Source organism: Macrosteles quadrilineatus, unplaced genomic scaffold, assembly GCF_028750875.1.
Source record: "Macrosteles quadrilineatus isolate MER2022 unplaced genomic scaffold, UCM_ALF_1.0 Scaffold_1__1_contigs__length_201487025, whole genome shotgun sequence".
Classification (NCBI taxonomy): domain Eukaryota; kingdom Metazoa; phylum Arthropoda; class Insecta; order Hemiptera; family Cicadellidae; genus Macrosteles; species Macrosteles quadrilineatus.
The window spans coordinates 140,910,529-140,971,476 of record NW_026542594.1 but is presented as its reverse complement, the minus strand read 5'-3'; the positions used below and the strand labels follow the sequence as shown (position 1 = coordinate 140,971,476).

Here is a 60,948-nt window from a genome sequence, read left to right as displayed (position 1 = left end):
CTCGAGATAGTTGTTAAGTTCGAGACGAAGTCGAGAACTTAAAACGATCGAGAGCTGCAAAACCATTTCGGTCCGTGGTACGAACGCTATTTTTCACCACACTATACCACTATTGCCAATATTCGCCACAATAATAATGCACACTGTCAAAACAAGTACAACATTAAGGTTATGTGAAGAAATAATTTGAGGAATCAGCAAAAATAATAATAAACAGTTGTTAGGCAGTGGTGACAATAAAACAATTCTGTTGCAATTATATGGATACTGATTGTGTATTTAATATGCATTAATGTTTTAAGAAAATAAGCGGGCAGCTGATTTTGCTGCCCTAGGGATGTAAAAACCTGTTCGGTCTCCAAATGACGGTGACAGCTGGCATGGCCAGCTAAAGGTAACTTTCAGCAACCAATTAACGTATGTAAAACAGCTAAAAACATCATATTGTGGTGAAATAGTATATTTCGTACCTAGGGCAGAAAATGTAAAACAGCTAAAAACGTCATAGTGTGGTGAAAAAACATTGTACTTGTTGAGCTGTATTTTGTGTAATATGTTTTGTGTTATGGGTTTGCATATTCTTTTCTTTATTGCTTTTAAGTATTTGTTTATTTCAGCGTGGATTTTTTCATCTGCAATTTTCAATGTGTCGGTTAGGTTCTTTGACAAAATTTTGCTGTATTCTTTGGTCTTTATTGGATATTTTTCTCTATCGTAGTCATATTGAGGACATTGTAAAATCAGATGGTAAAATTTCCTTGGGGCTCTGTCCCAGTGGCCTTTAAATTCCCATATTATGTTATTCTTATGGAGGAAAAATGGGTTTTGTCACAGCTAATTACAGAGAACGGCTGGGCGTAGAAACTTGATAGGAGTCTCTAAAGAAAGGTCTTAGTCTGTAGATGAGCCATCAAAAGAGGAACGAGGTAAATTCCCGTGGGGCTCTGCCCCAGAGGCCTTTTAAAGTTCCCTCCTCAGATTTGTTTACATTACGACCATATGCATACATTTACACTACTTTTAAATGAAACAGCTGTTAATATTAACATTTTGATTTACTAAATTTGTCAAAATGAAGTATTTGCAATGGTTTTTGTTCTGATTTTAAAATCAATTTTCTTCTGAATCGTGCCATGTTTTGCAATATAATGTTCTATTGCCAAATCAGTGGAAAATCCTAATATCACAGTAACTCTTAAAATTATTTTTTATGGAGTTAACTTATATCTATGGTATGGGTAGGTTTCTGCCTTTATTAACACTTCTTGGAGATTGCACGTAGACGATATTCTTTGGCGTATTGCATCTGTAGCAGACGATACTTGGTTGGTGTAATTTTTAAAATTACAATGGAAACAAGTGAGAAATACTGGACAGTTTGATATACTAAAAATAAAACTGAACTAACACTGTGCTACATTTTTTGAGCAATAATTGAAAGATCCGATTTGCAAACAATGGAAACAGGAAAAAAGTCATAGAACACAACCAAGTACAGTAGTAGAAATAGAAATAATGTTTTTTTCATTTATAATCGTTATTATAGACAACCTAATGCGGCTATGAATGGGGAAAATTTGTAGAAAACACTAAAAAACAAGGTCAGCTTTTGAAAAAAGATAAGATACCTATTTGCAAAAAATTTTGATTATATCTAACTGCTGTGTACATCTTGAGTATTTCTATAATCTTTGAGTCGACTCTTTAGTCATCGGAAATTATTACTGTTATTCGTTTTAAAATAACGCCTTTAAAGCTTCGCAATTGCTCGAATTCGATTCGAGCAACATGTATACTACACTAGTCACTAGTCGAATTTGAATCCGAGATCCGACCGACTGATCTGATTAGATTCAGTATTCAGTGAGTGACTGAGTGAGAGTGGAGAGTGATTCAGATTCAGAGGTCAGCCGGAGCCGGTCAGCGTCAGCCAAGCCAGCACTCAGCAGGAGCAGCAGAGTCGCCAGAGGTTATGTTTTTAAACGAATGTTACTCACTCACTGATTTAGCCTACCAACCGAACTTCGTCTAAAGGGTTTCAGTTACTAATCAGGTAATTAATATTGATTAATAATACAATTGATTAAGAATTTCTAACGACGTCATTTTTTAATGAATAAAAAAAGGTTTGCTCTTGACCCAAGACAGTCGAAGATTGAGGTTAGAATTTTTACCGGTGATTACAGACAAACTGAATTATGTATATATATATTAGCCTAGCATTATCTTCAGGTATATTTGAGGGGTTGTGTCTACAACTAATTTGAGCTACAAGAAGGCTATAAGCCTACTTTTTATCAAACCTTTTTGTATAAGTATGGCCAATCTTCATTTGATCCCTAGGATTAAGTTTACTCAATTAAAGCCTACCTTCCTAGGTTTTACATGACATCCCTTGTGATTGATAATGTTAAAAAGTAGGTTATCTTATATGTTTTGTATAAGTTTACTAGTCAAGGAGAAAAAAATCGCAATAATTATAAGTAAGTTATCCTTAATATTGTATTTTTATGATAGGCCTAAAGACTGGTTCAAATATGAGGCCCAGCCACCAAAACCTTGTGTGTCCCATTGTTACCTAACTAACCGGAAACGATAGCCTATATCGAATGAAACAATCGATTAATCGATCGATATTTTCATTCGAATGAGTGTAGGACCTAAAGTAAAGTGCAGCCGTTTGAGCTACCATTACTAATGTATTGTTGATCGATTGTTTAGAACTGTTATTGTTGGATCAAATATTTATCATTGTTATTGCTTTTCCATATTTTATTTTGTACTTCATTGTTATATTGTTGCTTTCCTAGTCAAGATGATATTTTCTGTTACCGATGTTGCTCCTGCCATGTAGAATTAGGCTACTGTAGTTAAGTTTTCTGTTAATTTGCATGTTGTTACTTACCACATAAGCTTCTTGAATCCACATTGTAAATTGGTGATCTTGCCGTTGGAAGAAATAAATAAATAAGGTAGGATGATTGATATATCCATCTTCTCTGTAGACCTAGTTTTGTGTTTGTTGAAAGTAGGCACACCCTCCAAATGTCTATTTTGGGTACAGTACAGCAGAGAACTTGCAATATATTAACGGTATACCTACCTCACCGTTAACTTAAATAACCTAACTTAAATAACCTAAGTTAACTTAAATATCAATATATTCGTTTTGATTTGGTTCGACAATTTTTCGAAACGTAAAAATTGCTAATCGTTTCTACAATTAATTATTTTATGTACGGAAAACATCAAATTGAGTTGGCCTGAATTATTTTAATTGTGTTATATTTAATAAATAAATAAATAAATCTTTATTGTCACATAACGTTTACAAAATATAGCAATGCTATAAAACAGGTGACATTGTCAATACAGTATACAAATACCTTAAAACTAAATTTTACCTAATATAAGGAGTTATAAAAGAATAAAATAAACTAACGCTATGAAAATAGAAATAATTGTTGTAGACAAAATAGATAAACTTAAACATTGCATTTAAAATACCAAATAATTACACATCTTGATCACATAAAAACTCATCTATACTATAATATGTTTTCCTTAAAAGAAAATTAGTAAGGCTGCTCTTGAAATGCTTAGACTGTATTCTGTTTTTGAGCTCTTGAGACAATTTATTAAAAAACTTTTTGCCCATGTATGTCGGAGTTTTTTCTACTAATGAAAGACGGTGCCGCGGATATTGAAAATTATATTTAAACCTAGTATCGTACTTATGCTTGACATTTTCACTAGATAATTTTTCAAAATTTCCCTCCACCATCAAAAGTGTTTTAAAAATGGTTAAACTCGGAACAGTCATTATCCCTAATTCTTTAAAAATAGGTTTACATGATGTTCTCCAAGGAGCAAATATCATTATTCTTAAAAACCTTTTTTGTATCTTAAAAATTAAATCAATGTTTGATGCAAAGCCCCAGAATTCAATTCCATACTGAAGAATTGAATAGAAGTATGCATAATATAACATCAAACGAGTTTTTAAGTCAATTGTGTTTCTTAAACATATCATTTGATAACATGCCGAATTCAGTCTACTAATCAAATTTTCAATGCTTTTGTTCCAATTTAAATTTGAGTCTACGTACAATCCGAGAAATTTTGCATCATCTTGAACACATAAATTTTGGTCACTAAACTCTCTTGCCTGAGCAGTACAAAACTTTACCAATTGGGTTTTATCTTGATTCATTTTTAAACCGTTAATATTGAACCACCGTTCCAATTCCGATAGGGCTTGTTTAACTTTGAGAGATAGTTCTGAATCATTTTTAGATTTGACAACTGCAGTTGTATCGTCGGCATATAAAACTAGGTTGTTGGAAACATTTTTAGGCAAGTCATTTATATATAAAATAAAGAGTAAAGGTCCGAGAATTGACCCTTGGGGAACACCAACTGTAATTTTTTCCCATTCTGATATTGATTTTTCATTATTTTTAAAAATTACTGTTCTTTGAAATCGATTTGTCAAGTATGAAGTCAACCATAAAACAGATTCTTTTGAAAAGTTATAAATTTTTAGCTTTTTTAAAAGTATATCATGGTTGACACAGTCAAATGCCTTGGATAGGTCACAAAACACTCCCATTGTGCTCCGTGACCCATCCAAAGCCCATGAAACCTCACTAATAAAATCTGATAAAGCTTTCATTGTGCTTAAGCGCTTTCTAAAACCAAATTGTTCATTAGCCAAAATATTGTTATTCTCGAGAAAGTTTGAGATTTGTTTGGATGCTAATTTTTCAAACACTTTTGAAAATGATGGTAAAAGGGAAACTGGTCGATAATTGTCCGGATTTTGTCTCTCGCCCTTCTTGAAGAGAGGTTTGAGCTCTGCATATTTTAAATGGTCTGGAAAAGTTTTTTTTTGAAAAGACTGATTAATAATTATAGATAAAGGTTCAGCTATGAAATTAGAGACAGTTTTCATCAGATCGATAGGAATACCGTCCCAGCCCGCAGATTTTTTACTTTTTAGAGATTTTATATTATTAATAACTTCTTCTGTACTTACAAAACTAAATTCAAATTGGTTAGGTTGATTTCCTGCCAATGAATGCCTTGTCATTTTTAGTGCATCCTCTTCATGAGGTATTATGCCAATTTCTTTTGTGATATTTTTAAATTTTTTATTAAAGAATTCAGAAATTTCCTTGCCATTTTTTAGATGATTGTCATTAACCTTAATATCAGGAAAGTTTAAGTCACTTTTTTTACAACCGAGTTCAGATTTAATGATAAGCCAAGCAGCCTTACTCTTGTTACATGATTCTTTTATAAATTTAGCATTATACAATTTTTTAGCTTCATTGCATACCTTGTTGAAAGTTAACTTATACCTTTTAACATAATTAATGAAATTGTTATCATTTGATTTCTTTACTAGTCTGCTTAGTTCCCTTTTTTCTAATACTAGATATTTTAATACCGGTTGTTATCCAAGACTTTTTTTTATTATGCGGTTTGGTATGATAAAACTTCATAGGAAATGCCTCTTCAAATAAATTTTGAAAAGTACCAAAGAAATTTAAACAGTTATTTTCAAAAGAATTATTTACAGATACATTCCAGAAAGTTTCTTTCACATTATATATAAATTTTGCTGTATTTTCTTCTGAGAAAATTCTTTTTTTACATTTGTTACCATTTATTATATTTTTATCAGTTTTACTAAATATATTTAAAAATAATGCTCTGTGATCAGAGATCCCTAATTCTAAATTCATTGTTGTTGATACAGACAGATGATGATTAATTTTTGGTGATAAAATATTGTCAATACAGGATTTTGTGGACTTGGTAATTCTTGTTGGAGAGGAAAAATTTATTTTAAAACCATATTGCTCCAAAATAGAAATGAACTCTAACTTTTTCTGTGGGTGGCTAGAAGTATCCAGTACATCAACATTAAAGTCAGCCGCAATATATACATTTTTAGTACACGTAGCTTTAACCAGAAGTTTTAATAACCCTTCCAACTTTCTAAGAAAATGTTTAAAGTTATCAACATTAGGTGTTCTGTAAATAGCAACAACAATAATATTTAGAGTAACAATTTCAATACAAGAAATTTCGAAAACATAATCTTCGTTTAAGGCACATAAATCATTTCTTACTTTATATACTAAATTTTCTCTTAATAGTATGCAAGAACCACCACGAATTCCTTCCTTCCTGCAATAAAAGTGTCCTAAAGTATAGTTAGGAATACTATTTAAGATTAAAATATTATCATTTTTTAGCCAGTGCTCGTTCAAGCAAACCACTGAAATGTTAGAATCAGATAGTATTATTTCTAAATCATTCTTTTTGTTTACTATGCCACCTTCAATATTCAAATGCATTAACCAATTAAATTTATTATCAGTTTTGGCTGCACTACAAACTGGCCATGAAAAATTAGTATTGTGTACTGAGTCATTTGAAAAGAAAGAAATATGATGGTTCTTACAGATAACACAGAAAGACGTCTTTTTAAAATCTAAGTTGGACTCACAATTTGGTTTGCCATCAAGTTTTTTTTGTTGCACACTGGATGGAGAGGATAGCTGCTGTGACCTCATAGTGGTGTCTGGTGTAGTTGACTGTGGTTGACCAACAGGGCTGGATGATCTCGTTGAGAAAGGCTGTTGATGGAGGTGACTTGAAGTGTCAGCTTCCGGTGTTGGCTGCTGACTTGTAGACGAACCACCTGACAATGACTGCTCTGTTTTAGGAGTAGTAGTCCACTTCTCAACTGATTTTTCCAGTACTCTCAAGAAGTCCCTATGCGAGAGTCCATTCCTCAGGATTCTGGTAGACCTTTGAAAATATGAAACAACGATGATAGTGGCCTGAGTCGCACGTTGAAATTCGACAAGGTTTTGTATGAAATGGTCTGGTTGGATTAGGTCTCTTACGCAACCCATCGGAGAACACACAAGAGTCTTAAGTCCACTTGATTTGAATTGTTCCGTCAGCTGTATAAATGCATTGTCATACTCCAGCCTCGATGGTTTTCCCCAATACACTTCCTTTGTCACCAGACTGAAGATTGTTGCTCCATTATCACATTGTTTAGTCAATCTGTCAGAAATGTAGTCCTTTGACTGAGGTCTTCCAAATTTATTTCTGAAGGTAACAGCAACTCCAGCAGACATATGTTTGGGATCTGCAAAATCCCTAGAAATGGTGTGGGCAAAACCCACTGACCGGTCATCTCTCATTTTGTCTATCATGATTCTCATGTTTGTTTCAACAATATTAATTTTCTTGTTGTCAAAATTCAGAGTAGACTTCTCTTCTGTTGCTTCGTTGGCTCTAACTATTTTTTTAAACTTTTCAGCCAGCTTGATTTTACCCCTGTTGCTGAAGTGCAGTCCATGAGATGTAAATAGGTTTCGGGGTAAAAGATGAAGGGGCAGTAGGGAAACATTTGAGTGCAAAGCCACAATGTCCTCCAAATCTTTATTAATTTTTCCAATTTTAACATCCAGTTCTGGTTTGTCATGTCTCCATGGCAGGGAAGCAATCATTAAATTCGTATGATTAGATATCTCAATGACATTTTTCACTTTATTTAGAAGCTCAGGGTTATGGGATTCCACGTCATTAGTGCCTCCAATGACCAAAAGATAATCCTCCTTTCCAAAGCCACTGATCCTCTCTCTCGCACATTCAACCACATTACTGAACGTAGCGTTTGGTTTCACAAAAGAGCAAACATTGAAATTAGTTCTTTGTTCAATGAGGTGGCCTAAGTTTCTTCCGTGGCTGTCTGCCAAAATGATGAGTTTTGACTTATCCGTTCGTGCTTTATTTTCACTGCTTTTTTGTTGTTGACAATTTGTTTTATCTTTTGGCCTACAAAAATTGCTTGATTGATTAGTGTCAGTATTTTCTTCATTACTTTTTTGTAGGACAGCAAAAGGGTTTTTACTTTCAAAACTAATCTCTTGATTATTGTTTTGAGCCACAACATGTTTACCAACCGTTTTCCACTGACTCGCTGCACCATGTTGTAGAGAAGGAAAACAATGAATACAATCAAATTTTGTATTCTTTAACTGTTGATATTCATTTTCCAACGTTTTATAATCAGAATGCAGTATCTCCATGGCTTTAAGTAGGTTTATGTTTTCAGTTTTAATTTTAGCTAACTCTTGCTTCAATATTTTAGTGTGAAAATCCTCGTTTTGTTGGTTGTCAATTTTCAATTGGTTGGAACTTCTGTCAGACTTTTCAAAATTTACTCTAGATGTTTGCATTTCAATCAAAGATTTTTCTATTTCTGTACATTTATTTTTAACGGAAAGTAATTGAGATTTTAGATCTTCGTTATCAGAGATGTCCACCAATGACGCACCTGTTTCACATTTTTCCCTATTAGGTGTAATATCGGGGGAATCAGGCGTAGAAACAATGGGTGTTGAGCACTGAAGTGGTTTGATTTTATTTCTTTGAATCAAGGAATTTTTCGGACTCCTAACAGGAGCAGGACTACCTACTCGATCCGGTAGCCCTGTAGCCTCCCATACTTTTTCAATCTCTACTAATGCAGCCTTAAAACTATCTCTATGCCTTACAGCAACAGTTTCAGGAGTGTACTTTGATTTGTTTTCATGGTAACTAGAAATATCATTTCTATTTACTTCTGCTATCTCATTAGTTGAAAAAAATCGTACTGTATATTTTGTGACAGTTTTAAGAGTCCTGTTATCTATCTTTTCAATTTGTGCAGGCCAGTGCTTATGGCCTCTAACTTTGGCAAATACCAAATGTTTTATTTGCAGCTCAGCACATCCTATTTTACTAGATTTTACCATTGAGGAGCTCATTTGTTCTCATCAATTAGAATAAAATTGCAAAAATGAAATAAATCTGTAGCTTCAAAATAAAGAAATAAAAATTTAAAGTTTAAACATTTAAAGTCAATACTATTCTTGTATTCAGATTACTAAAGTATTAAAAAATTAAAAGACTTGTATTTGTAGAAAATCATCAGGTACAGATTTAATGAAGAGTCTATTGAGAGTCTATTGAGATAACAACATGAAATAGGTTGGCAAAGGTCAGTTGAGCTAGACTGTCCTCCTTATCTATCTTCTGTCTCTCTCACACACTCACCAATGTCCTGCTTATCAGCTAACTCACCGGCAATAGTCAGGAAAATTCAGAACAAAATAATTAATAATTTAAAAATTTGAAATTAATATATGATGTTATTAAAAACTTCTATACAACAAAAAAAGCAAAACTTCTATGCAACATCTTCATGCCAATTTCAACTTAACTTTCTTTAAAAAACCTATGTAAATTTCAATAGTTTTAAGAGCAAGAAACACACATGAACTGCAGCTACAGGGGCTTCCCCCACTCTCCTAATATAGTGTTACAAGTCAGGAGCCCCACGCAACAATAGCCAGGCGCCGTCTCAAAAGGGTTGTTTGTTTACACGGGTTTCTCCGAACACACCACTGATAGACAATAGACCCATGTCAACGGACTACCTCAATAGGGGCCCTAGAACCTTCTACACTTCTACGGCGTAAACACCTTTGTCTAGGCTACCAGGGGTCTCCAGAATGTTCCACGGCAAACTTATATAAGGGACCGTCTTCCGGCACACGGCAGTTGTGTTGAGCCTTCCGAGAATCGTCGCAGCAAGCGCCCATCGGTGTTAGTGACCAGTGCTAGTGCTAGTGGCAGTGACAGTGTAGTGACGGTGTAGAGACACTGTAGTGACACTAGTGACAGTGTAGTGACAGTGTTGTAACAGAAGTAGTGATAAATCCTGTAGAGGCTAGCTGTAAGTAGAACCATTGTAAATTAGAATAGGCTTTAGCTAGGTTTAGATAGGGTTAGTTAGGTGTTAGGTAATTCTAATATCTGTAAATATAGAATAATTAGTGTAAATAAATAGTTATTATAAAATCGCCAAGTTTTATTTGTAAAGAACCTGCTAAGCCCGCAACAATTGGTGTCAGAAAGCGGCATTATTTTGGCGATTTTAATTGTAAAATATTGAGTTTAATTTTAGTTGTATTAGATATTAGTGATTTTTGTCGTAAATTTGTTTACTAAGAAAAAAATCATTTATTATTTTAATTGTTTTGCACAAAAATGGCTTTCAAAGGTGTGAAACTTGACGAGTTAAAAGTAGCTGATCTTAGAAGAGAATTAGAAGAACGAGATCTTGATACTAGTGGAACTAAATCAGCCCTTCAGGCACGCCTTAAACAAGCTTTAATTGATGCAGGTGAAGACCCAGATAACGTTTTATTTGAAATATCTGATATGAATAAAATGCTTAAGAACTTAGAGTCAAAAATGTCAAATCTAGAATCTAATATTGAGTCGAAAATGTCAGAAAATAGTAAAACATTGGAGTCAAAAATGTCAGAAACTAGTAAAACGTTAGAAAACCTAGAAGCTAATATTGAGTCTAAAATTTCAGAAAATAGCAAAACATTAGAGTCAAAAATGTCAGAAAATAACAAAAACTTAGAAGCTAGCATTGAGGCAAAAATGTCAAATGTAGAATCAAAAATGCTGAACAAATTAGATGAATATTCGAACAAAGTTGATAGTTTAGAAAGTAGAATGAATGAAATGGATGAGAAAATTAACTGTATAGAAAAAAATCTAGAAGATAGGTTAGTTGATAAGCTTAGGCAGGAGATGGCTGCGTCAGGAAGCTTCACACCTGCGTCATCGGCTAGCACTGGCGAACTTCAGCATGAAAACGCCCTACAAACCGTCTCCAAGCCAGCGCCCACCATTGCTGCTGTTGCCCCTCAGAACATCGTTCCTCACTTCGATGGAAAAACCCCCTGGGAGGACTACATGCTTCTCTTCGAGACAGACAGGTGTGAAGAAGAAGAACTTATATAGCCATTCTGCTCTCCAAGTATCCATAAATATCCTCTACGCAACAATTTCAATCTTTCAGTACGGTACCACAATCCTCGACCACCTTCTTTCAGAAAAATTTATATTTCAAGGCAGTCAAACTTTTGGTATTTTGGTATTATTCGGAGGCCACTAATTTAGAGGGATTTTTTCTTTACTGGATACCAGAAATAACTACATAAGTTAATTGGAAAAAACATATGTACTTTAATTGACTTACTGTCCAAATTTGACATGATTACGATTAGCGACCTTTTTAGTTCTGCCTCCCAGAAGGCAGCGATGTCGGAGTTGAAGCGAAGATTGAGTTGAAACGGAGGCTACCCTTAGCCTATATAAGCGCGCTGTGGCGGTTATGTTAGGTTGGGTTCCGTTATCATAAATAGGTTATGTTTGTAGCCCTCGTTTCAGTCAAAAGAACGTCACTCATTATGGAGATAAAACTAACCTAGTACACGGCAATAAATCACTCAGGACACAGAGCCAGATACAGGTGGTGACAGGTGATGCGCACGGTCAACGACCTGACCTAGGCCTACTTGGAGGGGATTTGGCGGGCGAAAGTATGACTCATCTGCTATCATTCAACTCATAACGAAGCGAGGAAAGTCCTACTAAATATATTTATGATAACCAACCTAACATAACCACCGCAGCTGTATAAGGGTGTACTCCGGATAATACCAAAGTACCAAACTTTTTAATGACCTCCCTCATCCATTTTTAAAGCCGAACAGGATATCGGAAAATCCAGGAAATGTGTTATAGGCATTATAAAAAATGAAATCGTATTGTCTTAAACCTTCCAAACATTTGTTGAAATAACCTTAGTAAATTTGCCTAAAATATGTTCAGTTTGCATTGAAGCCGATCCCAAAGAGCTTCGTTTCTCTCCGCTCAATAATAATCAACCTCTTTTTTTCAGCAGACACCACTGATTGACAGACATGGCGTCAGATGATATACTCCAGAAATCAGTGAGACTGCTGGACGATGCTGTAGGTTCGCCAATGCAATTCCGAAGTCCAAGGCATTCCAAACGTAAGTGAACACTTCTTATATATTTACCCATATCTTAGAGACAAAATACATATTCCAGTTTCATGAAGTAGTTATTTTTAACACATTTTAATGTTAACTAAGTTTAGTCTGTACTTATGGATGAAGTCCAATCAATCAAACTCAAGATCTCAAAAAATCAAGGGAAATATCACTTACTAAATATTGTGTACCTCACAATACATTCATTCTTTAACCCAAACTAATGTAGTAGGTAAGACCATCAGTGTGTAGCCTATAATTTAGTGCTTGGATTTGAAACAGAACGCAGCAGTCTCTTCAACAACACCATTCAGCCGTTGCGACACTCTGATGTGCGGGCATATGCTCTAAACACATCCATCACAATGTCTACGTCAGAATTGGAGAACTTCTACATGGATTCTCCATCTCGGGCATCTTCTGCTCTTGGTCACCATACCAGTGGTATCCAACAAGCCAACTCAACCCTTGTGCAGCAGAACACGCCCATCAGCCTCGGTAAAATATTAATGAACATTTATTAACAAATAGTAGACCTACTTTACGTTTATTAAATTTCATGGAGACCCCAGAAATGAGAAACAAGGTGCTGCAGCTGCTATTGTCAGAGACAATATCAGAAGACATTTGGTGTGTTAAATAACATTTTAGTCTGCAGAGTAACAAACCTCAAACATGATTTTAAAATGTTAGGAGTAATCAGTGAAATAAATTTAAATGTAGTGGGGTTGAAATCAAATTTCTCTTGTTATACTTTCCCAACTTTGTAGAGCAGTCCATAAATCAGATAGCTTTAAATATTTACAAGCTGCTATACCCGTGCTTTGCAACGGGAAGAAAATGTGGCCTAGAGAGCTATTAAAGTGGTGCTGATGTGTGTTTTAAAATACAACAACTCTATGATTCAGTTTGAAAATATAAACTGATTTAAAAGCGTAAACATACGTTCTTTCAAACCCCTACTTTTGATGTTAATCCATAAGTATATGACAACATACCTTAGTGTAGCAATAACATCAATTACTTCATATTGATGCTTCATGAATCGAATGGTATGTTTTACCAGATTTCTTCAATTTTAGTCAAGCCTCTTCACATGTAGCTTACTATTTTAATAAAACAATGAAACATTGAGCAATACTTTACAAAACGTATACAACCTCACTTTAAAACCAAACATAACCCTTCTCAATCTACATAAAGCGCCACGAACATCTTTTTCGAGTAAATAAACTAACACCAGTTCCTTGTACTGACCAGCTGTTTCATTAACTAAATTAAATTAAATCATTTAAACATTGGAAGCATGCCAGGCGTAGCCCTTTGGAAATCAGCCTGTGGGGCAGAGCCCTTAGGAAATTCGTCCATATCAATACTTTTCGGCAAATCTACACACTCTAAGCTTCATTTTGATGTGCCATATACCTATATTTTTATTTGGTAAATGACCTTAACCATTTACATAAAATTTGATTGTATCACTTTAATAATATAATAGATTTACCTCTTATATTTTGTTAAATGTTATTTTAGAGGGTCTCCTATCAAAAGAACCAACATTACTCTGCTGCTAAGAGTTATGAAAATTCCTAAATTCAACACATCTTGAGAAAAGTTAACACTTCAAGATAAGGAAAAAAATTGTCCATGCCTACAATGAAAAATGTAATTAGTAATAGAAAATACTTCCTGCCTCATAAAATCTTTTATAACGACATTGTATTTGTCTAGGTAAACAAGACAAATAGCACTTAATAAATAAATAAAAATATGTCGGTCTCACTTAAACTACCTTCAATTTTGTAGGTTTCTGTCGAATTTACCTATTATAAATAAATACCTACTATAAATACAATATAATGGTAATTTAATCCGACAATAAAAAGAGTGGTAGTTTGAGAATGATTAGAAACATATATTCAGGATTTTCTAATTGTAATGAGATGAAATTATTACAGCCAGTGACAGTCTGTACCACAGTTTCCTGGAGAGTCTGCAGGTTCACTCATCATCAAGGGAAGTGTTTGACACAATCGCTGAGTTTGCTCTCAACTGTAACAATACTCTGGAGCTGATGAGGGAAACACATGATGACAAGGTAGGTTCAAATACTTTAGATAGACTAACATTTTGGCAGTTTCACCAATACGGTAATATAAAAGTCCAAGGAGATTATAATAATATAAACCTCAGCTAATGAGTAATGGCACAAAGATACAACTATTATTGCCTGCTCACTGATTTTACAAGATCTTTCCAATAGCACCACACGTTCATCACTTCTAATGTGCCAAAATCTTTTTTGTCTAAATCGCTTGTTTATATGCCACTAGCTGTACCCGCGGGCTTTGCCCCGTTTAACTTCTTAATTTTCAAGATGAGCTCGTTCGCATGGCTCAATTCACGTCCACTCACCTTTTGGTTGCAAATTAGCTGTTGTCATAAATTTAAAAAAATAATAGTGCTGCACCCTATTGGTAATCTTTGTAACTTTAATGCTATTTGCACTTCATAGATCAGAACCAACTTGTTTAATTGAAACAGCTGTTAATATTCATTAATTCCATTTAAATATGAGTACTCATAAGGTTCTCCAGAGTCACTGGGGCAGAGCCCGAGAGTCCGATCAGAATAAAAACAACTTAGTTTTCCTATTTAATGCCTAAAGAATCAGTGTACCAAATTTCAGCCTCCTAGGTAAATGGGAAGTGGGAGAATTAGTGATGAGTGAGTGAGTGAGTGACTGAGTCAGTCAGTGAGGGCTTTGCCTTATATATACATAGATATTTCTATAACAGCCCTATAGGCCTAACCATTTAATTAGTCTCTTTGTTTGAAAAGTTTTGTTTAAGGAAAGGCTCTAGGCCAGGATTTTAAATTGTAGAAAAAGGATAGCAGCTAGCTTATCTTGACATGTGGGTAGGCCATAGAACAAGTAGAAAATACACTGTGTACACAATATTTCGTCCCCTAAGGGACTTAGTCAAGTGTAGAGAAAGAGTTTATAAATTACAAAAATCTTTTGTAATTTAAAAGTTTATCTTGAGTTTATAAATGTAAATGTTCTCTACACTTGACAAAGTCCCTTAGGGGACAAAATATTATGTGCACAGTGTATTTTCTACTTGTTCTATGGCCTACCCACACTTTCAAGGTAAGCTAGCTGCTATCCTCCTTTTTATACAATTTAAAATCATTGTTTGAAAATAATTGTTCTAAATCTGAATTAACCAAAATTGGGTTCAGGGGGTTTTATGGAAAAGATAAAACCAACCGAGCTAATGCTTATAACAAATATAAAAATACAATAGATGTGACACTTGACTTATTTTGGGGTTTTTGTCATACATTTCAAATCTTAAGCCGTGCACATACACTTTTTAGCCGCAAAGGATGTGCCATCACTTGAGTAACATGCAAATCATGACCCATAACTTGACCAAAATTGCTGAAAGCTTGGAACTACTTTGCTTTGTTTGGAGGTACTCGTATTGTTTGTGTGGTAGACTGTCAGTGGTCAAGGTCTCCAGATTAGCCCAATGTGCAGTCAGGTCTAGCATGTAACTTGTCAGCTTGGTATGAGAGGTCCACCTCAAATAAACAGTTAAGTGGACAGTTGAACTGATGGATAGGTGAGTTACACCTCAGGCTTTTTGTTTTGTGTAGACTTTCTCTGTGTGTCTCAAAATAATAGGCTATACAAATTTGAATTTTTGTGTTTATGACATGAAAGAAAGTAGGCTATTATAACATTAGGCATAGTTAAGTTAATGAAAAATTTGTACTGTGGAGTCCAGCATCCTGTGTGTTTAAAGGTAACAGTAGCAAACGGTCCAGTAGGATCTAGCTGTTTAAGTGATATTTTTGTTTTCAGGAACTTCAGTGGCTAGAGTTTGAACGCAACAACTGGCGACTAGTGCAGGCACTCTACCAGAACAGACTGACATCTGATATGGATGGAGTGTACGATGGGGGAGAGGGCGATGGAGTCATGGACATTGTGCAGCCTCCGAGCGAAAAGGAGATTGTTGAAAACTTGTATAAGACAAACACCAAGATCAGAGAGGTAAAAAGACAGTATCATAATTAGGCCTATTTGACAAGAAAGAAGAAAACAATTGAAAGTAAGCCAACAACTTTTTGGCAATACAAAAGTTAACTGAAAGGAGACAGCAGAATCACTGTTCCAACCAGTATTTAACTAAAAAAATTAATTTCAGGCTGTGTTAATTTATTGTTTTTATACTCATTTTGATTTTAGGATTTTACCTAATACAAACTTTTACTAGTCTCGTTATAAAATAGGTCTTTTATTTCTGAGTTTGGAAACAAACCTTAATTGATTGTTAAAATCTATATAATTCACTTTAAAATATCTTTTGTCTTTCCCTATTTAAAAAAAATTCTATATTAAGATACCAAAAATTAAAACATCAAAGAGTGAAAACTGAATACTTTATAATTGTTGTGCAGTATCAACTGATTGTTGACTGGTTAGAAAAGAATGCAGCTGATGTAGCTGACATGAGAACAGGACCAAAACTGCATCATTTCATGGACAACACTGTAGCCTGGGAGAACACTCTGCATCAGCTACAGGTAATGCTGCATCATCATTGTAGTTGTGTTGTGTTTGCTGATGGTCTTTGCCTTACCTTGCCCAACTCCCAGATGATGGTTTAAGCAAGGCTACTGGTACGTCACTGAATTTGAAATTTAATTCCGTAATGATCGCAAATAATCATTCGTTGATGGCATAAAATTAGTTCTGTGACGCAAAATTCTAGGGGGGGAACAAACTAGTATTCACCAAGTCAGGCTAGGCCTACCCCTAGAACCCAGCCACACTCAAATTTCTTTCCCGTAGTGCTCAGAAGGAGCCGAGAAAAATCCAGGGGTCGATACAAAGTTGTCACGGCTTTGACTGATCAATATTAATTTTTAATCGAAAGCTCAGAGCTCTAGAAGCACTCAGGAAATCCTGCAGACCCTCAGTAGGAGCTATATCATCCTCACCTTCGTTAAAGTGTTTTGGATAAATTTTGTCTAACTTTTAGAATAACTCTGTAGGACCGACGAGTAGGGGTGGGCGAGTACTCGACTGTCGAGTAATTACTCGTGTAGTTGGCAATACTCGACAGTCGAGTCGAGTAGTTAAAGATAATCGCGAGTCGAGTAGTAGACGTTAAGCCGATTTCGTTATTTTCATTGATATTTGACAAATAAATAGTAAGAAAGGAAAATGTTTGAGTTTTATTTAATCCCTTAACCCCTTTAAAATATTGACATACTAGGCCTACTAATAATCGGCAACCTAGACATCGCTTGCGTCATCCATTTCACTGACAGCGACAGCGCCGACAGCTGAGCTGACACTGGGTGATAGGCAGTGGTGTAGGTGTGCGAGTGCGATGCATCGAATCCCGATTCGATCCAGCATGCATCAAAATCCCGGTGCATCGATTACGTCACGATACAGCTCTACTAGTAAAAAGGGATGATTCGATTATCGTCATCGATACCACCGATACTTGGACATTGGTATCGGTACCAAGACTCGATTGTCAAAAGTCGATTCCGATGATACCGACACCTGACAGGGATAAATATTTTATTTTAACATTTATTTACTGTATAGCTACAGTATTAGTTTTGTCATCACGGTTAACAATTGTCATAGCCAACTTATAAACTATCTAGTTCAAAACAGCGACGGTGCCGGTGACATTGTTTAGCTTCAGCATTTCTTAACACAATCTACGAATCTACATTTCAAGATGTCAGACTCAACTCAAGCAAGAGACAACCGGCGCGCGAATGTCCTGCCAACACGGAATTAATTATACTAAACAATGTCTGTATCAATAAGTCAGACATTTAGATGTATTATTTTTATTTTTAGTACAAAATAAATAACCTAAACACGTCGAAATTTTCAGTTTAATAATCCCTGCATTATACGCATCATTAGAAAAATTATATTCAACCATTAAACTTTAACATCGTCGTATGGTTAGGCTTGCTTTATATTGCGCCAAAAAGTAGATCCATATTTTGATCTGTACTATCTACCTGATTAAAGAGTTTAGTGAAGTTTTAAGTGCTACTATATCATAATGTATTTATTGAAAAATATTATAAGCCTTAGTCCGTGTCGATTTTGTAATGTTAAAACGATTGGTGAATGTTGACAATAAAAGTATGTAACAACAGTTCTCATTGGTCGGGAGGCGTCAGTGCACTACCATGTCAGCCAATCGACTTTCGTGTTTCAATGGAGCAAATGACGATTGCTTTGACATCGTTTAATGTTTTATTGTGGGTGGAAAGGGTATCGATAAATGTCGTGATTCGAGATCCGATATGTAGGACGTGTTTGTTTATAAAAAATGAGTATTTAAGTATTAAAAACTAGGTTACAGACAGGTTCAAAACTTCGATTGTTCCGATCCATTGTTGACACCCCTACACGGAGGTTATACGTTATACTGTAGTGACGTCGTGCATAAGGGCCAGGCAGGCCGGTTCACAGTGAATCCACTCTGCCGAACCTTGTTCTTGGTATAATCGGGAACATAGTCAAACACTTTTGTTACTAAATAAAACTATGAAATGTTTGTTAAAAGCACTCTTTCGGTCTTTTAGAGATTTTAGTCCCAAAACATAATCTTTGTTGTAGGCTAAAAGTAAAACCTATCTATTGCCATACTTTTCTCCACAGACGTCGACATAGGCTATTATGCAATGTCTTTAAAAAAATACCAGGGTTTCAGTCAAAATACTTTTGTAAACATTGACAATGTGCTGTTTTAGCACAGTTCATTCCTTGACCACGATCGTTTTTACTCACTAGAGAAAAGACTCTCCTTACAAAATGTATTTGTAGGCCAAGATGTTTGTAATTTTTTTAATGTATAACTGCAATTGCTTTTAAAATGAAATACAAAAACTGACAAACGACTTAGATTAATACTTAAAAAGTTAAGCCTATTTATAAATTAGAGGAAACTTTATTAGATCTCATCATAGTAAATTCAAACATTTACAGTATTTCAAAATAATTAACACTCTTGTGTAATGGAAATCTGCAAGCGACTGAGGCCGAGGGTGAGGGAGGGCATGTGAACCAGGCTTTAGAACAAGGGCAAATTCTGCCAAACTTTCTCTTTTCCTCCCCCATGTCCCGTTAGACAGTGGGTGGGGCTTCACACAATAAACAGTTCATTCATTCACAGTAGAGAAGAGTTTTTGTGGCAGTGACGTATGTCTCTTGTCTGCTCTTCAAGTTCACACATCTGGACTTCTTTAAAACAATTATAAGTGATAATCTTTATTAAAAATAAGTGAAAAACTGTTGACATTTTCAAGGAAAAAAAGTGGAGAAATAAAAGTGTTAGACATTTTTCCTACAGTTACCTAACAATGTACATGTTCTCTCACTGATTTGAGAAAGCAAAGTGGCCAATTCGCTCATCAGTGAGACAATGTTAACATTGTCTCACTCTAATTACTTTGTCTCACTCCAGATTTGCAACGTGAAGGCACGAAATAGTGAGCGCAACATGCAGGCAACGTCGTATGCGCGCGAAATATGTTGGCAGCACTGGCTGTAAATCAGCTGGTCAGCTGTTGTACTGTTGTATTTGTCACTTCAAATTAAATGTTACATTAAAAGTTTACTTTTGTGTAAAAATAGGTTATGTTTCTTCACCAATTTATTTGTTTTATGGTAACTGTAGGAAAACTATAATGTGCAACTCGAGTTCAAAGTACAATTGCCTCACTCGAGAAACCATTCCTCACTCGCCTACGGCTCGTGAGTAAGGATTTCTCTCGAGTGAGTCAATTGCTCACTTTTCTCACTAGTTGCACAAATAACTATTGTTTGATTAGTTATTCTGTATTTCAAAAATATCCTCATTTATGATTATGTTTTCAGCTAGACTTGGTGACTTTTTCATAGTTAAACAAATTTTGAAGATATATAATTAGTGAGAAAATGTCATTATATAGGAAGTTAGTTTTTACTCACTTGGGGGAAAAAACTTACCTTACAAAGAGTATTTGTAGACCAAGATGTAGGCTAGGTATGTAATTAAAAAAAATTATAAACTAATGAGTTAACTAAGACAATTTCATGGAATTTCAAATAAATACAAAAACTGAGAAATGACTTAGATAAATACTTATAAGCCTATTTATAAATTAGAGGAAACTTTATTAGATCTCATGCTTTAGTCAAATTCAAACATTTACAGTAGGCCTATTTTAAAATAAACATTTAGTTCCATATTTTTGCAATTTTTTGCAATAAATAATAAACCTTTAACACCAAAATATAAGTTTGATACACATACATATTGTGTTTTTTATATGGTATAAAAGTTTTTAACCAGGTCTATTTTTGGTGAATTGAGAAATGCTTTGTTCGTAAAAATGAAGATGGAATATATGTAAAATAAAATTGTTGATTTTCTCGTGAACTATTCGACTCGACTCGACTCGATACTCGAGTATTAGGGCTAATTACTCGACTCGACTCAAAAAAACACTACTCGCCCATCCCTACCGACGAGTATTCAATCTTAGCCAATGCGATATAAATACTCGTACAGTATTAAACTTTAAAACAAGTGGTTAAGGACGTTTGGTAATTGATCTAATATCGAACACAAGGTAAAAAAAAAAACAATTTCTACAGAGTCGTCGGGGGCCTAATTAATGTAATCGAACGGAGAATTTATCGTGATACGGTTAAAAATAGATTTGATGCTAATATTCATAGCTGATTGTTCAAATCAGCCTACTTCCCAGACTTGATTCTTTCACCCGCCAAAGACGGGGTTTAGAACTCAGTCGAGAAGTCTTGGGATATTAAAACAGCAAATTAATCAAACAGTTGCGCGTGATAATTATTCGTTAAGCGAAAGGATTAATCGTAATTTTGAAACTAATGAGTTAAAACAAAACTGTACGATAGCAACCGCTAGTCACTGTCAGGCAGGAACTGGCAGGTCTGAGCCAAAGTCGGTGAAGTCTAAGTTATTAAATTTAGAGGTTTAAAAATCTAGTCCTGAAACAAAAATAGTTGTAAAACGAGAATGCGTGTGTTGAACGTATATAAAATAATACGTAAAAAGTCCTAACTAGTATCTAACCTTCAGTAAACGAATTGTCGATTATCGTGCAAGCGTAGATGTTATTGCAAAGTTACTTCGAAGACGGCGTTCAATCGAATAATCCTGTCTTTGACTAAAATCCTTCGTTCCCGCCCATATTTAACTGTTGAGCCGGTCTAGTTGTCGTCTGTCAACAAACATCAGTTCGAATCTATGCCATGTTGTTGTCGGCGTTAAATACTTGTAAAATCGGTCGGTTTAACTTAATTTGGTGAAATGGAGGGCTATTATCGATAAATACATTGTGTGAGTGTGTGTATGTGCTTCACTGTGATTAAAAATAGGCCTACGTTCTTTGGCCCATAGCCCAAGCTATGGCCAACACATAGGCCTAGGAGTAGGCTATTGTAGATTAAAATCGGGTAAGTTCTGGTGTTTTTTAAATCGTGTTACATTTTTACCCCCCTTAAATTTTGGTACCTTACACCTCCCTCGTAATACTGTATGAGATCGCAGTAGGCGATTGTGATATCACTGAGACTACAAATTATGCTTGTGGGTGCTGCCGCATTTGGGGGAAACGATTGAGGTATACACTAAAAAATATTAATTTTGTAGGCCTAGTTGCCTATGCTACCATTTGGCGGAGGTTGGCGACCCCTGCACTAAATGATTCAGTTCCTTGTTAATTGTTATTAATTGTTATATTTCTATTCACTACGATATAGCAGTTCATTAATGTTTCTAGTCCATTGATTGTTGATATTGATTTGATTAAGATGATAATCTGTTGTTTTTTATATTGTCTACTATAATTATAAATTTTTTTGCTTTGGTTGATGTTAAATACATTTTCAATTAATTATATATAACTGTTCAATGACCAAATAAAGAATCTTGAATCGTACAAGTACTATGTAGGATTTCAAGTAAAAAAAAAGACTCATCAATATATAAGCCTCAAAATAAAACAATGTCAAAGAATTTGTGTCAAAACACTCAATCTGTTTTGGTTTGATTTTTGATTTTAAACTGTAAAACTATTGTGACTTGCTTTAATGGGCTGATTGCTGTTCAACTCTACTGGCTTGAATCTAATTTTGTATGGTTTGTCTGGAATTGTTTATATAGTCCTTCTTTTGCGCAGGTTATACTCATACTCTACAATTTATACAACCTATAATTTATAACATTTCATGTTGATGGCCCCTGGATTACTATAAATGACTAATAATATTATGGTATGATTACCTCGTCAAATAATACAAATTTGGTTGATTATCGTTACAATAAACGATACTACTCAGTCTACTACCTGCGCCGCGACCTTCCACGTCGTGAATGTAATTTATGTTTTTTTACTCTGACAATGCCATACCTACGGTGAAACATGTAGGTTTTTAACCTAACATCAACAAAATTTGGATTACTTAACAAGGTAATTATTATACCATATTATTAGTTATAACTGATAACGTCCACAACAACAAAATAAACACTTTTTAACTAACAAGCTATCTTTTTATGTCATGTTAAAAATAATAATAGATATATTTACCTTGTTTTGTGATAAGTTATTGTTTACATTACCGTGGTTTGTGTGTTACAGAATGAGACCGTTGCCTACCGAAGCACTAGAGAAATAGTCAAGAGGCTTGATCCTGATGCTCCCTTGCGAGAAGGCAAACCTCTTCATGATCTAGACATGGTAGGGAGTTGTTAATAGTTGTACCAGGGTTGAGTAAAATCTGTTACTCCAGATATCTACGGAGCCATGCAGTGCTTAAAGCTTTAAGGATTTTTGTAAGGGTAGCAGACTCACCTGAATGCAGAAGTCTGATTTCGCATCATAAACTCAATAACTAACTTCAGCCATGTTTTCATACCCACTACTGGTTGGGAATTGTAAGATGCTTGCAAAAGGGAAATAGAGCTATTAACCTGTTTTAAGGTAAAACATACTGTAATGTTATTGATTTATTTTCTGTTCAATTATGTCTCATATGTCAATTTGTATTTTTTTTGTGTAAGGTTATAACCTTGCGAGTCTGATGTTGACATAGCCTATTTTACTATGATGCAACTAATGGCTGAATAAAGACTATTATAACTTTCCATGATACTCAACAAGTAGAACATTTCACTGTCACTAACAGCATTTTCATCCAAGGAAGGGTTGAGATGGAGGCCAGGAAGTTGTTTTGGATTAGAGCATCCTCACATTCAAAACAGTTTTGCAGTTACCAAGTTATCATCCGCCTAGAGTTTGGCTTGTTTCTCAGACATCAGCTATATCTTAATTGAGATTTAAATGATGTAGATAAGTTATGGACTACCAAGAACGAATTTTTCAGCCGTTGGTATTAAAAGTCAACAATATTTTGTACTGACACATTAATACTTACTACTTGATAATGTGGTTGTGTTGTAGGAGGACGAGACAAGACTGCTGAAGCAGGTGTTGGCAGAACTGAGATGTGGCAGAAATGACCGAGCACAAGCTCTGTGTCATCACTGTGGCCAGCAGTGGCGGGCGGCTTCTCTAGACGGCTGGCGTCTCTACCACGATCCCAACTATGCTACCAAGGTGCCGACTACTGAGAAGCTTGCGGTCGAGGGTAATCCTCATAGGTAATTGTATGCCATTTCAAATTGTAGAGTATATTTATGGTTGGAATTTGAAGTGTGCAAGCCTGAGATGTTTTATCGAGCTGAGCTCAAGTGGAGATAATGAATCTGACGTAATGCCATAGTATGATGAATTAATTTGTCACAAATCTTCTTTTCAAAATGCAATTTAATGTTTTGAAGTATTTAGACTAGAAGTATTAAGTATTATCTAAATGATAGTACCCATAATTTTTTTTATGTATGTGCATTTATCATAATGTTACAATGTTCACAAACATTTATCATAGTATTAAGCTGAAAAATGTAGTTGTAATAAGACTTTTAGCCTGTAGCTATATGATCCTTTTATGTGGACAGAGACATATGGAAGCTGTGTGCGTGGCGGTTGTCAGAGAACGTGCAGGCAGGACGGTATGCACGTGCAGTGTATGCGTGTCTGTGTGGTAACCTGCACGCGTTGCTGCCTGCGTGTGAGACGTGGGACGATGTGCTGTGGGCTCACACACGCACACTCGTAGACCAGATAGTGGAGAGAGAGGTGCGCAACACCAGCCTGCGAGAGTACACTCCCATGCCTGACTCATACTGGGACAACAAGTGAGCCACATTGTCTGTAATATACAGGCTATAGGCCAAAGTAGTTTACGCAACAATAAAGATAGTGTTAACGACACAAGTAGAAATTTAAGGTACGAGCCTTCTACAAGTGTTGTAAATCCTTTGAGGTCAAATTTTTTGTTTCGGCAAGTATAAGTCGCCATTCGACCACAAAGGGTTAAGCTATTTACGCTAGTTGCGTACACTACTTCATCTACGACAGTTTTTTTAATTACTAACAATTACTCAGAACTTCTAAGAGAGGTCATGTTGTTAAGTGAAACAATGCTGTTAAGTAAGTAAACAATTCTGTTTAAGTGAATATTTTTAATTCTAAGAACTGAACCTTAGAACAACAAGAACTGAACTCACAACCTAGATAAGTTGGAAAATAAGAATTTTCAGAGTATTATGCTCTTAAACATACAAGGCGGGATTCCAAACAAGCTCAATAATCTTAATATTATTTTACAGAACACAAATATAAATGTTATATGTCTCGTAGAACATTGGCTAAGACCTGATCAAATAGCTGTTCTTAATGCTTTAAATTCTTTTGGCTTAGCTGCTTTTTACTGTAGAAAAGAAGGTATACATGGTGGATCCTGTATTTTAGTTAGGTCTGATGTAGTAGTCAAGGAGAGAAATGATTTAAATGTATATTTTGTAGATTAAATATTTGAGGGATGTTGTATTGAGATACCAAGTTCAAAATCAGTCATCATTTCAATATACCGTGTACCAGATGCTAGTAATTTTAAATTATTTTTAAAAAAGTTAGAACAGTTTTTTTGTTTTATTAAAAAGGGAAACCAAAAGCAAATTTGTTTATATAGCAGGTGATTTCAACGTTGATGTTCTGAATGATTGTAAAAACAAGCAAGATAAAAACTCTTTTTTAAATGTTATAATAAGTCATGGCTATATGTACTACTCAGATGAACCAACCAGAATTAATCAAAAATCTCAAACGTGTATAAACAACATACTTTTTAATAGAGGAAGAGACCTTTCAAAGTATTGCAATATAGAATTAGGATTATCAGACCATAGATCCTTGTTTATCTTAACTGATTGTGGGTTAAAAACTGAGCTAAACACTAGCAATAGTTTAAAAAAACGTATATTTAATAAAAGAAACACGCTAAGGTTTTTAGAAGTGCTTAATGAATCCTCATGGAATGTCACTGTACTTAATGATGCCCAAAAAAATTTTGATAATTTCTTGCAAAAATTTAAGTTAGATTTTCAACATTGCTTCCCTTTAAAAAGCATTAAAGCAAATTGTAAAAATAATGTAAAATCAAAAAAGTGGATCACCCAAGGTATTATGGTGTCAAGTGCTAGAAAAAGAGAACTATGCATGCTAGCTAAACATTCAAATGACCAGCATTTTATTCAATATTTTAAGATATATAAAAAGGTGTTCAAATCTGTTTGTAACTCAGCCAAGAAACTATCTCACAGTAATTACATTAAGAACTCTGTAGATAAAAGTAAAGCTGTATGGGCAGTTGTTAACTCAGAGCTAGGTGTCCTTAAAAATAAATCCAGTTTCAGTAATATTGAAGACAATAATTGCATAATTGGTAATGGCACAGAAATAGCTGAACACTTTAATAATAAATTTGCCAACATTGCAAAATTTAACTCTGCTCTCTTCAATGAATTAGATGCCCACAAATTTCTTTGCGATACTAATCTCAATAATCATTACATACCTCATTTCAACTTTCAGCCTGTTTCCAGAGAGAATGTTGCAAAAGTAATTTTTACTCTTAAAAACAAAATGTCAGCTGGTTGGGACGAAATTCCTGTTAAACTGATAAAGCAAACTGCCAACATTGTTTCTGGACCAAGTCAGATAATAAACCAGTCTTTTGAAAGTGGAATTTTTCCTTATCAGTTAAAATATGCTGATGTGAAACCGCTTCATAAAAATGGCAGTAAAACAAACTCAGATAACTATCGCCCAATTTCCATCTTACCAGCCTTTTCCTTTTCTAAAGTTTTTGAAAAAATTAATACTGAGCAAATTTCTTTTTTCCTTGAAAGTAATAACATTTTTGTAAGAGAACAATATGGCTTTAGATCAGGACGTAATACAACTCAGGCTCTGTCTGACTTCTTGTGGGAGGTCGGCTGCAGCATTGATAAGTCTCAGAATGTTGCTGGAATGTTTTGTGACTTGTCAAAAGCCTTTGACTGTGTTGTACATAATATTTTATTTTCTAAGCTTAAATTTTACAATTTTTCTCCAATTGCTTTGAAGTTTTTGAAATCCTATCTTACAAACCGCTTTCAAAGAACTATTATTTTTAAAGATAACATCTATAACTTTTCAAAATAGAAAATGATCTATTGTGGTGTACCTCAGGGCTCTATATTGGGACCCTTGTTGTTTTTAATCTATATTAACGACCTGCCTTTTAACATAAACTCAAAGCTTGTTCTATACGCAGATGACACAACAGCTATATTAAAATCAAACAGCCCTAACAATTTACAAAATTTGATAAACCAAACTTTTGAAGATTTAAACAAATGGTTCAGAGCAAATGGTCTGAGTCTAAATTGTTCTAAAACTCAAATTGTCAGGTTCAAAACTACTCATGACAGAGAAACCATCGAATTAAATATTAATTTTCAAGGGGAAATTATTAATGAAACGTCATCTACAAAATTTTTAGTTATTCAGGTATTAAACACTTTAAATTGGGATAAATACACATCAGTTTTAGCTAATAAACTAAATACAGTCTGTTTCCAGATGTCTGTCCTGCAGCATGTTACCATAGACAAAAAGAATTAAATATAGACCGTCAGCTGTGCTGCGGTTACCATAGGTTCTGGCGCACACCGCTTGGAGTACCACGGTAGTTACGGCGTACACGCTACGTAAACTACAGCGGTGTGCGCCGGAACCTATGGTAACCATGGCAACCGCAGCACGGCTGACAGTCTATATTTAATTCTTTTTGTCTATGATGTTACTGACCTCAGAACAAGGATGATTGTTTATTATGCTTTGTTTGTGTCAAACATGTTGTATGGAATAGAGTTCTGGGGCAGCTGCTCAAATGCCGAAACCATTTTCAAAATTCAAAAAAAGATCCTTAGAATTATGACATTTTTAAAGCCTAGGCAATCCTGTAAATTATTATTTAGAGATTTGAAAATATTAACACTTCCGTCTGTTTATATCCTGCAAACATTAATATTTATTTAAAAAAATCTTGAATATTTTATGAATGAAAACCATAACCATAATTATTTAACACGACATCGAAATGATTTATAACTGCCCATTCATAGACTTACCGTACCTCACTAGAAACCCTTCCACAATACCTAGGGAAAAAACTGTATAATAAACTGCCTGATAATATTAAATCTTCAGAATCTTTTGAAAAATACAAAAAAGAAGTTACCAAATTGCTGCTTAATAAAGGGTATTACAAAGTTGATGATTTTTTAAATGATGTATATATTTGATTTCTTAGCATATTGTATAGTTATTATAGTTTTATGTATTTTAATTGTCCATGACCATTTCACCTGTTTCCCAGCTATGCTGGATCTGTAAAACGTTATGTGAAAATAAATGATTGACTTGACTTGACTTGAATTGAAAAGGCTAGTTAAATAAATGGTTGTAGGTAAAGTTGATTTTCTCAATGTTATAAATTCAGTATCTGTCACTAGATAGCTGGTTTCAGAGAATTATTGCATAGAATTATATATCTATTTTCAAATCTCAGATATCATCAACCGGGACCAACGTTGGTACCTACAGTGAAAAGGTTGGATTATCCGAGGAGCATATTAAATGACCATGAATTGTTTGCTTAACCCAAATTTATTGATCTGACCGTGGGAGACAAGTTCCATATTTTGCCACAATTGCAACGATGTTTCGTTTACCGCAGAAGATATTTAAGAGTTTTCCACGATCGCATATAGGCCCCTAATAACTATAAAGTTGCCATGATTGCCTGAGACAATGATAATATGCCCGCGATTTCAGGAGATGTATTATTTTTGCCATGATTGCTGAAGTTAATGATGATTTTTTTCTGTGACTGGGGTTTTCAAGGATTGCTGAAGACGAAACTATCAATGATAATGTTATTGGAAACGTTCAGTGTTTTGCCAAAATTGCAGAGGATGGTGTTAAATGTTTCCATGATCACGGGAAACGATGATTACGTTTCCGTGATAGCCGAGCATTTAATCAACGACAAGATTTTTGCCACGAGCTTATGGGATGATCTACACACAAATATGGCAAATAGTCTTTGTCACTGATAGGCAATGGCACGGTCAAAATAGCCGAGTTAGGATTAGTGGAGTTCTACTGTATTCAAAATTATTGACAATTTTGTCAAAAGAAATATTTTAAATTTTAACTGACGGAAATTGCTAACTTTATTGCTTGGCCAGCCACTAGTCGAGATACAAAACTGAATACACAAAAGGTTTTATGTTTCTGGTAGTTTTCTGGTGGATGGTGGTTTTCAGGTCCCAAAATTTCGGGAAATTTTCGGGAAAGAAATATTCCAGATTTTCGGGACGGGATTACATTTTATTCGGGAATTTTTCAGGACAGGATTTGATCCGATCGTTGGCGCATTTGCCGCTTCGCGAGTGATGATTACACCGCAATCCCTAGAGATGTTCACGATAGTTCATCGTAGTCATACTGACGATCCCGCTGTGACCGCCAATTATTACAACGATCGCGACGTGACCGCGAGTCACGAGTTTCTTCACCTGTAAATTTTTACCCATTTTAGAGAATTTCCCCATAGGGAAGTAGCTACTGTATTGCCGTAGGTGGCACGGTAAGACCTAGGCTTTAAACAACTGATTGGGTGAAAAAGCACCCATTTCACCAATTCAAATGTGAAAATTCCTGCCATTTTGGCTAAGGGTGACATATCGACTTCAGGTTTGTACTATTGCTTATGTCTAGACAAACCATTCAAAATGAGGGGTCACTTAATAGGGGTTGCTATTTGAAAAAATAAGTCACATCCTACCCCCTACCCTGTTAGGGGGGTTAAAAATATTTTTGATGTTAAAAATTGCGGATCCTTTGTTAAAAATCAGTGCCACACACAGAATATTTCTATCTATTTTGGTTTAAAAAATACAGATTTGTTTCAGTACTTAATTTATAAACTGTATATATATGTATACATCACATGTATATCACACCGTATCATGTCTGTGAACATGATACCTTCAGTAATTTTTTATCGGATTTTGATGAAATTTGGTTTAAAGGTGTAAGGCGGGATCAACTTAAATGAGTTCGCGAACCAGCATGATCGGACCATGGCAACAGGTTTTACAGGGGGTTTTATGGGGTAAAAATTGGTTTTTCTCAATTTCGACCCTAAAAACAGAAAATTCCCTAACTTCTCTCTAGACTTTTTTAATGAGCTTAAAAAGCAAATAATTTAGTTTATCTAAGTGTTTTTAAACCAACTAGCTGGCAATGATTGGCAGTAGATTGGTTATTGGTTACGGCAAAAATTCAAAAAATTGTAAATTTATAATTCCCATGTTATTTAACTTATTAAGAATATTGTAAAATGTTGTTGTTTGCTTGTTTAATATATTTTGATTTGATCAAACTTATATAATAAATAAATTTACTAGGGATGGACGAGATTGGATTTTTAGTTCGAGACGAGACGAGACGAGATTTTTTATTTCTCATAAAATTTCGAGACGAGATCGAGACGAGATTTCTCTTCTCATACACAACGGGAAATGCACGTTCTAAATTTTTACCTGATTTTGTAACATTGTTAGATGACTGTTTAAATACTAAAATAATGATAATAGGCAAGAATATTTACAATCTTTCATTAAATAACATCAGCACAACATTTTTTTATTAATCACGCCTAACTTATTAAAAATGCCTACGATTAGGAAACATGGTGATATCAGTTAGGATAGAGTTCAACTTATCCTAAAATAAAATAAATCATAAAATAAAAGCAATATTAATTTTTATAAAATAGTTACTTGTTTTGACTTTTTTATAGTAATAAAACATTCCTCACACTGCTTACACTTAACAAAACTTCTCAAATGTTATTAAAGTAATATTATTAAAATAATGAAAGTAATATTTACATTAAAAGAATTAATTAAATAAGAACGCCTTCGAAAAGGAAACGCAACTACAACACGCTCCTGTATTGCGGGTATTGCATTGACTTTCTGCAGGCGTTTTTAATTTTTTTTATTTTTTATTTTTTTATTTTTTTATTTTTATTCTTGTCTCGATAAAAATCTCGGCCAAAAAGTAATCTCGTCTCGTGTAACGAGATTGAAAATTTCCCGAAAATTTCCCGAAATTTCGAGACTTGACCATCCCTAAAATTTACCAAGCTATTAATAATATTTTACAAAAAAATACACTTTATTAGTTTCATTGTAGCAGCAAACCTAGGTACTCCGTTCACCCTAATGTTATTTAAATAGAAAATCAAAACAGGCAGGTGGAAATTCGACTAGTCATCAGGTTTGCTGCGGCAGGGGTATTTTAGTTTTTATAGATCAGTACCACAAACGGTACAAATTGATTTTGTTTGTCTTTTTTGGTAAATGTAAAACTCAAGACTTAAAACAAAAGGTATGCACAGGAAAAAGTCCCGTCCTGTCCCGTTCCAAAAATTGGGAAGGAAATAAAAATCCCCTCCCGTCCCGTCCCGAACTAAAAGTTCAATCCCGTCAATCCCTAGTTTCTGGCAATTTTAATTTTATAAAATTTTAAAATGCTCCATAACTACTCAAAATAGATAATCAATTGATTCCTGTAGATTATTTCTGTATTGAGTGGTATTTATTTAATTTTAGGCTTTGAAACATTAATCCAGTAATTTTTATATTATTTTTGTAACAGAAAGGCCAAGTCTTTAATTGGTCTAGGTTATTTAATCTGAATGTAGAAGCATAAAATTTCCTACAAATCTGTTTGAATACAATTTCAATAAAGCAACTAACTAGACACTTCCTTAGGCTGATGGTTTTCTGCATCGTTATTTATAGTTGTTAATATAATTTAATACATGTGATAACCTACATGGTAGTGAGGTCATTGTGTATGCATCACAGATTGTCCATGGAGAACACATTCGCAGTGCTGGACAGCAGCGCAGACGCTGTGGTCAGACAGGAGGCTAGGAGTAGAGCGAGAGTGGTACAGAAGCTGGTGATCCTGGACCAGCTGCCACAGCTCATGAGTCAGATGCTAGACTGGGCCAGTCAGCCAGACTGTGAGCCGCAGATGCTCAGGTTCCTGGCCCACATGGTGCTCATACTGCGCCAGTTAGGACAACCCGTCAGTCAGGAGATTGGTGATCAGATCATCATTATTTATGTCAAGGTATATAGGAGGGTGTCCGATCTATTTACATTTACACGTTTGTATATTTGGTAGCTTTCTTGTACCGTACTTTACAACAAACACCTTACTCAACAACACAGGCAATACAAAAAAGGTAATCTAATATAATTCAAATACTTAAACCTGGGATAGCCAAAAATGTGAATAATTTAATTTTGTGGTACAGAGAATAATTTATACGTATCAGTATCAATATAAACTAACTATAGTTCGGCCGCTTAGAAAGCGACCTCCTCCAGCATTGGTTTAGCATTAGCGCGCAGGTCGTTTTCTAAGCGGCCGAACTGTAGTCATTCATTCCGTCAGTACGTATCAAATGCCTAGTGTTAAGTTTAACATACTGCACTGTTATTTTGTTACTCTAGGTGCTGATGGAGCAGATGGAGCCAGTGTTAGTAGCTCACTATACAGCCACATTGGCACCTCAGGACCAGATAAGTCTGTACGCAGAGTTCCTACAGAACATAGACGAGTCTGACCTGCGCAAAGCTGCTCTGCAGGCCGCTGAGCAAGTGCAACTTCCAATAGAGTCCATCACTCAGCGAGTTGTTGAAAATATCCGGTAGTGTTTTACTCATTTTCTTGTGTAGATAAAATTGCTTAAAATGTCTTTAAAATGCATATCCACTATCATAATAAGTCTTTTATAAAAGTAAGGAATAAGGATTCATTTTGTTCTTTTTACCAATTTTTCTATAAGGAAATAGCTATTACCGTAGGTGTCAAGGTAAAACCTGGGCATGGGACCGATTTACTTTTTTGTTTTGATGTCCCCAGAGGCTAAAAACTCTATCCGTTAAAACTTAAAATTTTTATATATGTACTAGCTGTGTGCCCGTTCTACGCACGGAGATCTTTTAGTGGTCAGTTGAAACCTTCCTATATAAAGAACAGCAGTTGGTTTGCATATTTTCAGATATGCTGGCCAAACTATTAAGTATAAACAAATACAGTATCTGACAGTTTCAAGTAAAAAAAAATGCGTAATAGATCTATGAGGGGTACACTTCCATATCTGTTGGCACAAACAACCAAATGAGTAATATTGATTATTCCATTGTTTTATTCGATATATCGTTTGGTTAGTTAGGTAAGGTTAACTTTACCTAACTAACCAAACGATATATAGTTAAAATACTATACCTCAACCTCGCCATTAAACATTCAGGTGGGAAATTTCATTATCAAAGGTGCTCTTGTCCTGTCCTTACGGAACACTGAGTAATATGCGCTACCAACTTATGAATAATTGTTTAGGCCTACGAACCCAAGAGATGGGCAATTGGTCTATTGGCTGTATGGTCCAGCGAGCAGCACATAGCGTTGAGAAGACACATTGGAAAAGCGATTTGATCCGTAATCCGTAAACCTCTGTTACTATCACCCACTGCAGTTATCACTTTACACTTTACACAACCACCATTGAAGTGCCGTCAATGAGTTGAAACCTTTTATGTAAGCTATTGGTAACGATTATGTAAAAAATGTAAGTTTCCCAGCCATATACAACACTGATTCAAGGTCTTTTTCCCGGTTATCAAAACTCAAGAAAAATTGTATACACAAAGAATCTCTATTTTCATTTACGGTTACCCTACACATTATTGCTCTTGCCATTAATTAAATCCGTTATGTAAGGAAAAACAGTTTTAATCCAACTTCGTTTGGATTTGCTTTTGAAACGTGATCGGAAATGATTGCAGCATTTTTAAACAACATTCAATGTAAACATATCAGTGACAGCTAGAGAAAAATAATCTTGATCCGAACAGCTGTTCGCTATTTCATAGATGATTACGTGATAAACATTGGGAGAAAACTTGACAAAAATCTCACAAAATTGAGTTTTTAAACATCAGTAAGTTTATTTACAAAGTAGTGAGGCCATATTTTAATAGCTAAAGACACTCACGCCAATCCAGTGAATACATTAAAATGATTCGGATCTTGATAGGTACTCTCGTTTTTCAGGCAAAGGCCGCGTAAAATGGCTCTTGGGCCATGACAGACGGAAGACAGACAGAAATTGAGATGAGACTTGTTTCGGCTTCTTTAATGTATAAAACGTAAAAATAACCTCAAAATTTATGATTCTGAGCAATGTACAGACAAAACTCTAATTTTATTTATATAGATGTGTATGTAAACACAATAACTTGAGTAATTTTGGCCCTATTTTGATGAAATTTGGCTTGAAGGTGTAGGGTGGTATAAACTTGAATGAGTTTGCAAACCAGTGAGATCGGGTCAAGGAAACGTATTACAGCGTAACCTCGATAAGAAGAGCCTCAATAACATGCCACCCTTGATAACAAGTGTAATTTTGTAAATACCCTTGAATTTATTTGACCCCTTATCACATGTTACTGCAAACCCCAAGAAGAAGTCAACCTTGATAACAAGTACTATTTAATAATCCCCATGAGAGTCTTGTTATCAAGGTTCTACTGTAGGCCCTATAGGGATTTACAACTTTTAAAAATTGGTTTTTTTTTTTAATTTGTGTTCCTAAAACATGGAAATGCCCAATTTTTAATCAAACCATTGTGTACGGCTTAAAAACAAATAATTTTGAATATTGAAGCGTTGTTGTAAAATCAAAGGCTACGGGATAAATAAAAAAAATATAAAAAAAAACAGTACAAGATTCCTATGCTATTGTTATGGAGGAAAAGAAAACTATTGTGGTTTGCATGTTTATGGATATAAGTTGATCAAATATGGCAAATTTATTTATTTCATCCTATACAAAAACACTTTTTACCTCCTCTATAGCTGCAAACCTAAGTACTGTTTAAATAGAATCTATAATATTAAAACGAAACAGTGTTTTTTTATTTCACGATTCTGAATCAACCACTCGACGGATTTTCATGATTTTTGTGTTGAAAGAAAGATAATTTTGAGAACTAGGGAATGTCGAAGCCATAATTTTAGTTTAGGGTCCCAGTTTTTTAGAAATTAGGTTTTAATTTTTTTAAAGTCTAGCAGCCGACGCTAAGATTCTAAACAACCTTTGGTATAAAATAATTTGCTTAACATAACAGCTGTAAACATTCAGCTTTTGTGTCACAAATTCAGCATTTGGATAAAAATGTAAAGACATACTTAGGGTTGACTTATTTATACTATGTGTAATGCTAATCATTGATACGTTCAATTCTTCTGTAAGAGGATGAATTTAATATACCTACATAGTAAAATACTAGGATGTTCAAATTATTTTTTAAAGCAATGTTTGTAATCTTCGATTTGTTTTAGAGCAATATAATATGTTTTAACTAACAGCTGGTTAAATATAAACTATGGAACTATGAGGTTATTTTATTTACTCTTATTTTGTCATTGATTATAGGAAATAAGTAAGATTAGTAGACCACCGAGATAAGTAACACCATCGATGTGTACAAGTCGAGGCTCTGTACACGAGTTTAAAAAAAGATATGCAAATTATTTTACCGTACAACTTTTTTGGAAAGGGTAGGAAAATCACAATTTTTACATGTTTTAATTCATCTTGGCAGCTTTTTGTTTACAATCAATGTTTTTGAATGCTTGAACTTTGTTTGGATTAGGCCCGGAAATATTGATGTCATAAAGATGGAGATCAAGAATCCTCAGGAATACGATTTTAAATTACCACTACAACCTCAGACGGGTGTTATCCAAAGATATACACAGATGAATGACATAGATTGAACACAACGTCATCATTGACCTAGGATACCGCAATTAGACTAACCATCCTTTTATGAAATCTAAAAAAGTTGTTTGGCGTGTGTTTAGTTGTGGTTGTTGGAGGCGCTGAATATTTTATAGTTTAAATAAATGAATATGGGGAATTACGATGTACATTGATTCAATGAGGGTGGTTTAATTGTCAAGGATATTGGAACTGATAACGGAATGGATAATAAACATAGACAATTAACTACGTCACTAGCTTTACTAGCGTTTTTACTTTTTAAATTCCTTCGACATGTGACCAGTTCTTTTGTTCAAATGAATATTATTTTTGACTCAGCTGTTTACAAAACAAACTAATATGTTGTTGTGTTTACTTTTCTTTGTTTACACTTATTTATTTAGCAATTGATGCAGTGAAACTGACATAAAGGATGTGTGTGGACGATTCGTTTAATAATGTCAGGACACCAACGTTATAATTATGTGTACTGTGAATTTTATTGGATGTTTTCGTTTTATATTAGGGAGTTTCAATTCAGACCTACTGGAAATTGTGTATAGTATGAGTAATTGTATTGTGGCGATATTGATTATGGAAGAGGTACAGGTATGCGATGGAAGGTTATATCATTGACTAGGCCTATACACTTCTCAATTGATAATTACTCTTTCTACTGTAGGCTGCAATAAAATTTGTCTTTATACGTGTAAACTAGCTGTTCTGAATTATAGGCCTACACCGTTTTAACTGACTACTCCCGTACATAGGACGGGCTAACACCTCGTACTATTTAAACGGGGAATAAACATGCCTTTTTTATAGAAATATTTTAGTAAAAACCCATTCATACAAATTTAATTTCGCTTTTCTGCAGGTTTACTGCGGCGGGGGTATATTTAGTTATGATAAAATAAATAATTATTATGATAATAGTGTTGCCATGGTGGCAGGAGACAATTGCCAGTATTGCCGAGACCACAAAATATACTCACAGGTGTTACCATGGTCGCACAAGTCAATTACCGTTTCGACTATAATGGCTCGGTCCCATCATGGTCGGATATTCGGGGTCTACTGTGTATAAGATTTTTCTGTGATCGCTGAAGACAATGACGACATCTTTGCTGGGAGATGTTCAACATTTTACTGATATTGTAGGAGATTTATCTATTAGTCTCTATATTAGTATCTATTTATCTATGTTTATTGATTGTATTAACAACTTAACCTCTTCTTTCTATGGTTTATTGTGAATTATATGCGACTTAAAAAACAAAAAGAGCCTAAAATAAGTTTTAAACGCTTTTGCTGTATACAAATCTTTAATTTTAGTTTTTTTGCCTATTGTTACAGCAATGAGCAAATAAATGAGGTGAGCCTGTCGCTACAGTTGAATGATGAGATCACAGACGAGGACAAACGCAAGATCTCTGCCCTGGAGTGGGTGGTGTTGTACCCAGGCCAGCGGGCTGAGGCTATCTGGCAGACCAATGCTCTTATTCGCACATTTCTAGCCTTGGGAAAGATACAAGCTGCCAAGTTGGCTTTTAGTCAGGTAAGTTGTTGCTACTTAATTGAAAACTCTTAGATTTTCACCAGATTTGTTGCCCTAAATTGATATAACGTTTTTATCATTCTGTAGGAAAGTAGTGATTTTTTATAACAGTTAAAATCAAAGTAAATAATTGGTTACAAAGCTCTAATTCAGAGCAAGGTCAAATCAATCAGCTGATGTTATCTTGCTCTAAATTTACTTTTCCTACAGTCAACCGAAAAAAGGTGGCTTCCTTGCACTGATATTACAGATATTACACTGAACGTACAGAAAGCTGCTAATTGCTGCATTTACTTACTTTGTTGCACCGTTTATACTTTGTCACATGGTTTATACTTTTCCACACACCAGTATTCCAACCAAACAACACAAAACAGCGTGGTTTTACTATGCACGCAATCCGTTTACGCTTGGAAATAGGTTGGCAACACTTAAAGATACTGCTACTAAGATCAGCTGACTATTGATACTACGATTTAATGCATTAAATTTCGTGTCATTTCGTGTTTGTATTCTATTTTCGTTCAACGCTTGGCTTGAATATTACCTAAAGTGTAGTATTTGAAAGAATAATTATAAGTGGGCCTAACATGTTTGAGAATAATGAACTCAGTGATTGTGAATATATGTGTACACCAGAATAAATATGTAGCAGAAACTGCAAAACATGTTTCATTAAGTCTGTTTCCTGAAAAGAAAGAAGTTGTATGAACAAGCATACAAACTGTTTTCTTCTTGGTGCGTAAGTAAGAAAGTTACAAAATTACTTTTTTATTCAGTTTATACTGGTGATTACTGTTTATACATGTACTCTTGAAAATAAGTAACACTTAAAGATACTACGACTAAAATCAGCTGGTGCAGTGTTTCCCATTCCGTTTAACGTAACCTATAAACGTGTTGTATAATGTTTGAAAAACTAATTATTCATACGCTTTATAGTGACTGTAGGAAAAATATAACGTGTAACACGAGTGCAAATGGCCTTTGCTGCACTCGAGAAACATTCTGCACTCACCTGCGGCTTGTGCGTAAACATTTATCTCGTATGCAGCAAAGTGCCACTTTGCTCACTATTAACAAAAACAATTATTTCCTACAATCACATGACAAAGTGGGCTTCCTTGCACAGATTATGTTACAGAAAGCCTTACTTTGGCGCACAGTTTTTACTTTAATGCACACCACTATTCCAACCAAACAAAACCGCGTGCTTTTGTTATGTACGTAATCCGTGTAAACTTGAAAATAAGTTCTAGTTGGCAACTCTTAAAAATATTACAACTACGATCAGGTGGTACAGCGTTTCCCATTTCGTTCAATGTTTGGATTTAATCTTTGACTATGATTTAACCTAACCTAAAAACGTGTTGTATATGTGTTTGAAAGACTAATTATTTATATGAATTATAGTAGCTGTAGGAAAAATATAATGTGTAACACAAGTGCAAACTGCCTTTGCTGCACTCGAGGAACTTTCCACACTCAATCGCTTCCACAGAAAATTTTAAATGTAAGCATATGTTAACAAAATAACACGCACATCAAATTAAAGGTCTTGTTAGTAAAATACAATGCCGCAAAACCCAACTCAAACAGACGACCGAGTAAAAAATGACAGCTGTTCAAATATTCATTAAATTTGCAATGTTTTTATATTTGCTACTTCTCAGGGGGACGCCTTCTAGAAGTTGGGAGAAAATCATATAAATAAGCATATGACAATATGCACATCAAATTAACAGTCTTTATGAGTGGAATACAATGCCGTGGAGTGAAATTTGATGAGCTTATCTACCTATGGTTACATTTAACATTTTCTTCTGACTCCTAGCGGGCCGTGCCCCCTGACGGAGTAGCGTATCACTGAATAATGGGTTAAAATTATTTTATTGCCCAGTAACTTTGTACCAAATTTTTTAGCTCCATCTTAATTAGCCTATTTTTTGAAACATTAAACCATCCCAGGACATTTTTGTATATGTTATATTCATTTTTTTGTATTCCCATATTCTATTTTAACACAACATCATAATACAGTTTACAAAAAATCTATACCATTTTGAAGCTTCCGTAAACCTTTATGCTCAATCTAAAAATATATACAGATTAAATAGAGAACATTTACTACCAGGCATACACTATAGAGTGGTGTTTTGTTTAGGTGCCTCCAGAGTCCATTGACCAAGTGTTGGGACAGTTCCAAGCAGAGGATGATGGAGCCTCAGTCATGTCTGACTGTCTGCCTGCTCGTGTGTCTGCAGCTATACAAGAGTACCTCTCCTATAAGGCATACCTGGTACGTTCTAGACACGGGTGGTACAAACATGTAAACCTGTTTATTTGAACGAGATCGCAAACCAGCATGATCGGACTGTGGAAACGGGGATTTATGGGGTAAAATTTGGGTTTTCCCTTTTTTAACACTAAAAACCCAAAATTTCACAATTTATTTCCAAACCATTTTGTAGAGCTTAGAAAAAGAAATAATTTTGTATATTGAAGTGTTGTTGTATGCCTTAAGGTTACGGAGATAATTAAAAATTTTTTTAAATTTAAAATTCCCATGTTATTCTTATAGAGAATAAAAACACTGTTGTAGTTTGCTTGTTTATAAATATATTTTAATAAAATTTGGCAGTTTTGTTTATTTCATACTAAGCTATTACATTTCAATAAAAAAAAACCTCAATACCTTCCCTCTAGCCTAGCGTAAACCTAAGTACAGTAGAACCCCTCATACCCGGCCTTGGTTTTACCGGTCCTCTGTTTATCCGGCCCCTTCCAGGAAGCCAATATTAAAATGTTTTTCTCACAGCTTACAGACGTTTAGATGCAAACAAGCACTAGTCTTTGCGACTGCTCGAGTCATAAAATAAATTGTTCTCACTATTTATTTGTTTGTTAATACATTTATTTTCTGAGTCACTATACTCTATAGTTGAGCTAGTAGGCCTAACCTCTGATCAGTTGTTTGATTATTTCCAGTTTGTACAGTACATTAATTTTTGTATTTCACAAAATGGATAAGAATGTTGAGTAGAAATGCATGTATGCCTACCATTTAAGTCCTAAGGATCTTCCAGTCCAATTTATTGTCATTTATACCTCCATTTAATAGTTTTGTTACCTGGAATCATAATATTTATACGTTCATTACTTAATGACTTTAACCTACAAATATTTTTTTTTCTTTTTGCAAACATGTTTATTAGTTTTTTTGTACAATCCCAGAAGAGACTTGAATGATACTTTTGAATGCATAGCCTATTTATTTATTATTATTATTGAATGATTACCTATTATTATTAGGTATGAATTGTCATTTTCAGTAGGTTGGTTTATCCGGCCAAATAGTTATCCGGCCAGGGGCTTGGTCCCGCGGTGGCCGGATATGAGGGGTTCTACTGAACTCATAAAAATTAATGTTAATTAAATAAAAAATAAATTTGACAATTTTAAGGGAATATTTTAGTTGAAATCCAGCCAGGTAAATGGAAATTCCCTTAGTCTGCAGCTTTGCTGTGGCAGGGGTATTTTATTTTGTAATGTTAGGATATTATTACTTTCTCCCCCTATACATAGTATATGAGGATAGTTTTGTTTTTGAAAAAAATTTCGAGTTTGAGTTTGGAGTAGATATAGCCTATATCCATTTTGGGCCCTTCTGAACCCAATAAAGTAGTTTTTGAAGTGATGTCCATCTGTGTATGTGTGCGTATATCTATGTGTGAATGAGTATACAGAGAGAGCTACAGACCACATCTACAGTCAGATTTGATGAAATTTGGTATCTAGGTACTAATACATGGTATCTCCAGGCGGTTTTTCATTATTTTGAAATTTTGATTTTTAATGGTGATTTCCCATAAAATCCCATAAAATAATGGAAAAATATAATTTTCTTGAAAATGGCCTGAACGATTTTAATAGAAATTTAGCATGTTGTAGCACTTTAAATTGTGAACATGGTAGAACTCCCATTCCTGTAAAAATTGCGGGCCAAAAGGTATTCTAACTTTTCCCATAAAACCCACGAGAAAAAGAAAATATGGATTAAAAAAACCCGGTTTTGATTAAAATTTATTTGTTATGGTCCTTATAATTCCAAACAAAATCGTGCAACCCCTCATTTCTGTAAAAGTAATGGTTCAAAATTTAATGCAACTTTATGATTTTAAATATCATTTGTTACTCTCATCGCTTACCTATGATAAAAGGTGGTTGACAAGCGAATGGGAGAAAGAATGTGTCAGATTGCTGATACTGTTTGTTATTGTTATTTAAGTAAGAGAATAAAAAATGTTTATAAAAATTTGTTTTTTGTTAAAGGATAAAATAAGTTATATAACAATAAAATTATAACTGCTACCAAGATAAGCTGACCACAAATTTAAAAACATCTTCTACATCAAATGCGATCACGACAAGACCATATGAATTTGCCTCCTTCGCGGGTACATCATCTTCGTCTCCTGTGGTCGCAACAAGTGTGGACATCTACCGTGGTCACAGAGGAATCGTGAACGTTCATAGTGTATTAAGTGGACATTTTTCGTGATCGCAGGGACATCACTTCCTGGGATCGTGATAACATCATGAACATCTTCTGTAGTCTCGGACAAATCGTGGGCAATGAGGTCTTGGAGACTTTGTCATTGTCTCCCGCAGTCGATGTTGCGGCAAAATTGAGATTTTTGATTGCGCAATCTTCATCGATGGTTTGGTGTTCCCGATAGTAAAAGCTCGGCTCCAAAATTGGGTAACAGATTCATGATAAAAATAATTTTTCAAGGAAAACAATTTCCTTAGAGGCCCCCTCCCATGCCGGGACGACCCTTGTGTCCGTTGGCCCTGTAACAGAATGGCAAGATGTTTATATTTGGTTGTTACTTGTTGTACAGGACGCACAGGAAGGGTTTGCTGATTGGTTTGAGCACTATCACCACGCCAGGCCAGTAGAGCCCCCCAGTCCTGGCCCTAGCGCCACCTTCACAGAGAAGGTAGCATATGATCACCGAATAGCAGCATATCACAAAGACCTAGACCGCTGGAGAGCAGCTATGGATCACCAGACCAAGGTAACATGGCTAACCATTGTATCGTTTGCTGAAATTTGATCACAGTTTTAGAAAAATATTTAAATAAGAACCAACCACTCTTTGCTTAGCATATAAATAGTTTTTCTTATGATTATGTTTTAAGCATTAAAAATTAATGAAGTAGAACAGTCATTTTAACCCTTTGAGTGCCAACGTCCGGGGAACCGGACGTTTTTAAAACGAGCCAAAAGTGCCGACGTCCGGCCGACCGGACGTTTTTAGAACGAGCCAAAAGTGCCAACGTCCGGCTGACCGGACGTTTCGTAATGATCAAACAGTTGTCATAACAACCGAATGGATACTCGGATTCTTTTAACCCATATATTAACATTGAGTCGAAAGTTACTAGATGCGATACATCGATTTTCGTTGGTCGAAATATCGAAAATTCGATTTTTACAAAATTTTAACCTAAATATCGCCAGATCGCGCTCGGCATTTTTAGCGCGACCTTCGGGAAAAATCATCGGCATTTTTTGAGCGTTAATTATATTTTTTGCCTGGCACTCTAAGGGTTAAGCTTTTAGATGACTAAGTATAAAAATGGCTAGTTGTTGTTTTTTAAGTAATTTATTTGCATCCTTGAATCGTGTTAGGACTTTTCCGTTATTTCAAAATGGTGAGCAATATGTCACGGTATTGCCAAAGTTTGAGTGGCCTAAATCACTCTTTTTTTCCATTACTAAACATGTTTATATAGTTAACTGGACAAGACACTATCAAAACAATTTGTAAAAAATCAGTAAAACGTTGTTTACATGACAATTGGTAATACGCCACAATCTTGATTACAAATTCAGTTTTAAATCACCAGAACACCTACTGTGTTTTGTTACATTTACTCTATAAAACCATTATCAAAACAAACCTCGATAACTCTTTTTTTTTTCTAAATTGCGACGTAACTCACAACCTCTATAAATAACAAATCGTTTTGAGACGTCAACCTTGATAACACAACTTTATACGTAACTGCATTGAACAGTAAAAAACAATCTAGCCTACCAAAAAACAAATGTTTTGTTGGAGACAAAATCAATTTGTTCTTAAATCACGAAGATCTGAAAAATCATAATGAGACTTTAGGAACTGGGTTTTATAATTAGAAAAATATTTCCCTATATTGACTCTCCTATGCAATTTCCTTTGAAACCTTTTCTTAGAACTTAAACAAATATTTACTCGTTTTATTTGCCTCCAGGATTAAAAATTAATACTAAATAAAATAATAAATAGGTTAGGGTGTAGCTACCTGTTTTTGTTGTCACTCCAACAGATTTTAGAAAATGACTAGTTTTTTAGGCATGTTACCCCACTCAAATGTTCATCTTATTTCTGCTTAACACTTCTTGTCTTGGTCATGAATACATTGCCATGAAATAGTCTTCTACTGAAAACTAAACAATTTACGACGATAACAAGCAAACATCATATTTATTTAGAAAAAAAAAATAGTTTATTATGCTGACGCTTTATTGTTAACTTAATGGTTCTAGGACTAGGAAGAAAATTCTTTAAAAATAGCTTCTTCCCTTTAGGGAAATGGGCAAGAAACATTACTATTTAAATGTACATAGTAATCTAAATAGAATAAGTAAAGTGTTGTAGCCTGCTTGTTAAGGGGTATATTTTTACTATATTTGGCATATCTATTTATTTTGTAATAAGCCATTAACATTTGACAAAAAAAACAAAAAAAAAAAAAACAAGTTCAATGTAGTCTCATTTAGTGGAGAATAAATTCAATATATATACAAATTTAATTTCCAGACTCAGAGGAGTTGCTACTATAGTACTCTATCTTAACAACTGCATATTTCATGCATTTGCTGCAACTTTACATGTTTGCTGTACAACTTGGCATGTGTGCGTTGTGTCACCTGCGTCTCAGCATACGCCCGGCCTATAGAGGTTCTACAATTGACTATTGGATACTGAAGATAGTCAAAGGTTCTACTTTGTATGTATTTTGTTTTCAGAATGTAAAGCAACAGCTGTACAACGTGCTTCTGTTTCCACAAGGTGGATGGCTGGCAGATTCAGACAAGGAGGATAGGCTTCGAGCCCACCAGATCAAATCCCTCCGAACACTCTGCTTACCTAAGGTAGACTAAAAAATTGCTGGTAATCCGGTTTAAGTGATATTCAAATGTTTAATGTTGCTTCCAATATTGATTTTCTAGAACACATTAACATGGTGCATCTGATAGTAGGATGTAAGATTGTCATACGCAGACCTTTAAAATTAGAACCTTCCTTTTTTACTACCTCCTGTTATCTCAAAATTCTACTATCAATATTGTACTGTAAAATTTTAATTATAGATGTATTTCGAATTATGGATATTTATAGGCATGCACTGTGGATGCCCCCCCCTCCCTGGTGTGGATTAACGTCCGCACCAGTAAGTAAGTACTACGACTATCCCCAGTACTATCCTGATAATTAGACCAATTTGTTAATTATAAGTAGGGGTCTGCGGGTCCCCGATTTTTTCGGGTCGGGTCGGGCCAGCGGAAGGCCCGAGAGACCGGGTCGGGTCAGAGATTTTTTCGGGCCAAGATCGGGTCGGGCCAAAAAAAAATTATTATTTTCAAAGTTATAATAAGTAATTTTCAAAGAAACACTCTTATATATATTATTACAGAGGAATTAAAACGTTAAAATTATAATTAAATATTAAGTTTGCTCACGTTTAAGAATAAAGACACAACAGAGCAAATGCCGTACTGTCACTAGCCAGAGCCAGTCGTCTACTGACAAAACAAAAGCCGTGACGCAACAGTGCAAAGAAAACGAAGTCAAAAGAAAGACTATTTATCCAGAGGTACCAGTTTAATTATTTATTGTTTATTCCATACCTAGTTTAAAATATATTTAAGTATTTTATTTACATAATAAATTATAAACAAAAGAAATATCTGATATAGTGTACAGATCTGTATCTTGTTCTTTTATTTTCCTGTGTCCTTTTTGTCATTCAGTAACAAAACAAAACAACACTTCTGATCGTCTGGTTCGGCTTGTATGGTCACCATTTAATTTTTTTTTTAAGTATCAAGTATCAGCAAGTCTACAAAGAGGTTAGGCCTAAATATTTTATAACTTTATGAAAGTTTTTATCAGTAAAATTATTTTTTTCTTAAGTTAGATTGAGTTTCAAAAAAGATATTTCTAAGATCCAATACAACATTTACAAGACACAAACTACCATGAATTAATTTCTTTGGAAATTGTTATATATTCCAAATATCTATCTTTTATTTAATATTGATCATATGACTGGAATAATTTCATATTGTAAATAATTCAATGTTTACATTTATTATTAAGAAATAAACATGTATCAAGAGTTGTGTTCATATATTTTGTATTATTTTTATATCTAATAATTTGGCGACGAGGAAGAAAATGACTGAAATACATTATATCTACTTTGAATAGTTTTATGACATTAATGACACAACATACAAGTCAACAGACAGAACAGCCTAGATCAAAACATAGTACCAAGGAACTACTACAGAGCAATGCCTTGATGTTTGATGCTTATGATGAAAGTAAGGAAACGTTTGAAAGCTACACTCAGCGTTTAGAAATATTTTTTAAAATAAAAGGATTGACAGACAATGATTCAGAGACTGAACAATTGAAAGGTTTATTTTTAATCAATTGCTTAGGTGCTAAGCACTACAATCTGATCTGCAGTCTAACATCTCCAGACAAACCAGACTCAAAAACATATCAAGAATTACTGATATTAATAAATGAGCACCTAAGCCCAAAGAAGAACATACTTACAGAACAGCACAAATTCTTATCCCGTTTACAAGATGGAAATGAATCAATCACAAATTATGTCACAGTCCTCAAACAACTGGCTTGTTCAGCAGATTTCAAATCTGGGTGTAAAGAAGGAAAATGTACAAAATCAGTTATAAACCTCATGCTCAGGGCTCAATTCATCAGAGGCTTATATGACTCGGACATCAGAGAAAAACTCTTACAACTGGGGGAAATATCATTTGACAAAGCCTTAGAAATCGCCTTGGCTATAGAGGCATCAAAACTTGACAACCAGATTTTATATACTAGTAATAACCAGAATGACATTCATAAAATAAGTAAAACAACAAAGAACAATATCGGTCCTAAGAATAAAAGTTTCTCAACCAAAAACCATTTCTCTAATGACTCAAGCAAAAAGAAAGACGGGAAAAACAAAAGGCTACAAAGACTGGGACTTTTAGATGTCTGTTTGCACTGTGGAAGGAATAACCACGAAACACAAAATTGCCGATTAATAGATGAACTAAATTGCAGGTATTGTCATAAAGATGGACACATAGAAAAGGTTTGCATAGCGAAACGAATACAGGAATTACAGTCTTCAGAGAAAAATGTAAAAAGAGTTGATGAAATTGATTCTGAATATGAATACGACGTTCAACGGATCATAAATGTATTGAAGAATGACGAAGGAGATGACAGAATGATGATTAACGTATCTCTAAATGGTAAACAGCAACGTTTTGAGTGTGATTCCGGAAGTCGTGTTAGCATAATAAATAATGATGACTTCAAGAAACTAGACTTACGTGTTCCAGTTAGCAAAACAAGTGCTCTTTTTCGATCTTATACTGGACAAATTTTCAAACCAATCGGGGTCTGTACCCTAAGCATATCTTACGAAGGGAGATCTTGCAGAGAGGATCTATACATTGTAAATCTACCTAAAAACGCTATTCTTGGAAGGGATTGGATTCGAAAATTGAAAATTAACTTACACAATATTAATCTTGTTAATATGAAGAAACCAGAGGTTGATACCAACACTGTTGTCAAATCTATCAAGCAAAGATTCTCAAGCGTTTTTGAACAATGCATTGGTAAAACACCCAACTTTACATGCTCTTTAAAACTAAAGGATAATTCAAGACCTGTGTACTTAAAACCCAGACCAGTACCTCATGCTCTTCGAGAAGCTGTTGAGAATGAACTAGATAAACTTGAAAAAGAAGACGTAATAGAGAAAGTGGATCAATCTGAGTGGGGAACACCGATTGTTGTGATTCCAAAAGCAAATGGAGCGGTCCGTATTTGCGCGGATTACAAGGTAACTGTGAACCAACAACTACATGACAGTCGTTATCCAATACCAAGAATAGAGGATATCCTTAACAAAATGAGAAATGGAAACTATTTTTGCACTTTAGACATTTACAAGGCTTATTTACATCTTTCAGTGGACTCTGAAAGTTCTAAAATCCAGACAATTACCACACATAAGGGTACATATCTAGCAAAAAGACTATTTTTCGGAATTAAGACTGCCCCAAATGAATTTTATAAATTTATTGACCAAGTCGTACAAAATCTTGAAGGGACAGTGGCTTATTTTGATGATATTGTTGTACAAGGCTGCACTTTTGAAGAATGCAAATCCAGGCTCATAAAGGTCTTAGAAAAATTGGAACAACACAATCTACATGTGAATGTTGAAAAATGCAAGATTTTTGAGAGAAAGGTGCAGTATCTGGGTCATATCATCAGCAAAGACGGTATGCTTTAAATTGGTTCAGTTCTTACCTCCATGATAGATCTCAGTATGTAGAAATTTCCCACTTAACTAAATATAATAAAATTACTAAAATATCATCAAATTGTAAGCCAATCAGGTTTGGAGTACCTCAAGGATCAATTCTTGGGCCTTTGCTTTTTCTTTGCTACCTGAGAGGAGTAAACAGCGCATTAATCTATAAGCTGAATAGTAAGTTGTGTCTTTACGCTGATGATTCAAATCTCGTTTTATCAACTGCCTCACAAGAAGAAACTGAAGTGTGTTCTTACATTGAATTGGAAAACCTTGGAAACTATTTGAGAAATCACAATTTACTTTTAAATCCACAAAAAACTAAATTTGTAATGTTCAAGACAGCTCAAAGTAAAATACTACTAGAACCTTTAATAATACATGATAACCATAACATTGAACACGAAAAAAGTATAAATTTTTTGGGTCTGACAGTAGATCAAAATCTGAGTTGGGACGAACACGTGCATAAAATTTTGGGCAAAATTAATTCAGGAATTCACGCATTATCTAAAATGTCTTATTACTGTGATCTGAAAACATTAAAAAATATTTATTTCGCCCATGTTCACTCTCATATATTGTTCTGCATAGCGCTGTATGGTTCAACAAAAAATTTAAATTTGGAAAAAATATTAAAACAGCAAAAACGAGCAATCAGGATCATGCTTAAGTTAGAGTATGATGCACCAGCAAAAGAACATTTCAAAAATCTAAATATTTTAACTGTTTACGGGCAATATATTATTGAAACTACTCTCAGTGCAAAGAATTGTACAACTATCAATTTTAAGTCCCCAGCTCATTCGTATAATACTAGAAAGAGAAATGAGGTTATCCTGCCACATAGATTAAAGTTTTTTGAAAAGAAACCAACCTACACAGGATATACTTTTCTTAAATATATTCCAGAAAACATAAGAAGAGAAAATAATTTAAATAAGTTCAGGAAATTGCTGAAAGAGTATTTAATACAACTGGCCCCTTACTCCATAGAAGAATTTTCCACCTCCCAGATATAACCTACTGTAGATATAAATATTTTTGTTATTACTTTTCATTTTTGCTTGGTTAACTGTAAATAGTAGATTTTAATTAGATTTAGTATTGTATTATATATATGACGCTATTTACTGTACAAACTATGTACAAAAAATGAATAAAGAACTTTGACTATGACTATGACTATGACTATCCAGAAATCACCAGAAAAGGTGAGGGCAATCCAGGATGCTCCCCGTCCAACAAATATCACAGGAGTGCGTCAATTCCTTGGACTAGTACAGTACTATTCAAAGTTCATCAAAGATGCATCTACACTGCTAAATCCCTTACATCAGCTTCTAAGGAAAGAAAAACGTTTTCACTGGTCCCAGGAATGTGAAAAAGCTTTTACTTGTGTTAAAGAAGAGATAGCAAGTGACACAGTCCTTACTCCATACAACCCAGACTTACCCGTGATACTTGCCACAGATGCTAGCCCTGTTGGCTTATCAGCTGTGCTGTCTCATAAAATGCCAAATAATGAAGAGAGGCCTATTGTGTTTGCCAGCAGATCCCTCACTGCTGCAGAGCGCAACTATAGCCAATTGGACAGAGAAGCAACTGCTGTATACTGGGGGTGTAAAAAAATGTTCGATTATATATACGGAAGGAAGTTTACTCTTGCCATTGACAACAAACCACTGATGACCATATTTCATCCAGACAAGAAACTACCATTGTTGACTTCATCCAGGATGCTTAGATATGCTCATTTTCTTTCAGGATTTGATTATGAGATTGTACACAAAAAATCAAACGACCACTGTAATGCAGATTACCTCTCAAGACATCCCTTACCCATAAAAGAAGAGAATATAAATGTGGTTGACGAAGATTACACTGTTCGAAAAGAGACAATACACTGCATAACAACCGATACTATCATGGCTAAAGACATAGAAAAAGAAACATCACTTGACGAAGAACTCTCTCGCTTAAAGGAAAAGCTCCTAATCGGAGAAGTCGCTGACCCAGAAATATCACTTCAAGACGGAATTATTTTTAGAGGAAATCGTGTTATCATTCCAAAAAAGCTACAACCTAAAATCCTCCAAGAATTACACTCAACACACGTAGGAATAGTGCGGATGAAGAGTCTGGCAAGAAACTACTGTTACTGGAAAAACATTGATACAGATATTGAGAGTATGGTGGCAAGTTGTAAGGCATGTTGTGAGAATAAGAAAAATCCAGAGAAGGCTCCTACCCATGTTTGGGAAATACCAAAACGCAATTGGCAGCGAGTCCACATGGATTACGCAGGACCTTTTCTGAATCACAACTTCTTGATTGTTGTAGATGCCAGGTCAAAGTGGCCAGAAATATATCCGATAAAAAGTGCGCCAACAACTGCCAGTACTATTCATTACCTCAGAGAAATATTCAGTCACCATGGCCTACCAGAAATATTGGTCAGTGACAATGCCACAATTTTTAAATCTGCAGAGTTTCAAGCATTCTGTAAACGCCAAGGAATAAGACAACGATTCATTGCACCAGGAAACCCCTCTACAAATGGTCAAGCAGAAAGATTTTGCCAAACACTCAAGACAAAACTGAGGTGCATGCAGTTTGAACAGGGGACTTTACATGAAAAACTATGTGCACTATTATTTTGGTACCGAGCTACACCACTGAGTACTGGTGCATCCCCAGCACAATTAATGTTTGGCAGGAACTTGAGAACCAAGCTAGATCTCTTAAGGCCTGGCGAAGCTGACAAAAATGAGGCTCAGCAACCAATATTTAACAAACATTACAATATTGGGGAGAGAGTACAATCAAGAAATTACGCAGGATCCATTCTGTGGAAATTTGGAACTGTGGTGGAAAGACTGGGACGACTTCACTATCTCGTAGAAATTGATGATGGGTATGTAATAAAACGCCACTTCAATCAACTTCGAGCTTGTCAAGTGCCAAAAGATTCTACTCATTACAAAAGCCCTCTACCTAGCTCATTGACACAAACAAGGCAAGAAAGTTCAAACAACCGATGCGACCCAAAAGCCAAAGTACCACCAAAGCAAACTAATCGAACTTTAATATTCCAAAATACCAATCAAAATTGTTCAAGACAACCTATATTCATGGGAAATACAAGGTACGGTATGTTAAGGAAATCAATAAGCAATTCAGAAAGGTCACAAGATACAGAAAATGTCTCAAGTAACACCCCAAGCTGGGAAGGAACTATAGACACTGAAACATCGGATCCTACAGCAAGCACTATGCCTAATACTGAGGAAAAAAGCCCTATACATAACAATGAAGCGTCAAGTACAATCCATCGTACAAGCAGCCGACAAGAGGCCGAAGAGCCAAGTACAATCATACAACAAGACGCTGAAGTGTCCAATGCAAACTCACAACCAGATGTTCCTGTCCCTAAAATTCGCCGCTCATTGAGAATCAGAAAACCAATTATAAGGATGAACTTGTAAATGAACATTCTCTTAAATAAGTAGGGAGGAATTGTTATATATTCCAAATATCTATCTTTTATTTAATATTGATCATATGACTGGAATAATTTCATATTGTAAATAATTCAATGTTTACATTTATTATTAAGAAATAAACATGTATCAAGAGTTGTGTTCATATATTTTGTATTATTTTTATATCTAATAGAAATTATCTGTAACAGTTTTATATTTTTGAATAAAGAAAATATATCTTTTTGTCTCTACTTCCTTGTTTCGTTACTTGCATTTTGTCAGCAATTGGAACAATCGGGTGGTGTAATAGGGGTGGGGGAGGGGGAGGGTCTATGACCTTGAGTGTCCCCGGGCCTGGCTCTGGTTGTGTAAGAGGGGCGGGGAGGGGAGGGGGAGGGTCTGTAACCTTGAGTGTCCCCGGGCCCGGCTGTGAGAGTGATTCATGGTTTTTTGTTTACATTCTACTACCCTTCCCCCTTCCTTCCGAGAAAAAGACCCTACAGTTTCAAAAACATCGACTTACAGTATAAAAACATTGAGTTGTGTTGCTAATTAGGACACTATAATGTCTCTGCTGTCTGCTTATGTTGCCAAATTAGCATTTAACTTTCTTTTCTCTTGATTTAATATAATTTTCTATATATTAAGAGTTCCTTTTCAGGTACCTAATAATTGTGATATTGTTTGACTTGAGTTTATGGATTTTTAATTCTTTTCATTTATTAGCTAAAATCAGTTGTTTTAGGATTTTAATCTCTTGCAATACCTTAGGTCTATAACTGTGTATGACATGATATATGCAATTTTTACAGTCTTTACTATAACTAACTATACCATAAACAATGTATGTGTGTTATTTACTGTTTTAGAGTTTTTAAAGTGAATTAGTTTACACACAATCTTTTCTTCAATGAGTTCTCCACTTGTCATGTTGCTTAGTCTATTACTATTTTAGGCCCTATAAAAAATAATTCCTATGTAAAGCTGTAGGCCTAGTAATGCCAATAATAAATAATTCTTTATTTATGATGATGTAACTAATAATGCTATTGTAAGTGTGAGGTTTTTATACTTAGGAGGTTAGGAGGCAGGGAATGAATGATTCATATTGCATGGTGAAAACATAGAATTTTTATTTTCTTCTTGCTTGCAGTCTTTAAGCCAGTCCACAGGCCCTAAACTTGAGATGAATTATATAGCAATAGAGTAGAATTGCAAGGTTAATTGATTTGTTTATGATCCTTTTATATTAAGTTCCATTACAAACTTGTTGTAATATAGCTGTTTAGATATTTCAACAGTTATGAAAATGGGAAAGAATGGCTTGATAAAAAAAATTATTTTCTTCTTTCTTGCAGTTGAGGCAACTCCTAAGCTGTAAATAAGTTATGAACATGAAATAATATACATAAATACAATCGTTTTTCATATGTTATTTTTAAGTAATATTATAAACACAGATAGGAGTTAAAAAAAGAAAAAAATCTGGTAATTAATAATTTTTGGACCGACCCGATTTTGACCCGAAACCCGAGGACCAAAATTATCGGCCCGACCCGACCCGACCCGAACCAAAAAAGTCTGACCCGCAGACCCCTAATTACAAGCCAAAATGTGGTTCGGATTCCACTTTAAACTGTAGGTCCCTTAGTTGTTGCCATTGGCTGTAGACTCCCTCTTATCCGGACAGCTTTTAACCGGACATCGGTTTAACCGGACTACACTCGACGGAAATTACATCTCTTTAACCGGACAATTTTTATCAGCACATTGGTGTAACCGGACTAGATCGGCAGGAAATGACCGGTACTGAAACGACTGTTCTCGTGGGAAAGATTTGAGACCAGTAATCACATGTCTAAATACAATGCTCTCCTAAATTTAAGTCGAATATCACCGTAAACGGTCCGTTTTAACGAGTTTTTGGGGATGTCGGTTTAACCGGAAAACCCGTTTTCCGGACTGGCCTAGGTCCCTAGGAGTCCGGATAAGAGGGAGTCTACTGTACTATTAATTAAAAGCTGTGCCTAAAAAATATGTTGGCCATAGTCTCTAACATAACTATAATATCACGCCACTCACATCTCCATTCATACTTGGCTTAAAATACCTACATGCTTATGGTCGCAATTTCAGAATAAATTAAAAGTATAAAGTAAAGTTAAAAAGTATCAAATTTTCCATGTAGGGGAAACTATTACCTTAGTTGGTTGTAATTACCATGGCAATTACGGTATATTACCATGGTTGGTTGGACATAGACCTGGGGCTGATTTACTTTTTCATTTTTATTACCTCAGGGGCTAAAAACGCTATTTGTTTATGTGTAAATACACACATATATTAACACTTTTTATACATGTGTAAATAAATGTATTGTATCTGTGAACACAATAACTCTAGAAATTGTGACATTTGGAATGTATGTAGTAGGGCTAAATAAAGTTTAATGAATCCTCGAACCAGCAAAGTAGGGTTATGGAAACAAAGTGTTATGTAGATTTTCAAATTAATAAAAAATTTGTTTTTTCAAATTTTATAAAGCAAGGCAATGCACGATATTTATTACAGCAATTGTGTAGAGCAGGGACCGCATTGTCAATTTTTGGAGGAAAGGTTAGCCAGACTGTTAGTATTTCAGCGCAGAAAGGTAGCCCCCTTTCAAATAACCTAAAACGAGGTAGATTTTAAATTAAGCAGTGAAATTTTACATTTTCTTGCAGATTTTTTAGATAATAATATATTACTTGTAGAATAATATTCTGTACTTTTTGTGCGAATGATGTTCTGACCAATCAAAACAATAATCCTCAAATAATTTTTTGTATGGGTACATTAATTGTGTTTCTCATATTTTATAATTTACATAACATAAGTAGGCTCATGACTATTTAAATTCTTAAACGAAGTTAAAATTTTGTTTGCAGTATATTTATTATGATATGAAATTTGATCTATAATGGTGGTGTTTAAGTAGGGCTGATGAGAACACTGGTCAACAGAACACCAAACCTTTTACGATATTACGGTATTGCCGAGACCGCATGATATGATCGCGAGTGACGATTACGGTATCGCGGAGACCGCAAATATACTTACGGGTGTTGCTGCGATCGCGAGTGACAATCACGGTACCACCGATACCGCAAATACTTACGGGTGTCGCCGCGATCGTGAGTGGCGATCACGGTATTGCCAAGACTGCAAATATACTTATGATTGTTGCTGCGATCGCGAGTGACGATCACGGTACCGCCGATACCGCAAATACTTACGGGTGTTGCCGCGATCGTGAGTGGCGATTACAGTATTGCCGAGACTGCAAGATACGCTAACGAGTTGCCACTACTTTGACAATCATCTTTGTACACATAATAAAAAAATAATTATTTCTCAGTAGGCCTTCGTGGGCCTGATAAAATCCATTTGGGCCGGATGTAGTTTGGAGACTCCTGGTGTACAGCTTAAGACATAAACTATTAAGTCTGAGTATAGCTGGGCGACGAATGAACCATACGCTTTATTTATTGTGAGTTGGTTATTTTGTCAAATCTAACCTGTGAGTGCTTGTGAGTGCTGTGAGTGTTGACGCTTCCTTTAGACAATTCATCCCCATGTTAAATTTGTAGCCATTAAAAAAAAAAATCTTAGTTGATGTGAGCCACCGATAGATTGTGCTTATCTAAATTACTCATTTCTGTCGAATACAAAATCTTTTTTATCAATTCAAACTAATGGAATGACTTATTGTGAGCTATAGCAACTGTTATGACCCATAAACTTGGCCAGCAACAAAAAATAAGGTAGAAAATAGAGTTTTAGTTACTAGCGCATTCTGTGACTGGCTCACACAACTACGTTCATTTTTAACAAACAAAAAAAAAATTGGCTACAGCTGGTCCATATAGATGGGACGTCTACTTCACTATCCAATAGGCAATGCTTATAGTTACACTCCTCCTGGTCAGCCCATAGTGGCATGGTAGCTCAGTTGGCTAAGGTGTGGCATGACTTTCTAAATTAAGCTTATAAATGTGTGGCTTAGCCGGTGGGAGGGCCCACCTTGCAATATTACATGTCATGATATTCATTGCTTTTAGTTATACATATATTTGATTTTTTCACTAGTACAAATACAGTACAGTCAATAGTTTTGTAATTGCCCTTTCTTTGATTTTATGGTAAAACATATAAGCCCAGAATAGTAGACTGTATAAGTTATACGCATATTGTTTTCTTTTTTTCTTAAATAAATGTTGTCCGTCTGGGGTGGAAATTGAAGTTGAGTCTTATTGTAAGCTATGGTTAAGGAAAATATTTAAAAAAATGTGCTTTTAAAAAATTGTATTCTAAATGTAAACATTTAATTTAAAACATTTATTTTCCTTCCCTGTAGCAGCAAACAGTGCAAGAAAACCTCATGCTATTTAAATAGAGACATGCTTTAGGGAATATTTACCAATCAGACAAATGGAAAATTGCTTAATCTGCAGGTGTGTTGTGGCGAAGGTCATATTTATTAATTACTACCACCAAGAACAAGAACATAAATAAAGCAAATTATCAATCATTGTACTCTATCAAAAAACAAAAACTTAATTGAAATTGAAAATTAATGAAAATTATAATCTTGTGTTGCATGTTATTTCAGATTGTGTTACTGCTGCATACTGTACTTCATTCAATGGAGTTGTTTAAAGAAGCTATCCAGTTGGCTGATTTAGTGGTTGATGAACGATATCATCTTTACAAGGTATACTATAAATTTAAATACAAACACAAAAAAAAGTATAAACACTGTGTAACTCTGACTATGACTATATACTAATATACTAATACTAGCTGTACCCGCGGGCTTCGCCCCGTTTAACTTCATAAGTATTTGCATGGCTCATTCACGTCCTGGTTGAAGTTCGTTCGCTACGCTCACTCACCTTTAGGTTGGAGCTCGTTCGCTGCGCTCACTTGCCTTCAGGTTAGCTCGTTCGCTACGCTAACTCGCCTCCAGGTTGAAGTTCGTTCGTTACGCTCACTCACCTTTTGGTTGGAAATTAGCTGTTGTCATAAATTAAAAAAAAAATAATAGTGCTGCACCCTGTTGGTAATCCTTGTAACTTTTATGCTATTGAACATCATAGAACAGAACAAACTTGTTTAATTGAAACAGCTGTTAAGATTAAATAATTCCTTTTAAATATGAAAAATCGTAAGATTAACATGGGGAACTACAGAGCCACTGGGGCGGAGCCCGAAAGGGTTTTTGAGATGATAATATGATTTAATGTTAATCGGGAATGTGAGCTAATATCATGCCAAATTTCAGCCCAATCCGTCCAGTAGTTTATGCGTGATTGAGCAACAAACACACACACAAACATACACACAAACTCACAAACTTTCAGATTTATAATATTAGTAAGATAAAAGGTGAAAAAATGTGGGAAGGATCAGTTACATGTATGTGATAATTAACGTAGGTGGCACGGTAAGACTGTTCAAGTTTTCCATTTTTATTTTGAAGGTGTACTCCAAGCAGCAGATGGGAGAGCTACTGAGCAAGATCAGAGAGTCTTCACTAGCATCTCTAGGACAAGGCAGGGATCCTTGGAGTCACCCAGTCATGTCCTGAACAGGTATGTGAGACTGATCACACAAATGATAAGCACAATGGTAACACACTAACAAAGGATTGATTCTACAGATCATTAATGGTTAGTCTTAGGATCTCATATTGCATAGTATTAATTTAAATACATCTTACATAATATTTTGTATGAGTTAAAATACAGTAATGTAATATATAATGCAAAATTTAATGTCAAGTAGAATAAAAGAAATATATGCAAGGCAGTCAGGAGGTGTGAATCCTGGATCTTAATTTTGTGAACGAGAAAACACACATGTTCATGTTTTTCACTGTTATTTTAGTTTTCCTTGTATAGGTAAACATTTAGAAATAGGTTTTGTATCAAATGGTAACTCGGAGAACTGTGAAGCAATTCACATGCAGGGGAATTCTCACGAGTAATGTAAGGATTGTTTTTAAATACTGGAATACACAAATGACTATTGCCCACTTTATTTTTTATCGGGAAAGGGAACATGAAAACCCTAGTTATATTGTGAATTTTGAATGTACATGTAAACATTAATTTATTACCTCTGTTTCAGGACCTGTGGTTTTCGAGTCATCATCTAAGTGTAGTATTTTCCCCCTTATTTACTTTGTAAATTTAAAAATAAGTTTTATACTATTTCCAGTGATTTAATAAAATAAAAACTATTCTATTTAATATGTTTTATCTTAGTTTCCCATTTTTATGTGTGTAGCATAATTTTATCAAGGGCTAATTGGAAATTCTGTTCTATGAGATGCCACATCTTTCAAACTCTTTCCAGCAAATATATATGTTGGCAAATTAAAAAAAACTTCAAAGGGAGGTATATCCGTTACCGTGTAAGTTTGATTTTTCCTTCGTCACGTTGCGTCACTTAATATCGTACTCTTCTGTGCCAATGAATAATACTCTAGCACAGTTTTGAGAAATTGGTTGTGGTGTTACTGTTAAAGCTGGAATTCCTTGACATGGGGGATGTCAGTTAGTTGTCTCAGCCTTATCAATTACATAAAGTTGTCAATATAACCTCTCTACGGAATGTTAGGTGTAGTGGAATATAGCCTACTTGAAGTGAAGTTGGCTTTTATTCTTGAACTGTTAGGTGCCTCCTCATTTATATGGTCGTGTGGCTTCATTAGCAAAAAATAATGTAAATGACATAGCAATGTGGCATTTCCAAAAAGCAAAACATAATGTAAATTGGCTGTTACCTGAAATTCAAAATTCAGGCTCGATTACGACCAATGAATGATTTGTAGAGAATGAAATTAAATATTAGGGAATTATTGATAGTCCAGTCAAACTACAAAACTAGTTGAACGTTACAAAAAATAACTGTTACGAGTTTTTTTTCTTAACTTTATGTTTTTTGGGGCGCTGAATCCGAATCTGAAGAGATCCAACAAAAATTCCTTGTGCGTTTTGAGCTAGACGCAAAAAATGTGAAATATTTTGCACTTTTTTCAGTTTCTTGCTTAGTACTCGGAAACTATGCATTCTACTAAATTTTACTAAAAGTGAAAATGAAAGATCATGAAATTTCCTTCAAAATACATACATATTGTTCTTTATCAAATGCACAATTAGCCCACTAGAGCTCGTTCCAAAAAGACAAAAATATCACACTTTTGAAAAAAAACCCGTTTTTTCAGATTTTCATATTTATTATTAAAAGTAGGTGTAAGGTAGACAATGAAAGTAAATTAAGTTTAAAGACTTAACATATAAGCCCCAGTACCGGTAAGTGTACTATTAAAGAATAACGAAATTTTTTAAAGAACAAATAGAAGCAAAGACAATAATTGGAGTGCGCTCCAAAAAGACAAAACTTTCACATTGTTGTGTAAACACTCTTTTTTGCATATTTAAAATTGTTTATTAAAACTAAATTTTTTCCCACTCATCTTACCTTATGTAACTTATTTCACTACCTATTTAACTTAATTCTAGCTTCAAAAAATCACTCTCAAATAATTACTTTCACCAAAAACACCCACAATTTATCATGAACGAAAGAACAAATATTGTGTTGAACATAACGTGTCATAGTTAGACATTTCTTTTTACAACTATGCAGTATAGTTGGTTAACTTGTAAGTTGAATAAGAAAACATTATCGTACACAGATTTAACATAAACAGTTAATTATAACTTTTTTTTATTTGTTTACAAACATTGACGTGATATAAAACGTCAATTTCACTTGTGGAGACGCCTTCACAGTCCGTCGTCCCGATTAACTATGGTATGGCACCTTTATAGACAAAACAGTAGAGTAATTCCTCATGAGAAGTACTAAAATTGAGGGTAGATTTAGAATGTATAATATTTCTGACAGCATATCCTTTAGATGATTACAAATGCACACATCCATAATTCACATTACCGAAGAGATGGAAAGGTTTTGTGGTATTCACTTTGAAATCTCTAAGCAGCATGTAGACAGCGGAGAATCCCGAGTTCAGAGGGACAACATGGACACCATCAAAATCATGAAATGGGAATTCTCATGTTGGGTGAGGTTCATAATGTCCAAATTTCACAAACTCCAACGTCTAAAATATTAAATAAACAGTGTGTTTCATAACCTCCAAACTTCATAAACTCCAAAACTATAACTTTCAAATAAGCACAGTTTCACAATGTCCAAATTTCACAAACTCCAACTTTTAAATATCAAATAAACAGAGCGGTTCATAACCTCCAAGTTTCATAAGCTCCAACGGTACAGTCTCTGCCATAAGTCAATCGAATTGGCGGGATACCGAGGCGGACGGGCCGAATGAACCTCTCTGTTTTACACAAACATACATTCACTCAACCTGCTCTGCTACACTTATTTGTTAACATACAAATTTCAAATTGATATATTATTTTTCTGGAAAAACCAGTTCTCATTACTATGTAGCTAGTTTTTATCTTAACATAATTTTTATAATTTATCTAGGCAAATTAAAAATTCAAATTGTCATTAGATGTGGTAGATACGGACTTGATGTTAATGCTCTGAGAACTCTTTACATGACTCAGGTTAGGCCTGTGCTGGAATATGGCAGCTTGATATGGAATCCACACCAAATCAACCACATATCAAGAGTAGAAAAAATTCAGAATCGCTTTCTTCGCTCTATTGGCGTCAAGTTGGGCCATGAATTCTATACAGTGCCGATTGAAGATATTCGCATCGATATGTGCCTTCCTCGACTGAGCGATCGTAGACAATCTGCAGACCTGTCTTTCCTCTGGAAGTTCTTGAACGGCGAAGTTGATGCACCAGAAATACTTCGCCTAATTAATTTCCATGTCCCTCGACACTTCAGGCATATTCAACTCTTCAACAAAGCTTCCTTTTCTACAAACTACGCCTTCCACAGTACAATTCCACGGCTCCACAGACTTGGAAATCAAGCATGCCAACATGTTGATATGTTCACCTGCAAACTAAAAGCTATTAAAAATATCCTAGTTTAAGCTGTTATTGTTATGTGGTCGATGAGAATGTGTCCTGAGGTCACTGTCTGGATTTTGCTGCCTTGTTTGTTTGTTACACTTTCACAAATATTTATTGCAATGTTAACATTTTTTCACTCAGTTTATGTCACCGTTATTATAATTGTCATGGTTTTTTTGTCTTGTCTGTCAAATATATTTATATTTTTGCTCGTTACTGTTATTATATTAAAATATTTATCAATTGTTATCTAGATTTGGTTACTGGTATTGTTATTTTTCTGAAAATATTTATGCATGTCACTATTGTCTAGCAATTAAGATGAATCTGTATCTGGCTTATATATGTTTAGAAGTATTTATCTTGTAACTTGAATCTCATGTATCATTGACTGTAAAAATGGTGTTTACCGTATAAATAAATAAATAAATAAAACAGATGATTGTTTTTTAACATCATAAAAAACATGAAAAATGTAGTAAGCGAGGAACTTTTTTATTTTTTGGTCAGGAAAAAAATTCCTGCGGCAAAGTTTTAGATCAAAGTATGAATTTTCTTTTTAATTTGAAGCTTTTTTTGATACGGAGCCTGCTTGTATAATTTTTAAGTGATTAAAAATAGGCATAAAATCGCTTGGCGCGGCATTGGCGCTAGGAGTTTGGCCGGCTCAGCATCAGTTTACGGGATATAGAAACTGAGTTTCTAGCATTTAATTATCATTATAC

At 34.7% G+C, this 60,948-nt stretch overlaps 1 protein-coding gene across 2 annotated transcripts; it reads left to right on the top strand.

Moving 5' to 3' along the window:
• Nucleotides 1-1,939: 1,939 nt before the first annotated feature.
• On the top strand, nt 1,940-57,447 carry LOC128985815 (nuclear pore complex protein Nup107). 2 transcript variants are annotated; one of them, XM_054405726.1, is made up of 18 exons: nt 1,940-2,053; nt 11,843-11,955; nt 12,238-12,453; nt 13,914-14,053; nt 15,830-16,021; nt 16,429-16,554; nt 22,684-22,782; nt 23,506-23,705; nt 24,063-24,302; nt 31,440-31,710; nt 32,097-32,293; nt 36,773-36,974; nt 39,139-39,273; nt 41,879-42,055; nt 44,056-44,181; nt 55,806-55,907; nt 56,676-56,787; nt 57,326-57,447. In XM_054405726.1, the coding sequence occupies exons 2-17, from the start codon at nt 11,862-11,864 to the stop codon at nt 56,781-56,783; spliced, it is 2,625 nt and encodes an 874-aa protein (XP_054261701.1). In that variant the 5' UTR covers nt 1,940-2,053; nt 11,843-11,861; the 3' UTR covers nt 56,784-56,787; nt 57,326-57,447. The 2 variants fall into 2 exon arrangements, with proteins under 2 accessions (XP_054261701.1, XP_054261691.1); XM_054405716.1 differs by having other exon boundaries at nt 11,840-11,955.
• Nucleotides 57,448-60,948: the final 3,501 nt, after the last annotated feature.

Bases quoted from the DNA above. Each gene is read 5' to 3' on its own strand.
- LOC128985815 (XM_054405726.1), top strand. From the start codon at position 11,862: ATGGCGTCAGATGATATACTCCAGAAATCAGTGAGACTGCTGGACGAT. The intron at 16,555-22,683 runs GTAATGCTGCAT...TGTGTGTTACAG, and splicing joins ACACTCTGCATCAGCTACAG to AATGAGACCGTTGCCTACCG. The intron at 32,294-36,772 runs GTAGTGTTTTAC...CTATTGTTACAG, and splicing joins CGAGTTGTTGAAAATATCCG to CAATGAGCAAATAAATGAGG.